The 72,089-nt window shown below is 42.4% G+C and overlaps 1 long non-coding RNA gene across 1 annotated transcript; it reads right to left on the bottom strand.

Annotated features, from left to right (window-relative positions):
• Window positions 1-7,413: 7,413 nt before the first annotated feature.
• On the bottom strand, window positions 7,414-23,825 carry LOC142602270 (uncharacterized). The gene is made up of 3 exons (XR_012835934.1): window positions 23,687-23,825; window positions 15,818-15,894; window positions 7,414-8,048 (listed from the first exon to the last, which is right to left on the bottom strand). It is a non-coding gene; the product is annotated as an uncharacterized LOC142602270 (long non-coding RNA).
• Between the last annotated feature and the right edge of the window lie 48,264 nt (window positions 23,826-72,089).

Consider the following 72,089-nt stretch of genomic DNA (forward strand, 5'->3'; position numbering starts at 1 on the left):
TCCATAACCTCGAAAAGGCTGCACAAGCCATACCCCAGAAGAGAAAGCTCCCTCAGTGCCTGACTGCTGACCCTAGAAGGTCAAAGCTCAGAGAAATGCTGGAGCGTTATATGAACCATCCAGCATTAACAAGAATTCACTCAAGAGTGTAGCTGTCTCCATGAAGTAAATCTTCTCCCCTACTCTTACTTTACCTTCAAGGAGGCATACACTCCTTAGGCTGCTAACCCTGATTCTGTGTGACCAGTGCTTCCAGAAAGTGGACAACTGTTCTATGACACCCATGGTATCATTTAATTAGCATGAAACTCAAGGACTACAAAACCAGCAGTTTATTCCTGGACACGAGAGACAGAAAATTTTAACATAGAAAGGATGAAAGTTATGCCAATAACTGGAATCTGGCTGGGAGATCAGCAGACTGGCTTCTGTGGAGGTGGAGACAGTGGACAGCTCTTGGTCAGATGGCATTTGTCCTTCTAATCAAGGCTGACTCCATGTTCTAGGAAAGGATGACCGATTCTGCTGGTGTTCAGACCTTCTGGGGTGGATGAGGGACAGACTACTAGTAAAAGGACAGGACTCATACTCTAGTGGTCTTAGCTAAGGTGCCAGAGCCATCATTGAATGTCATGGGAAAATGACTGTGGCTATCATGACCTTGAAATGTCACTGTTTTTTCCATTCTTCCGACTCTGGAAAGAGCAGACATCCACAAATCTGCTTGGGGATGAAGTAGTGGAATGACTTTAGAAGTCCTACTTTACTACCATCTTTCCTTGAAACATAAAGCATTCAGTAATGTCAAGCCAGAAATGAACACATGAAGGTGGGAACAGGAAAGATCTGGCATCATGCTTGAGATTAGTTTCAAAAGTCTTTTGTACCATGAATGGATGGACCTCAGAAAACACAAATAGCCATTGACAATGGTTTGAATGCAATTTGAGTTCTAGGCAAAAGGTTTCCTCTTGTCACCTCGTCACATAAAGAACAACTACTGTCATGTACTTTTATCCTGAAAATCTATTTTGGCAATGAAAAAAACAAGAAATAACTCCATCTCTCCATTCCCAAAAACCAAGAGCAAACAAAAGCAAGAAACCGTGATGAAGATGAATCTCTTCTGCAGCAGATTGCAGGAAGCCTGAGAATAAAATGATTGCCATAGACATTAACATGTCAAGCCTTTAAAAAAATAAAAGGACATGTATGACCAACACAAGAACCAGTGTTGCTAGTATCAGACTGAAAACTGGAAAGTTGTTTGACAGGATCAATGAAAGCCGTCTCTGGAGAGGCAGATCTAGAAGAGAATGACTGACACTAATACCTTACACAGCCTCTCCTCTTGAAGGGAAGACCTTTTTGTAACTAATTAATCACATATGACAGACACATTCATATAGTCTCTCTCAAAAAAAGGCATTTATTTCCTTTTCAGTGTCTGTAAACCCCAGCTATTTTGCACTGAATATTTGCTTTCAAGGGTGCATTGCTAGAAATAAGTAACAAATTTGTAATAGCCAAGCAAATACCCTGGCTCCACGTCTCCTTTCCAAGATTCAGTGTGAACGTAAACCAGATGTGATCCCAGCAAAGAGGCATCCTCTGATGTACCAGATGGGTCTCCTGCATCACTTTCCCATTGGCTAAATATAGTTGGGGGGAAAAAATAGTGCCAACACAGAGCACCAAAGTCGACTGATATGAGGCAGGATTGCTTCCTTCATTCCAGAACCTAGTGATGGATCTCAGAATGGGCATTAAGTGGGAAACAAAAGAGTAAATTTCCCCCTTTTTTTCCCTGCATAATTCTTCTGCCTGGTTGGGTATTATGGACTGTAAAGCACTTCCTAGGTTTGGTTTAGATTTTAATTGCAGTTTTCATCCCCATTTCAACCTTAACTGGTATTGTGGGCCTTTGCTACTGCTGTGTTACAGACAACAGCAGCAGCAGGAATTTTAAAAATAGAGCAGGAAATTTAACAACTGTAAAAAACTCCTTACCCCAGAGAGCCATTGTTTATCCTCCTTCATGTATTCTAGCAATAATTATACTAAAGTCTGGTTAGGAAAAAGGGTCCATTTTACATCAGAGAAGAAAATGTAAATTCCCGTCCCCCCCCCTCCCCCCCCAAACTGAATACAAAGACTGTTTCATTAAATGTGGCTTTTTGGTAAAAAGTGGAACAAAAAGTCTACCCATAAAAATTCCCATTTGTAAAAAGCCTTTTCCATCCAAAAAATCCGAACAACTGGACAAAATGTGGATCTCTTCTTTAAAAAGGGCGGAAAAAAATCCAAGCTGACCTTAGTTTTGCCTGTTATACAGGGCTGCTGTTTGAGAGACACCCCACAGACACACCACATACTCCAACCTCCCGCATGTGTCATCCAGAGCAGGAGTGCCAGGCTTATCTTTTCTGTATTTCTCTAGTCTACTCTTACTGATGAAATTACAGGTTTATTGTGGATATACACCAGCCCTGGTCAGCATGTGCCCAGAAATAACAGTGAAGCAGTGGGAAGTCTGTGGCTTGAGTGATACAGCATTCAAATACTGACAGCCGCCTCAAAGACCCAAATTGGTCATTAATGTACTTTCTCAGCCTAAGGAAGATTTTCACCATCAGGTTGGCTGAACATTTCCCAGCACTTCAAACAGAACTTCACAGGATGGGTTCTTCTCATTTCAGAAACAAGTTTGACCCTTTTGCAAGTCACAAGACAAAATTTGTTCATTGCTTGAATCAAGGCGAAGGCTTCACCCAACATATTGACCTCTCCTCTAAACCCTAAATGGCTGCCACAGTAATGGAGCAATGAGGTTCCACTTTGGGTGGAATGATTCATGCTTCAATAAATTCAGTTTCAACAAGACATAATTATGGTGAGTCACATAATCATGGATTAATCACAGCACCTCCCATTTAGCAGTCAAAACAGTGGAGGATTCCAAATGCGATGCATATGATGCTTCTCCTCAGCTTTTGTTTCACTTGATTTCATTTCTGCTTTATAGGCTGATCCTACACAAGCTCTAGGAGAAGGCTTTTGGGGTTGCACACAGGTCTGTAAGATAGCATGGCGACTTCTCTAACTGTTTTCCATGTTGTGAATGATCCTGAAAGGTAATGAATGTTGCCAATGCCAATGATTTCAGCAAGAACCTGAGGATCTCCTGTTTGCTGCTAAGCTCTCGTTAACACAGTGCATTGTTAGCAGGGATTGAAGATACCCAGTGCCTTCTGTATCTGAGTGTACAGAAAGGGGGCCTTGCACTGTGCATTCTTCTGTTGAGGTACTTCTTCAGAGCTGCAGGGGCTTCTTCACGCTAATACCTGAACATCCTGTTCCTATCAGACATAATCAGGATACTTGAAAACATCTCTTAGGGATTCCCTCTTGCTCAGTGCTGGTCCTAAGCATCTTGTGTCCATGCTGGCTCCCATCTCAGCTGAGGTATGGTACTGTGTTGTCCTCTCTCCTTACTCCATTTTTACTGCTACTGAATTTGGAGACCGAGAAGAGATCACTCACTCAGCAGGAGCTGTGCTCAGCTCGTCTCATTTGAACATGACTCTTAGCCTCACGTATACTTGCCCACAAACCAGTGAGGGGGAAATTCCTTCTTTGTGATCAATTTGCGGCTGCCCTTTACCAGACCTTGGGTAGGAACGTATGCAGTGGTTTTTCCAAATATTGTAACCCAACTTATTCTGTGTGACCAGCTCATTTTGAATTGCAGTTGGATCATTTTATGGAATTGTTTTGCTTTCAAAGCTTTCGTTCTCCAAAGTGGTTAGAAAGAGGTTTATTTTATTTTCCTTTTTATTAAATGTATTTTTAAGGTGAGAGTGGTGGTGGGGGAGCAGAATAGGAGGGTGTGGGTTTTGAGAAGAAGAGTAAGAGGGAAGATGGTTGTTTGACATTTTGTTTTACACTACCACTGATCAGTATAAAGCTTGACAACCTGAAATTTACTTCTCTGTGCATTCTGTGAATTTTCCCTAGAATTCAGCTCGGTTTTAAAAATTGGCTAAAGGATCTATGGAGTGGGTGGGGTGTTGACGGAGATGCCGGTAAATTAACATTGTCAGCAAACTAATAAAACCTTTAAAATAAAAGCCTTCGAGGGCAAAGACAAGGTTTCTTTCATGTTTTCTTCTCTCTCCCCCCCCCCCCCCCCCTTTCCTTTTGCACAAATTGATTCTTTATTCATTTCTTTTTCAGAAAAGATTACATTTTTTTCTGGGCACAAAAGGATGACAAACACTAGAGGTTACCATTTCTGGTGAATTAATAATGTTCTGACAAACAGCAGGTGAAGGTGAATTGACAGGAGTTGTGAGGCAGGATGTGTGCAGAAGAGATGTGGAGGGAATACCGAGCAACACCCATTTGTCTTGGGCATTGCAAAAATTATGGAACACAACTAAGTGTGCATGTGAGGCAGGGTGATGGAGAAAACAGAACAACCTTACAAAGGAAATGACGTGAATTTGGGGTCTGAGCGGGGCACGGGTGGCTCTTCAACCACTCAGCAGGCAGAGACCGACCTCTGTTGGCATGTATGACCTGCATCTCTCCTGGGTTTGCCCAGCCCAAAAGGGCCTGGCTCCCTGGTGAGACTTCAGGGACCCCAGTTGTCTGCAGGCTTCTTTGGAGCCACGGCCATGGTGACTTTTAGAAATGGTCTGCACGGTGGTCATGGCTGGAGGTGGCGTTGGGTACCTTCATACTGGGGATTCCTGAATCGGATGGGAAGAAACCAGAGGAAGTTTCCGACTGACTGTTTATACTCTCCCGCCAGGAAGCGCAGGGTGCGGTTTTGAGTGGAGAATGTTGCTCAGGACGACTCTAAGCTCAAAAAGCCGCATTTATTCCATGGCTCAAGCCTGTATCCACAGTCCCAGGAGATTATATTACTCACAGAAAAAGCTTATTAAAATCTCCCATGCATCATAAGATATGCCACCCAACAGGAGGTGGTGATTCTGTCTCAGCCTAAGTGGCATCTGAGTTGTAGAGAAGAAGAGAGGCATCCAGAAATGACTGTATGCTCCCAGCAGGACCTTCTAATTTCCTAGCATTTACAGGCTACAACAACAGATCTCCAGGGAGAGGTCCGCTTTAGAGATGTGGCCTCAGTAATTCCATGAACACATCCTTCTCTCCAAGTTAAGTCTGAACCAAAATTAACGCTAAGGTGGTTTCAGAGGCACTGCGCAGCTAAGAGGTCTAACGGTCCTTGAAAGACAAGACGTTTATTTTTTTAAAACTAGAGTTGAGATGTCATTCCAGCTAAGCTGTGTGAATTCCATTATAAACAATACCATGGGCCCCCTGAGCCCTCTGTTGTACTCATTTGATGGATTATTCCTCTTCACTTCTTCCGAAATCGTTCCCTGGGTTTGCTGCACACTACAGACCCACTACATTCCATCTCCATCACAGTCTCCTCCTAGCTGGGACAGAGATAGTGACGCAAAGACCCCTGCTCCTCAGCGCGCCTACTCCCACTGATGTCAGATCAATTTGGCTCGTTGGTTTTGCCTGACAGGACTTTGGCCTGTAAAACATTTTGGGTCTATTTCCAAGTCACAGGTCCATAGGAACAGAAACCATTCCCAATACCCCCGCAAGTGCGCAGAGGGTGGTATAGAGTCATGGAGCCAGCTGCACAGCCCAGTATCAAAAACAAGAGCAGACCTGGAAAAATATTACAAAACTCTTCCACTGGCACCAGCGGGTCAGTGTCATTACAGGCAGCGGTGTTGTTCTCAGATAATATTTCATTGGCTTCCTTCTCCTTTTTCCTCTCCCTCTTCTGAAGCACATTTTCTTTCCCTTGTATTGCATGGTAGGGTTGTATCCCTGGAGATTAGTGATGAGGAGGAGTAGGCAGAGATCAAAAGCACTTCTAGCTTTGAAAAGATTATTCCTGGCCTCAAACCAAGTATGGAAAGCTCCAATCCATCCATTTTATTCAAAAAGTGTTTCAAAACTGGTCACCCAACCCTTTTGGATTCTGCTTCCTTTTCAACTTTATATGGCACACAGAATTCTTTGATTTTACCTTTTAAAGCATGGCACTAAATTCTTTACTAGCACAACTGACTGCTCTTATTTTTCAAACCTGAGGTTGTAGGCTTCTGTGGTGTTTTCAGTCCTGCTCAATGTCTTTCAGGACCAAAATCTCTCAGTTGCTTCACAGATCAACTACACCGATCTTACCTTGGCTCATTGACCTTTCCAGAGAAAAAAAGAAAAAAAAAAATCATTGCATTGCTTTGGAAACATGCTCCTCTAGCAATCATAGAAACATAGAATCATAGAATGGTTTGGGTTGGAAGGGACCTCAAAGACCATCTAGTTCCACCCCCCTGCTGCAGGCAGGGACACCCTCCACTAGACCACGTTGCCCAAAGCCCCATCCAACCTGGTCTGAAACACTTCCAGGGAAGGGGCATCCACAACCTCTCTGGGCAACCTGTTCCAGTACCTCACCACTCTAACAGTAAAGAATTTCTTTCTAACATCTAATCTAAATCAACCCTCCTTCAGCTTAAACCCATTACCCCTTGTCCTGTCACTACACTCCCTGATAAACAGTCCCTCAGCATCTACCAAAGCAACAACAAAAGAGCCAATGATAATTCCAAGAAGTTCACCAAGAAATGGGTATGGGTGTTCAGAAGAATGCCAAGATCTACAACATTTGGCTGAAATAAAATTTAACAGCTGGGTGGGGATAATAGTGTTAATAACAGAATGCATGAGTTGATTACATTTCTAGTGTGTATATAATATACTGGATTTTCAAACAAACTTTTACATTGACAGGATGGATATCACATAGGAAGAGATCAGCAGACTTCATCTTGTCCATCTCTGAATCACAAGTTCAGACGGTCATGAAAAGACTCAGATGTTTGGGAGTATGCTCACTGGTTGTAAGCTTTCAGAGTTTCAGAAATCACAACTTGTTTTTCTTGTGCATTAGACGTGTTCTTAGCTCCAAACCTCCTGAAGTAACAGGTGCTTAGTAGTCTACCCATCCATGTATGACTGCTATGAATAGTTAAAACAATGTGATATGGTTGGTTAGTTTTATCTATGTGTCACAGTGCACAAACAGGTAAAAGTGGAAGATGCGTTTCAGTGTCACATCTGCTGGATAAAATAGTAAAATGTGTCCTGCAAGTTATTCCAGAGAGACAGGTCAGAGTCTGACCATGCACACTGGTGAGCTTGGAAAATGAATGATTATCCAAGATTGCCTAGTTTTGGGAAAACAACCAGAAAAAACAAATTGCTCAAGAAAACAAGTCCTCTCTCAAATTCAAAATGTTCTGAATGGATTAGAAAGGAACAACATCAGTGAAATCAGTAATTTTATTTCTCCCATATGCCTTGGAAAGTAGTAGGTCATGAATAATGCTTTGTGGATTTTAGGGATGAGACGTGCACAAATATCTTGGTATGAGCATTCAAGAAATTCCAGAGAATGTAAAGAAAGTTTTCAATGATCAAGATAAGCGCATCTAACATGTGGCTTCTCCAAAATTATTAGCATGTTGGAAAAGAGGAGTGTCTGTGGAAGGCAACAAAACATGGGCCAAGCTAACATTGTGATTTTACTGCAAGAGTATCGAGAAGGCCATTCACTTTCTACAGCTTTTCCCACATGAGATACATCCAACACATCATATTCCTCCATTGCAGGAGGCCACTGTCAGTACATACAGCCAAAAATGTAGCTAAGAAAAGATGACAGTCAAGAGAATAGATGCCATTAAAAATGCCGATTATTTTGTATTGGTTTTCCTCAGTCCAAAAAAAAAGGAAGACAAAACAGAACAAAAAAAAGTAATTTCTATGAGAGATTGGCCTTATTAGCAGCAGATAAAAAGATTATTAACTACTGTCATTAAAGGTTCAGTTTGGATCAAATAATAACTGCAGTCCAGTGTGCCAGAACCTCATGAAGACTGTTACAGCAGAGCTTGCTGACCTTGTGTCATTTCAGACTTTTTTTTCACCTGGAAAGAAAAAAAAAGAGCATATAAATATTAGTTGTACTAGACGACTTCATAAGGTTTGTCTCAGCCTGTTAAACTACCAGTAAGTCAATCAATATACTGGCAGCCAAACGTTCAATGAATGACTTTTAAAGCATTTTTCCCAAGAGGATTATCCAGAACTAGGAAGCAGAGGTCAAATATAATTTGTTCAGAAGGTTACTGTACTACCATGAAATTAAAACATCTCACATAGCCCCGGTCAGTACCAGGCAGTTCTTAGTTTTATATTCTCTGAATCTAGGCCAGACCATTAGAGTTATCTGATTTGACTGCCTGTGTAGTTCATGAATATTAGGTGCAGTTCTTCTCCTGGTCACCATCTAATAAAATCCATTAACATGGCTCAGTGAAATTGATTAACATGGCTCAGATGCTCAGGTCTTATTTGGAGAAGAAAAGGCATGAGGGAGAATTCATTGTTTCTGCAGTATGATAACTCCAAATAGATGACTCTTCTCCCTTCCCCCTCCCAGTTACATATTGTGCCAAGTTTTAATTCAACTCCAAGCTACTGATTCTTGTTCTGCATTTCTCTGCTGAATTAAAGACTTCTTTAGCAACTGCTATTTCTTCCTTGGGAAGGTAATTATAGAGTAATCAAGTCACCTCTCGTCTCCCCATTTGCCTTCATGATTAGTTAAACAGATTGATTTCTTTAACTCTCTCATGGTGAGGGGATTTCTCCAGACACAGAATAACCATGTGGTTCTGTTCCGCAAAATATTGTGGCTTTGTATCTTTTCTCAGGTGTGGATTCAGAACTGCATGCAACAAGCTGGCATCAGTAAAAGTAATCTGCAGAGGTAATGATGTCATCTGTTAAGTTATTATTTCTCTTTCAATGTACCCTGTGACCTGAGCAGCCCTATTTAGCTTGTCTTCATAACTAGAATGAAGAGCCTTTTGCTAAATTCTATTTTAAGACATTTGTGGTGAGGAGCAGTCTTTCAGTATGACATACAGCCTTTCTCTTAGGCAGAAACTTTTTACTGAAATATTTAATTTGAATTTATCAATTGATTGCTTTGATTATAAATCATTGCTCCAGCAATGCTTGTCATCCACGAGCCTTTATCAGTGGGGACTTTATACCAATTACTAAATCACTGATGAAAGTGCAGATCCAAAATGAGCCTCATCCTAGAACAGCAGCACTAAAAATACAATCATTCAGGCTGGAATGAAATTTTGAGATATGTCAGTTTTTAATGCATTCCTGCTCTACATGTTATTCAGTGCTCATTTGTTTTAAATCAAAATATGAAGCTGTAACAATTCAGTAAAACTAATGACAGTAATCCAAACATACAACATTTCTAATGAGCTCTCTAATGAGCTCTCTAATGAGCTATGTTTAATTAATGCTGCTAAGCAGTAACTGGATAGTGATTGCTGTTTTCAGAAACCATACTAACTTAGAAGTTTTGTGAAGTTTTTAAAGGATTTCTGTGTCCTCAGTGGAAACATGATTCCTTTCTCAGGATGAGGAAGTTTGTTGCATCAATACCTCTATTTTTGGAGGGTCCCACACCCTGCCCTTCATGACCATGCGTGGCTCTTAGTTGTGTCAAATATCAAATCACAAATCTTCTCCACCATGTTCTAATAGAGGATTCGGGGTGACAGTGAAAGGTTAAGTAGGTGGGAACAGCAATAGTTTTTTCTGCAGACTTGACTTACCTTATGGCTTAAGAGTCAGACTTAAACAGTAGGTTACCCTACAGAATGGCATCAAGTTTATTTTACAAGACCTATTGTCCAAAGTGGTTTACTTTTATGGTATTTCTTCCACATTTCTTTAATCAGGATATTTTATACATAAAATTTTTTTTTTTTAAAAAAATAAATATCAATTTAGTGAGTTAATAGCCTTCTGAGGGCAAACAGAAAGGTTGAAACAGGTTAATGTGGCTCATCAATAGCAGGATCCAAGGAAGAGAGCTATCAGGACAGTGCCTGCACTGAAAAGATGCTACAGTATTCAAGTTAGTTTATGAAAGGCTACCACATCTCCCCTGGGGATGAAGGTTCTGCCTTAAAAAAGGCATAGTAAAACAAATTATAGTAATTTATTAGCAGTAGAAAGATCTCAAACAAATTATATTCAGGATTAAAAATCATATTTAAAGACCTTACAGTAGTAGAATGAGAAAATGACAAGAATATGTGCAGGAAATAATTCAGAAGAAATTGAGCAAACTGACTTCTGGATGCATGAGTTCATAAAATGATTGTAAAGCTTGAGGAATGAGGATAGTTCAGTTTACACAGTAAAAAACAGAAGACAGAAAAGGGATGTTTCAGGTTTCTCACAGTAATTTATTCCCTTCCAGTTTTTAGCAAATCCTACCAGCTTTTAGCCTTGGATATAATGCAAACTATACCAGCTGCCAGAGAGAGAGGCTGCACAAAGGAATCCATGCCATAGGGAGTTGAGGAGAACAAGAAGAACTGAAACTCCCTCAGGTAGCAGAAAGGAAGACAAAGTCCCCTGCAGATTTGTCTTCATGGTAAGAGGTCTCTGCAGAAATAATTAATTCATGTTGTGGGAGTGAAGTTGATGTTGATCAACACTCATTACTCAAGCTGTTGAAAGACCCAAAAGTGAAACAAGACACTTGGGAGGGTGAAACTGGTAATGATCTCTAGGAAATTATGAAAAGAGTGTTTTGATCGCCAAGACAGCCAGCTCCATGGATACTGGAAGGTGAGCATTTAGGACTTACTGTGTAGACAAAAGGAAGATGCAAGTTGAGCATGCTTCCCAGCAAAGCAGGATGGAGAAGACAGCTGTACGTGATCCAAGAGCAAATGCTGACACTGTGCCAAGCATCTCTCCTATATGTACTGGAGCTCTGTTCCGTGCCTGCTGCTGTCTCACACCAGATACCCATCCTCTGTTCTTTGTGCCAGTCTCTACTGATAGACCATCAACTTCAGATAAGAGGCTGGTTTATAATTAGAGACCATCACTGGAATGCAGAATTACTGTTGTATGAAAGATGCAAAGAATGACTGTTTTTCACTCCATCTCACTCTGGAAATGAAGGACAGCCTTCTTTCAATTACTACCTGTGGTAGTTTAAGTATTCACTGAAGGCCAGTGACTTCTTTAAATGTAGCAGACTTTCCTAAGTGCCTTACCATCTGTTCAGTGCTTTTGACAATGTGTTTATGTTGACAGTCACATAGGGGAAAAAAATCAAAGCGCTTCATATTTTTTGTTAATGGAATATGTTGAGATGACATTAATCATACAGACAGGGAACCCTCTACTCATAAGTGAATGCACGCGTTAAAAACTAAGGCTGTTAATGGACCCTGTTTCTGATCACTGCTGTCATAAGTGATAACAGGCTTGAGGCCAATTAAAGCACTTTTCACATTTTTCTCAAAGCGAGGGAGTGCTGGGAAGGGATCCTGGCACCAGCAAGAGTGCCGAGGTGAGGGGCTTAGCGCCACGGTAATGTGATCTCTCTCTGCTTAGACGCTCCTGCGCTCCCCTCCACCGCACGCTACCCAAGCTCCCGTCCGGAGCTCGGATACAGGACTTGGCTTCTCTGTAGCAACGTGAGGACAGAGCAGGCAGGACTTACCAGTTATCAGTAACCTCACTGATGATGGCGTCAAGGAATTCTCCAGTTTTAATGTCCCACCTCAACTTTTCCATTTGCAGTGGGAAACCAGAAGCAGAAGCAGAGGTCCATCTGCTTTGGGGTACACTTGGAGTTGGTTGAGTTATTGGGGAAGCATTGCATGGCAAGACGCCTGCCAAGTTCTGAGGCTCTGATGCAAAGTACCCCAGTGCATGTGCAACAAATCCAGACTTGTTACTGTTTCGTACAAGAACTTCCACCTGGCTGGGCAAAATTTGCCTTTTTCCTCATGAAGAATATTACCAGTGAGAAACAAAAGAAGATGCAACCAAAGAAGCTTAAAACCACGGTCACTCTGAATTTGTAAGGTCCTCGCATATAGTTGGCAACAGCACAAGACAGGCTATTTTTGAATCAGCAGGAATTTGGTATTAGTGTATTTGTATGCTAGTATGGACTACGTTTGGAGTTTGAAAGCATGAGGCCTTAGTCACATAACACAAAACACCGCTCTTCAAAATCTCTGTATATCCTCACTCAGTCCTGTCTTACGGATCTCAAAATAAAAGCTACTTGAGATGATCTGTCTAATAGGTATCTCTATGGATCCAAGCACTTCTGTACTGCCTCCTCTCCTGCCTTTTTCTAAGTTAAAGATTGTATCTGCCAGGCAAACGCTGAGTTGGGATGGTAGCTCGTTTTGCCGGTATGAGGAATGCTGAATTTTTCAGCAAGTTGTGAAAGCCAAAGACCTTGCCAACTTTCCTTTAAGCTTTTTAGACCCACTGTTTGCATTTGCTTTCTGTTTCAAGTGAGGAGAGATGTGGCAGGCTAGCTAGGGTCTCGGTCCCTTTGAAAGTCCTGCAGCAAAGCAGAATACCAGCCAAACACAGGAAAATGGTGGGAATCACTTTCTGATGTCTAGCTCCCTGATCTGCATGTGTATTTTCAAGCTGTAATATATAACTATAAGATAAATCAAATAAAAAGAAAACCAAGAAAGTTAGAGAGATTCAAACCCTCCTCTTCATTATATTGGGAGATTTGGTTAAAAAAAAAAAAATCCTGTGATTTTTACATGAGACATCTTTTAGGCTTGTTTTTCTTGCCTTCCAGGTTCTGAACCCAAGTTTGTTGTTTGAACTAGTATAAACCATTTGTGAAGGTTTTACCGTCACAGATCTTCAAAATCTACTGCAGATTTGAAGAGCCTATTTAACCTTTTCTGACATTTAAAAGAAAACAGAAAGCAAGCCCTGCCAGCTGAAAAGTGAGTTAAAGGAACCAGTCCAGTTTGCGTCCAACTGGATGAAGAAAGGATAGTCAAATTCCTTCCATTTTACACATAGTTAGTCATGGAATTGTACAAGAGAAATAAAAAAAAAAAAAAAAAAAAGAAGACAATAAAATAGCCGTATTGTAACAGCTGAAGCAAACCTTGGGTAACTGTCAGCAGCGAAATGTCCAGAGAGCATTTGTACCATTCCATTTCATTAAGCTGAAGGGTGGGATTGCAGACTGTAAAAGATTATAGCAGAGCTCTTCAGAAATTTACAGCTCACAGCGAAGCACAAGGGAAGTCTCCCTTTCTTGTGTATGCAACAGGGAGCCTGGGTTTTGTCTCTCTGAGGATGATGATGTGTAGAAGGTGCTGGTTGCCAGAAGCACCAATGAAAACTGAAATGTGCTCCACAAACCCTTTTTTTCCTTCCCCATGGCCGACAAAATGCATTTGCACTGTCAGTTTTATTTGCTTCCCAAGCTCTTGAGTTTGTGGGCTGGGTTAGGACAGGAAGCCTTATGTACGGGTGGTGTTTCGGGCAACGCCAGATGTTTTGGGGGTATAATAATGCATAATAGGAACAAGTGCAATGAATGCCATGGGAGAGGGGACACTTCTCTCATTTCAAACAGTGTAACCAGCAGGCGTTACTCTGTTTTGTACCCACTGAGGATCTGGCCCCAAGACCTTCACTGAGCTGCAACAGGAAGCTTAAATTCTGGGTAAAACAGGAGTACGTGTCTGCAGCCTGCTGCTCTGTAACACAGCAAGTACATTGAAAAGCTAAGTTCTTCCTTCTCAGAAATCTCTTTGGTTTCAGCCTCCCCTCCCTTTTTATGACAGCATCCCCCTTTATGTGGTGGAACTCCTGCAAATGTGCTGTGGAATAAGAGAAAATTTAGGATAGCAGTTATCTGTCAGTAGAAAAGACACAGGGGTCAGAAAGAGAAGTTGTCGTAGATGACTAACAACCCTACATACTTTTACTGGTGAAGTTTGGCTATAGCAGTTAACTTTGTCCGCCTACTTTTTTCCTGCTTATGTTGATTCACCAAAAATGCTGGATTGTGCTTGCGCTTGCCAGAGTGGAGGAGGTATCTACCAACAGCAGAGGTGGTCAAGAAATGTATACTGGTGCAAGTTTCCAACAGGAATGGCAGTTTCCACCAAACTGATTTTCTGAAGTGAAGAATTTTCAAAATCACAACGGGAATGATGCGAAATGAAGTGCTGTAATCCAAACGAAATGCAACCCAAGTTCAGAAACTCTTAGTCTTTTTATTTATAAAAAATAATTAATTTTTGTCTTGAGTCACCATGACATTCAGCTTAATTTCCTTAGTTGAGCATTGTCTTGTGGGAATTTTAATTCACAACTCTGTTCTCTCTACTGTGGGCCCATAGTCCTTTGGAGGACTGCAGCTCCCAAGAAATAACATGCACTTGGCCTGGCCTGAATTATGTGCTGTGTTGGATACTCATGTGACTCTACTGCTGTATGAGCAAGGTAATTTGGACAGAAAAGTTTAGCCTATAGGGAAATCTGGGGGTTCTGGCCTTTTAACCACAAAGCCAAAAGAGAGACTCTCACAAAATGTGAAGTTCAGTATTAACTGAATTTCAGGCAAATTGAGCATGTGTATCAAATCCAGCAGACGAAAGGAAACATTTCAATATAGGTAATTCTTCCTTCTCATTTCTGTTCAAGAACAATGAAAGTATTGGCAATTCCTAACAGAAGTTACAAGAAATTTCAGGTTTTGTGCAAATTTATTATGTTGGAAGTACTTGGTTCAGCTTAGAATAATAAGTTTTGACACACTGGAAGTTCCCAAAGAGCAGGAATTCCAACTTTCTCACTGCTGCAAGTCCATGTTCATTAATTTTCATGGTTTTTTATGTGCAGGCTCTCCTCTGTGGGTTATAAAGGCTTGAGCAGTAAAGCCAAAACCTTTACTGAGGATTTGTACATGGGTAATTGAAGGATTTAATTCTTAAAAGTGGAATTGTGCTCAGTTTGGTCTTACAAACAAAAAAAAAAAATTGATATAAATTGCATAGGTCAAAGGAAGTGTTCTTAATTGTGCTGAAGTGATCCCACAAAAAGCAATCTAAATGGATGAAAGAACCACCAAAGTCTGTAACGGAGCAGAGTTTGGACTCCTCTACAACCTTTTTTTAGTTTTACGCTGCAAGTGATTAGTGGCACAGGCTTCTCATGTAAAATTGTCAGTTCAGACTGGTTTCATGGCTAGATTTTGAATATGTAAAGAAAAACATTTTGCGTCCCAGCATTGTGGGACTTTTGCTCTCTCTTGCAGGCATGTGGGTTTTTCCCCCTCAACAAATCTGTTTCCATACTGCAGAAGTGACCCCTTTGATCATCAAAAAGACTCCAGAGAGTTCAAACGACCTCATGGACCTATTTCCATTCTGCTTAATATGAGTCTGAAGCCCCCAAACTAAACTGTTCCACCTTCAGGTTTGGATTTATGTGAAATAACCTTGATTTCAGATCAGCCCTCTGAAGACCTTCAGAGATACAGCAATGGACACAAATTTAGTAACTGTGGATCATTAGTATCCTTGGGTACTTCCTTTTCTGCAAGGAAAGTTAAAGGACTTTTGAAGCTGTAAGAGCTTTAAATCATCCCAGCAGAATTAAATGATTGAGACACTAGTAAGATAGGATAATAAAGTTCACCAGTTCTCCCCCAGGCCTCTTATTTAACTAGTCTGGGTTTTGGATGTTATAACAATGATAGTTTAGAAGATGCTGAGGACAAAGTGGTGAAGCAGTTGAACTGTCAGGCTCAGAGTGCTGTCCCTCAATCCTTTATTTTACATACCTTCATCTAGGACTTAAAGGACTGCCCAAGGGTTCCCCTTTGCAGCTGCCATAGGGATACCGTGAGTAGTGATGGTACTGATAACAGGAAAAAAAAAAAGATCAGAAGACATGAAGATTCTTCTGGACAAGAAGTGTGAAGACCAAATCGTGATGAATACTTGCCATTTTGCAAAGGCAATAACCAAGCCTATAATGTATGTCAAAATACAGTTCTCTGCACAGGGGTGAAACTCTTCTAGACCAAGAAAGAGGCGGCCAAAGTTTATTCTCAGTTCATGATGCAAATAGAGAATACAGTTCAGTGATTTTCATTAGCTCCCTAGATAGAATTTGGCTCAAGTTGATCCTTCATGTCTTAGTGGGGACAAAGCCAACGACCAATCTACAGGAAACACAGGAGGAGATCCATCCAATAGAGGTGGACAGAAAAGAAACTTTTTTCCCTTTCCTATAAAAAAGATGGATTTTTGTATTAAGAAAGTATTAATTCCTGTCAAACTGGGAAGCATTCTGGTACTTTCATGAGAAATAGGACAGATTCAAGAAAGGTGTCCACTTTCCAGTAAAGAAGTGCATTTGGCTGAAACACCCTAATACATATGTTTTCCTTTTTTTTGCAACAGTTCATTTTAAACTCAGACTCATAGGGTTGCACAGGACAATGACAGGACGTTCAACATATGGGAAAAGCACTGGCATTTTGATCTCCCTTCAAAACTCATTCAGTTTTCATGGCTATTGCCATCACTGCACCTTGCAGCTAAGTACCTGAGATTGCGTTTTTCACTTAAATATTTCTACTGTGAGCCTTGCTCTGCTACCAGTCGATTGTCTGGTAAAGGTCCCAGTTCTTCAGCATTGAGCACGTTAGAAATCACCATTGATTTTTCGTGTCGTGGGGCAGATTTGTCCCACAAGCATCCAGAAACCAGGCAGATAATTCTCATAAAAACCCTCTGCTCCTGCTGGCATCTAAATTTTGTAAAAGACTCAGTAGGACAGTGAGAGCTGGTGGGTGAAGAGCTCTTTGTTGAATCATTAATTTTTTTTTTTTCCCCTGCAAGAGGAGAAAATTGGGGTGTTGAATGTTTGGTGGAAAGCAAAACAAAAACATAACCCTGCCTCTACCAGGCCTGGATCCAGCCCTGTGACAGTCTATTTTCCACGGGCTCTCAAAATTTATGTAAAGAATAAGGCAAAAAAAATGTAACTGTTCTCTTGCAGTTTCTGCTCTGAATATGCTCCTAATGAGTTCCCTTTTTTAACTCATCTAATTGTCCATCCTACCCTGGCATTCCCTGCGCCTTTGAGAGTCCAGAGATCCCAAGCATCTGAAGACATAAAGCCAGTGTTAAAGGGCACTTCACATTCCAGGAAGCTCCCAAAGAGCCACCAATTTCCCCTCACTCCAGGAGGCTTTGCAGAATCCAAAGGACAGCCCCCACTTTTCTGGGGAACCAGATCAAACCACAGCACCAAACAAGCATAGGATTGCCAAATATTTTCTTTTTTGTCTTGGAAAAAATAAATAAATTAAATAATAAAAACATTTCTAGTTTTTAGTGAATTTCACATGTCTGTGATGCCAAGGGGGGAAGGGATGCTTTCCTTCCATTAATAGCAAGGTACCGAGACATGAAAGCTAGTGGAGCATTTCTAGGGGGAAAAGATGACTAAAAAGATGGACTTGGACCAGATTCTGGATCTTCATCTGTGACTGCTTCCATCACTGTCTAACAGGTTAAGCCAGGATCCTGGATTCTGGGAAGCTGACATGGTCCTCACCTTGTTACAGAGCATGCTGCATAGATACCTGCTCCTTCTTCAATTGCAACCGATACCCCTGTGATCATCTTGCCATACACACCGTTTGACCACTGCTGCACAGATGCTCCCTTTTAGATGTTGATCATCTCAACCTCCAGACACAAGGGCACTGCCAGAGACACCACATTTTGGTGGCACCCTGGGGAGAGGGTGAGCAGCTGGAAAGGAAGGAGGCTGTTGAGAGAGGCTGCTAATGCTGAGGTCAGTTTCTAACCCCCAAGACCAAAAAAAAATGCCATTGAGATTTCAGTGAGGTCAGGTTTCACCCCAAAATTTCTCCATATTCCTACCAATGGAAACATTATGCTTCTGTGTCCTTATCTAGATGATTTAGGGGTGCACAAAAGCAATGCTTTCCTTCACCCTGTCACCAAGAGGAGCAAGAAACCCTCCTATTAGAGAAATAACAGAGAAAAAGTATTAGTTAAGGTAAATGGCTTCATTTAGCAAAACTGTATCTGCATCTGATGGCTTCTGGAGCAGATGGGGGCTGAACAGTGCCTGTCAGGAGCAGAGACACTGTGGCGTGGAGCAGAGCACAAGTCCGTGTCCCTGTTTACAAAAGTGCCTCAAGTGCTCACAACAAGCATTGCCAATCATTGTTTTCTATGGTGAGATGTATCAGTCCCTTACTAGGAAAGTAACCCAGACCCTCTTTTTTCTCACGGACTGTAGCACTGAGATGCAGCAGCAGAGGGACAAGCAATGTAGTTTCAATTAAGACCCACCAAAAACAGCTCTTACTATGTTATAAATTCTATATTTATCCTGAAATGCCAGCCCCATCCTGAGCCTTTCTCCCTCTCCTTTAATTGTTTTCAGAAAAGTTTCCATTGTGTTTTCTTTTCCATTTTTTAGGACTAGTATTGCAATATAAATAGTCTTTTTTTCTTCTCTTCTCTATTTTTGCTAATAGTTTGGTTTCTCTACTTGGCTGAATGTACATGACTCTGAGGTTTTGTGATATAATTGCATGATTACTTCCAAATTTTCCAACCAATGGGGCATCTAATCAGTTGAAAAATTTCATTATCCACTGATAGATGCTGGAGGGAAGGCAAAACATGGTTTGTCCATGTATCATTTCCTTCTCTCTCCTCCCCCATATTTAACCTTCTCTCTTTACACCCAGAGCAGGGACAAAGTCAACCCAGCTGCAAAAGAAGTGACTGCAAATCTGTTAGTTCAGGGGGCTTGCGGTTGAACCATGCTCCTTCACATGGAGATAACCCACTCAAATTGGACTTGGGCAGTCCAGCTAAAAAGCCAAGTGTGGTCTGATGTGTGGTATGGAGACAGGTATTACCCTTATTCCCTAGAGTGCTGGTCGCTTGCCTGAAATGTCTGATTTCATCAGATTTGGTTATTTTATTCAGTCTTGCAGTTGCAGCCTGAGAGAGAGGCATTTTTAACAGTTCCTCACCCAATTTTTTCTCTTTTACTTGGTTACTAATCTTTTTTAGCCTTGACTTAATTTTATTTACCACATGAGGACACTACAGCAGTGCCTACATCCTTTCACATGCTGTCATTTTTCTGTTGAGGTGTCTGACTGCAAGGCTCTGCTACGTTGAGCAAATCAGTTAAGACCATAGGTTAAGAATAAAAGAGGGGAGGGAGGAAGGAACATCATCCTCCTTCCTCATCCAAAAACCTTTCAGCTTTTTTAAGGGATTTAATTACACTTGGTGAAATAGGAAAGTGAAGCCTCTTGTCTCTGCTTCCCTTTGTCCTTGAGGGGGTGAAGGCCTCATTGGTCCTCAATGTCCTTGCATCCCTCTCCACCTCCCAGGTTGTCCTCAGGGTCTTGCATGCTGGAAGAGGCAGGAGGCCACTTTCCTTTCTTCCTCTGCCCTCATCCTCTGGCTGTTGCCATGAACAATGAATAAAAACTCCTTCCTCCTCAAATGACTGTTTAAGGATCAAAATCTGAGCTCAAGGTTTCACCTCATTTGAGCAGACTACCTAAAAAAAAAACCATCACTACCACTTCTAAAAGCTCTTTTATAACTACCAACATTTGTACTATGTTTCAAACAGGCTGAATTATTTCAAGGTGCAGAACTCTGAACTTCAAAAAAAAAATCCAAACAAAGTGCCCTCTCAATTTGTTTTTTAATTGAAAGCATCTCATGAAAATTGGAAATTTTCACTTACAATGAAGTTTGGTCCTTGCTTTCCACTTTCGCATGAATATTTCCATATATTTTAGAAAAGAAAATCTTTAGCTTCTCTGAACAGTTCAAAAATAATAAACTTTTCCTGTTTAAAGTTAAAACTACTCTCAAAATCTTACTTTAAGTCATCAGCATGTTTTATATATGGTTTCTCATTTGTGAGGCATGAGCTCAAGTGCATTTATCTACCTACAATATCAAGAAGTCCTGTTGGTCTTTCTAAACAGGACTTTTTTATTTAAATATTCTTTGCAGGCTGTTCTCTGGAGTGCCCTGGATCTCATTAGAAGTGTGGTATTTTCCTCTTCCTCTAAAATTAGATTTACTTTCCAATTAAAACCTGGCCCTTCTGACAGACACTTTGTTTCACTTTCAGGTCCAGATTTCTTACCATGTTGACCCTACCAAACGCCTCCAGTGACTTGTAAAAATAATAAGGATTATGCACAGCTGCACAGATCAAAAATCCCCCCAGCATTCAATTGCTATCATGAGTCTTTTATCAATCTGCTCTAGAGTAGAGAGCGAAACAATTTTCCTACCCCATGAAACTGAGATTTCATATATGTTCCCTTTCCACATTACGATAAAAAAAAAAAAAGACCTTTCAAAGCTGTTGATTCCTTTTATAAAAACAGACTCCTACACCACAGGGGAATGCTAACCGGGTGGTTAAGAGATTCCCCTGGGTTGAAATAGCCCAAGAGGCAGGATTTCCACCTGCAGTACTACCAGGCTATGTCAATGAGAGAATAACTTCAAGAGACCCACATTCACATCTTGGTCCACCTCAGACTTCCTGCTGTGTTATCTTGGGCGAGTCTCTTCAGCATCCTGTTCCTGAACTCTGATCTCTACTCTTCCTTGTCTCCTCTTTTCAATATGAACCTCTCAAGTCAAGAATGAGATCAGGCAAGAATGAGGGCAGCTGTTGACTAGGTTAAACCTAATTTCCAGAGCATGAGGTTGACTCTGGTTATCAACACTAAATCCATGCTAAGAACAACTCTTAGCTCCTTAGTAAACTAGAAAACTTCTTAAATTTATATGTAACGGAATGGTGCCAGCTAATTATTAGAAACATAATAGTCTGTTACATAATCACAACAGCCTCTGTAAATGTGGTTTCAGTTATTACATAGTACTTTATTAATAGACAATAAACACAATCTTAAATCTCAATTAAATCCTCATTTGGTAGGTGCTTCATTTTGAAAGGGTATCAGAATGTGTCACTGAAGTCAAATGTCAGCATAAAGTCATGTGACAAAAATCCTGGTCCAGATGTTGATTCAGATCTTGTTCAAGGGACAAGTGGAAGAATGTCCTTGGAGAACAACTTCATACAGTACAGTCTCATCTGTTACTCACACGTTTTGTCTGAACATTTAATCCCCACGAGCACATAAGTGTTCTGGAGGTCACTTTTGGACAATATGCTCAGGAGGATCTCAGGAACCAGCCAGATGGTGTGAGAGCATGGCGGTATTTCTAGCTGGATGACCACCCACTTCCTCCTATAAGATCCTTTGAATGTAGGAAACAAAAGCAGACAGACTTAAAGCCAAGAAATAGGGAAGCTATGTTAAAAATAAGTGTCTTGATCGACAGCAACAAGATGGAAATTGCTAGTTTCCTAAAACCAGATGCTCATGAGCACTGCTGAGGATGCTCCACCTCAGGGACGGCAGGGGTACAGTGCCTTGTTCCAGGCAACCAAATAGCATTGCCCTGGGAAAGAGCTTTCCTATCACTGTGGCTGGCAAGGCAGCTCCAGCCATCGCTTTCTGGTGATAACTCCTTCCACAATAATTTACGAGCTTTCACAACCTAGGGTTCAATTATTGCCATCTGGTCTACCTGGGTCAAAACCAAGAAAGGCAGGGAAACCCTGCAGTCTGCACAAAGAAATTAGTGAATAAACCAAAGGCTTATGTGAAAATGTAACTGATCTTTCCACATAGACCTGACTGCTAGATTTCCATGTGCTTTAGAAATTTCCTGCAGGCTTCAGTTATGCTGACAGGCGAGGAAGAGAGGACTGAATATTCTACAAATATCTGAATTATCTCACTTTGGAGAAGTTCATCATCATTTTCCTTCTTCATACACTGGTAGCCTGGCAATCGAGGAGAACAGTAGCAAAAACTGCAAGTAGTCCTACTGGCTATTTGTCCCAGTGCCTCTTTCAGGAAAGGATCTGTGAAACCAGGAGTAGTTATACAATCAACAAATTTCTTTAAAGGCTACAAGGGACTGTTCCGATTAGTCAAACTTCCAGGGAAGCCTGGAATAAAGCTAGCACTGATAAGAAATGGTTCCTTGGCTACCTAAAGGGGAAAAAGAAAGGATGCACCGTGCACATATGAGTGAAGAGAGACTCTAGGTGGGTTTATGACATTGGCCAAGTATCTACTGGCTCACTGGGAGAGGGTGGGATACAGGAACAAGGCTAAAAACTGGAGCTGGTGGAGTTTGGATCAAGGCTTAAGAGCTACTCCTAGTAAGTAGAAACAGTAAGAGACACCACAAGTGAACCAGCACAGAGTGCAAAGCCTCCTAGAAGAGAATTTTAACAACTGATTTAGAAACCAAGTTTGATTTTGATAGTCAGTTTACTAAATTAGAGGAAACTGCCCCCAGGTCAGTTCTGAAGGTAAGGACAAACCAGAAACTATAGGGACACTTTGTTTTGGTGTTCAGGGAGAAGAGACAATGAGGAGCTTACTAATGGGAAAGAGCACAGAAATGAAAACTTGCATGGATGAAGTGAAAGCAGAATAAGAATGATGTGTGTAAATGCAGGGCTATACCATAAGCTCAGTTCTCAGATAGTGAAAGAACACTAGTGATAGCATAAACAAAGTCAAGTAGCAAGGATTTTTAAATAACATTGGCTGCTCTGCAGGTTCATAAATTAAGAAGGAAGGGAAGGCAGGCAGAGGTGAACTGCTCAGCTGCAGACTTTTTCTCAAAGCAGCCACAATAAGTGAGGTGTTAGGGTGTGTGGGCATAGGGCAGATGGAAAACTTGAGCAAGGTGCAAAATGAGCTCAACAACATTGAGTTTCAAATTAACATATCCAGTGAATTAACTGTATTTCAAGCCTTTTTTTTTTCTTCCCCAAAGGAGGAATGCTTGCATGGTCAGAGTGATACATGCCTAAGAGTGTCCATCTGCTCTACTACCTATTGAATGCTAAGGACAATTTAAGCCAAATTTGGCTGAAGGCTAGTGTGTGAGTAGAATCAGTGCCTTCCAGTAGAAATAATGAATGTAGAGAGCCTTTATGAATACCAGACATGCAAGATTAATTTTTGCTAATACATAGACGATACTATTGTTTGCAGCAAAAGACAAATTTCTTCAGTCCCAGGTTTGTAGGCACATCGTATGCCAGAGACTGCCAGCCAGTTGGTGTCCTGGTCACTTGGACCATGAGCACATCCTTTGGGAACTTGTTTAAGCAGTAGATCACATGCAGGCTTGGAAGAGAGAATTTCTCACATACTTTGAGCTCTTAACGATCTGGTAGAGATTTTAATAAAATGCAGGCTCATTTGTATTTCTGCATGCAACTGACATGTCCCTGGCATTACTGCAATGTGTTAGAATCAGTGTCATAGCCCTTTTCCCTCAATCCACCATGATTTTTGTCTACTGGGGAAAAGACTTCACCTCCCTTCCCTGCTCCCCAAAACATTTGTATAATACTTAGGATGTTGTTGGCATGAATGGAACATATTAAGAATAAAAGAGGAAACACCTTCAAATGCAGTAGGCAGAGATACAACAAATACAAGGCATTTTCACCGGGGATCACAACAGGACAGATACAAAACAGCATGGAAAGAAATCCATACCTGTACCTAGGGCCTCATCCAAGGTCTTACTGGAGCTGATGGAAAAATCCAATGGGTTTCAAATAAGGCCTTTATTTCAAAAAGGGGAAAGAGTTTAGAAAAAAAAGAATAAAATATTAAAAAGCCAAGGGGAAATAAGAGATAAATAACATTTACCCAAAACAAACCAGATGTTTCACCTCAAATCCACTTTCTGTTTCCATGAGAATAAAGACAAAGAAAATAATGGCTGTCAGCCTTTTCTTTGGGTCAGACGGCAGAGACCCAATGGGTAATGGGCTCTAAGGCATGTGACCCTCACACGCTTCCTGTGTCATAAATGAGTCACAGCAGTAGCATACTCATAAATATGTTGGAAAGAATAATGTTAGTCTAAATGCTTTGATTCAAGCAGAGGTAATAAAAGGCAAAAAACATCTTCAGCTTGCCTCAAACGCCTGTTTCCTTCATTTTTCCTTTTTATATATACATATACTAAAGAAAAGCTCTTAATTCCATTTTCTGTCTCAAAATGAGCAACGTGTTTGGGAATGGATGAGCAGTGTGTTTGCTGACTTGAGCCATTGGAGTTATGGTCTCTATGGAGCTTTTCAAGTTGCTGAGGATGCAAAGACAAAGCAATTTTCCAAGCAGAGATGACAGAACTGTGTAGAGCCCCAGGTTGCTGATGGAGGGTGCTCAGGCACATTGCTTTCATAGGACTTGCTGGAGGTCACCAAGTCACATCTGAGGTTAGAAGAGAGCACTTGGGTGTTCTCATCCTAACATCACCCTTTGGTGCCTCCTTGGAACTGAGGGGTGAATATAGACCTTTGCCTGCAGCAGCAAGATTGTCTCTAAATGTGCTCAGTACCCTTGAAGTTGAGGGTCCTTGAGTTCTTGACCCTCCATGCAAAACAACCGTAGGATTTGGGGTGAAAATGGTGCTGCTCCCACAAAAAACCCCAGAGAATATTTGCACATGGTTCCCTAAAAAGCCTTACCAACTCATGTTTTGTAAGTGTAGTCAATGCAGATAGCATTTAACATTTTTTTCTTGCAGAAAGGCCTCTGCTTTACCACTGCTTTTAAAGCTATCACACTGAAATGGCTAAACCTGAAATTTTCCATGATATAGCATCTGCTTCAAAATTATTTTATTTGAAGTTTCAGCTAAAACAGTTCTACTCCCAAGGAAAAGTGAAAAAGGCATCTTTTATCCAAGTGAAAAAAGACATAAACAACAACAGTTCCATTGAAAAACTGTAATGCCTTTGCTTAGAATAGGAATGTAAAATTTGATAGAAGATTGCCCTGCTCTCAAAGGTAGCACTTGTAGCATCAACGTGAAAAGCAAAGATCTACGTAAATATGGTCAAGTTGTGAACTTCAAAAAATCCACAGGCTTAATAGAAAATTCGTCAGTGTTTGGCAGCTTAATTATGAGGCAATTCAGCATGCAATGAGCATGCTCCGATTCCCTTGCTGCTCTTAGGCATGCAGCATGCTACTGCTTTGTGTGCCAACAGCTGTGCAGGGCTTTCTGGGAACAGGTTGCTGGAGAACAGTGTGGCACTGTATTGCAGGTAGACAGCATCTTCTGTGCTCCCATTTCTTCTCCTGTTAATATCTACCCAGACCAGAAGAGGAGCAGGCACCACACAGAGAAATACAAATAAGACAATGTGTCTTACTTCATTAAGTGAAGGCTGTGATAATGTATAACAAAAAACCAAAACCCCCAATTCCCCCTCCCCAACACACAAAAAAAGAAAAAGCTGAACAAAGCTTGACCAGGACACCTTTACATCTGGCTTTCCTTAACTTATGAATGTTTCAATTTTGCAGCTTTACTGTTAAATGTTGTGGGGGTCCCCCCCTGCTTTTTGGCTGTTACATAGTCCTGAAACACTGGCATCTGAAATTTAGATTAAAACTACAAGCAGCAAAATCTTTGTGTCCATAACAGGTCCCTCCACCCCCACAACACAAAGAAATTATTTTTATTTGTTTTCAAAAGGGAGAGGGGAATATTCAGGGTGTCCCTTTGCCAGCAGTTTAATGGAGAATTTGTCTCTTTCCCCACCCTTTTCTGGGTAAGATGGGTGAAACTTCTTTTGCAAGAACAGCCTCTGGCTGGCCTCCTGGTAGCCTAGTTTGTTTGACTTTGCTCTTGGGTGACTGCCTGCGAGCAAGCAAAAGCATAGAAGCTGAAAGCAAGCAGCAAGCTGATGCAATGGACAGGGCCCTTTGGGATCAACTTTACGAGAGCTAAGCAAAATCAAACAGAATTGAAACAAGCTCTGCCAAACAATCTAATGGACAGGATTCCCTTATCCCTGCAGCTGATGCAAAATAAACTAAAGACAGGGTGTCTAAAGCAGGATCAGTGTCCAGACGAATGGCAGATGCTGCCCTGAACACTGGAGGAGAGGGTGGGAAGGCAAACATGCAGATAAAGGTAGTGTGGGCAAACCCACACATCTACAGAGCTCAAAACAGTACAATAGGGAATAACTTGCAGATGATGCTCAAGAAAAGGTTCTTTCCCAGGGTACCCTCTTCTGTCTCTCCAAAGCATCTTTGATATATAGCAGCCTTTTAAAAACTTATCTACTAATCACCTGCTATGCTGCTATTTTGGTGTAATGGGGCTCATTAAGTTAAGAGCCTTAACATGCCAACATGTAGCAAACACACAAAAAGTGGATATCTGTTAGAAGACCTGGGACTGATAATGTTGAATCCCAGACAGTGCCATCCCAATTCTCCCCTCCCTCCCTTTTGGGATATGTGGACAGGAGAAAGCCAAACTGATCAGGACAATCTGTATGGTGTTTAGAGGCAAGCTACCCTAACAACTACATATAAGTCCACACCTTCCTTCAAGACCAGAGTTATTTCTCCTCTGCAATAGAAAGCTCAGAAGAGACCACAAACCCAATCTCTGAACTTTTTGAAATGGGAATTCTCACATGGGTTAGGTCCCAAAGCTTTAGCTCATGCAGTGGCAACACTTTGTGGGTAAAGCCAGACACGTTCCTCTCCCACCATGGCACAGCAGGATCCTTTGGGCCCAAGTGACAGCCATCAGTAGCGTGTGCTGCAATAGAAGGTGCCTCCACCTGGTCTCACATTAGTTATTCAGTTACAGTACAGACAGCCACACCATTTGCAGTCTGAGCCCCACAGATGTTTCTCCAGAAACATAGGTAGTCCTATTCTGTGCAAGGAATAGATCCATTCCCTTGGGTCTGGAGCTGGTTGAGCTGCAAACTCCACACCACAAGGAGAAATAACAGGAGAACACCTTAGCAGCAGTGATGGACAGCAGTTCCTCTCCCATTTCACAGCTTCTGTCCCTGTAGACCATTAACACAGCCCATTCCAAACTCCAACACTTTCACCTTCAGCTTATTTTAATTTATTTCTTCAGAGGAGTGTTGTTTTTCACTTTTCAGAGGAAATTCCTGGTTGCCTGAAGACCCTCTGTATAAAACCCACTGCAAGCTACATTCCACAGGTCTCACTAGAATTTGGACTTCTTTGTTTGACCCTTGAAAGCTTGCTCTGAGCTCCAAAAAGGAAGGGGAAATGATTGGGGCATTTGGGTCTTGCAGAAGCCGAAGTGAGACATACTTATTTTTAATGCAGGATATAAGGGATTCTTTTGACAAAATCCATTCATTCTACCAATGACTGGATTAAAAAAAAATCTTTATTACCCCTCCAGTGGCTGCTACACAAATTATTTTTGCAGATGTATATGGGTCTGGTTCAAATTGCAACAGCACTACAAACATTGACAGAGTTGCTCTGACTTTGGGATATCCCTTTCCACCAAAAGGGGATGAAACCACCATTTTCTCTCAAGCTGTCCACACTCCCCTCTTAAACTGTATACTTGTCACATCTGAGTATGCAGTTTTGGCTAATCCTCTTCAAGAAAGATGAAGCAGGTGCAGGAGATAGCCTCCTAAAAGTGGAGTTAAGCTTTTATTTAGTAGTAGACTGAAGTCTCATCAAGAGGGGAAAAGAGATATTTCAGCCAGCATTGGCTCAGAGAAAGGTATAGGGATAAACTGGCTCACAAGAGCATCAGGTGGAAAGTGTGAGAAATTTTACAAGGACCTTACTCCTCTCAGTTATTTTTAAATTTTTCTAAAAGAAGAAAAAAATGGGAGAAATTGTTACTGTTGGAGGAAGCATTAGATCTTCCCAGACAAGACTGCATGATGTTCTCTGCAGAAAGCTACATGTGATTACCTGAGATCTTTCCTGGTCTTAAATTTGACATTCAGCTGTCCTTCACTGATATCCATTGCAAGTCCAGATCAAGGAATTACTCTCCTTCTGGACAACACTGATCCCTCAGTTCCACATCTCTGGAAAGCTATGGATATGTATTTCCAGCATGCCATCAGTCTACCAGCAAGCAAACTGCACTTAGGTCTACTGACAAGTGTCTTTATAGCCATAGAAGTAATTCAGCAAGCAAACTGAAGTCTCCACCACTTTGGAGTCTTTTAATCTAGATTTGGACTCCACAACAGACATTTAGCTGGAGTTTTTTTTTACATACTATTCATGCAGCACCAATAGAAAGTTCATTTTTAACCTTACAAATGTACAAAGTGCCTAGAGACCAAATAAAATATGAAAACATAGTGTTGATGGAGGCCATTGTAATGCAGAGTAAGAGCCTTCTCTTCTTGTGACAGGAAAACTGAGGCTCAAAGTCAGTAAAAGTTCCAGAGACAGATCTCTTATATTAGTGGTGAGTACACACTCCTGGAAGGTAAGATATCCTCTAACATAAAACAGAATGGTACTTCTCTTATAGCTTGTTTGGTATTGAAGAGCACATCCCATGACTATTTTCCAATTTTTAAGTCATGCTCATGTCTCATCATCCTTATCTGGGAGTCTGTTTAAGCCCTTACCATGGACCAGCATTGTGTTGCTGCCTCAGCACCTCAAAAAGCAGTTCGTAAAAAAAAAAAAATTGCCTGGCAGAAAAATGAGAAAGACTTAAGAAACCTGAATTTAGGAAAAACTGAGTTGAGAAGCACAAGTGTTAGCTCTAGAGACCTGACTTTAATAGTTGTTTTTATTGCTAATATAAGCAGAGAATAGAACTGTATGTGCTTTGTGCCCCATCCAATATAAAATTAACACTCAAGCTACACTGGTTAAGTATGCAGAGACAACTTCTCCAAATAATCTGGATATCAGAAGTCTATTGCTATCATTTAGCATAGCAAATAAAGTGAAGAATTTTCAAAAGCTGCTTGTAGGGGCCTGTAGACACAAGAGAATTAAACTGAAGCACAATGTCTCCGCCAGCTCTGCCCTTGCTGACATTATATAGGGGAGCCTCACCCCAGGGCATTAAAGGAAAACCATTTCAGCCAAATATATTTACATGTGTATTTATAAACTGGCATGATTTTTGAGCTACTAATATTAGCTTTAGTTCTTAGCCTCCAACTTCCAAATGAAATCAGTTCAGTTGTCACTAGAATGGTACAACGTGATCCGAAACACACAGGGACAAACATTTTAGCCTTAGTCCTTGAGTCCAAAGGAAATGGCAATTCAGTGACCATACCGGCCAGCTGTCCCCCTTCCAATTTCAGCCAGTTTCAACATCACTTGACAGAAAAATCAGAACTGCACCTTTTTACTCATACCTGTGAAAACCAGCATGTGATCACATAAAGACACCTGGCTTCCTGTCATGGAGAGAAGTAAAAAACCTCAGTAACATCAAGGTACTCACACAGAAGAGTGGATTTTTGGGGTTTTTTTGAGTTCTACAACTCAGAGTAACTTGTTTTCTTAATGAACACTGAAAACCAGAAGTACAGCACCAGCCCTTTAAAAGGAGCAGAGGTGGAGGAGCTACTGCATGAACGTAGCAACACAGGATCAATTGCTTCAAAAACATTTTACTGTTTTGAAACAGTACACAAAGTCATAAAAAACAGCAACAGGCTTTGCCAAAAAAGCATCCAGAGGAGAAGAGGCAAGGAAAGAACAGAGAAGGAACAGTGGAAATAAATCCTTCCAAACAAAGTGACAAGTCCAAAAATAATGAGAACTAAAGTTCAAAGAAGAAAACTAAACTGAAGTAGAAAGAGAACAACCATACACAGGCAGTGGGGGCATGGAGGTGCATACATGCTGGTGGGGGGGGGGGGGTACACAGCAAACATCTTGCGCTGCTTCCTCAGCTAGCATTAAGGGTTCAAATCAGGACACCAGCACTTGACAGACATTATTTAGAAATCCATGTTTATACATCCTGCTACCATGTCTGGCCCTCAAAGTTTTCAGATCCCATCAAACACTTGAACCATCAGGACTGTTTTCTCCCTACACACTGAATTGAATTTCCAATTTTACTTTTTTTTTTTTTTAACCTGCACAGCAAGATTATCCCATACTTAAATTTTGACACCTTCCAATTTGGTGACAACTGGGTGGTCTGGCTGATATGTTGCATTTTCCCTTTCTTAGTCATACTTCCTAATGGCTTCCCCTCACCTTTATGCTCTCCACAATCAGGTTAGAAAGAAACACAAAACAACACAAACTGAACACACAGAGGATGTGGTTAAAGGCAGAGCTTTTAACTATAGCTTCTGAAGCAGACCACAGGGTCACAGACAATGGATTAACTTCTTAGGAAGGCAAAATATTCCTTTGCTTTTCAACAGAAAAAAGAAAACACAGGTGACCATAATACAAGTGTGTTCACTACAGGATTTAATACACTTAGAACAAGCTCATTTAGCAGCATAAACTGTGTTCAGAGCTCACAGTTCTCTGCAGAGACAGAAAAATAAGGGTGCTGAGTCATGGTGCATTTCTTTGGGTGCCTCTCAGTTCAAACACCAGATATTTCCTTTGGAGAGCTCAAGGACAGGCAAGTAGCTTTCCCACATACCAGGCTAGCCTACATTAGTTGTCAAGGCCAACTCATCCTTCCCCACCCACTGCAACCAAAAGCTTTGCTAGCTCCTTGTGGGTTTTTAATCTTTGCTACTCTCCCCTTCAACTCAAAGTACAGGGACATTAAACAGGCAGATAATGAACAGGTACAAAAAAGCTTTTTGATGATAAAACACAGCAGAGAAGAAATAGGAGCTAGCTGAGAAAGTACTCTAGTTAGTTAGCAACCTCTTACAGATAAACATATTCTTGCACAACCCCCTTTAGAATCATATAGCAGAGACTAAGTAAGCATACAACAGTAACAGTCAAATTTACCTACCTAGACTTTTAGATATCTAGGACAGATCTGATTTATCTTCTGCTTGTTTTACAGAAAGCTTCCCTTTGCTACAGCAGACCATTAACAGCAGCTCTGTAAAAGGATAAAGGTTCTTATTTTTCCCCCATTTTCTTCCTAAGTGAGACACTTCTTCCCCCTCCCCCCAAGTACTACCAATTTTACTCATTAGTAAATCATCTCATAAGATACAAGCTAGCCTAGGATGCGGGTTTATATAAGAGCAATGAACCACAGGCGCTGGAGATAGCATTAATGAGCCACAGATGTTGCCAGGTCCAGCTTTGATTTAAAAGGGGTGAGGTAGTGAGTAGGGAGCTTTTGGGACTTGAGAAGGAAATGGGGGTTCTTGGGAGTTGTGTTACTAGACAAAAAGCTGTGCTAAAAGCTTTTTTTTTTTTTAAATCTTTTACTATCAAGCCTGATTTACTATAGAATAAGTCTGATCTTGTATATATAGGCTCTTGTTTGTAAAGTTGCTCAGATGTAGAAAGGCTAGTCTGATTCTCTGGGGCATAAATTTAAAGTAGAGCTGAGGGTAAACTAGGTATCTAAATCTAATCTTAGGTTCTTCACTGTGGCTTGAAAAGGTTAAATTTAAAAGAGCTTCAGGCTAGATCTTGGCACAGCTGATGGAACAGCTATCTTAGTTGTAGGGGTGAGATAGCACAAATGCTTGGAAATCCAGGCATGAAAAGCAATTTATTAAGGCCAGAACTTTTTCTTTTCTATTAAGTTATCCCATATCAACAGGTAGTTTTAAAGCAATCCTCTATATAACATGTGCTGGTTTCCCTATGAAACAGGAGACTAAGTGATCTGAGTTTCTAAATCAGTTGTAGAGGGACAACAGCAGTGTTGTTATTTCTGCTTTGTAGTGGCAGAAGAAAGAGCCATATGTTGGTGACTTTTTGTATGATTGCTCACAGTCCTTGTTATAAAGGCTGGCAGTTTTATTATTGCATGTCCTCAAAATAACAATGCTCTACATAAGAGGGAAGAAAAAAAGACTTCTGACTTGAGTATTATTTGTATTAAAGTAGTGCCCAGAGGCACTGACAAAATCCAGGACTCTCAGGCTGGTTGAGGTAGGAATGCAGGATAAGAGACAGCTCTGTTAATATTTGCTTATGCTACAATGAAGCAAGACTCACTGAGGGTTTTCATGTGAGGGGCTGAAGTGTAGGTAGACTAAATGATGTGCCTGAGGTTACACAAGAATTTTGAGGCAGAATCAGGAGATTAACCTGCCCTTCTTAAGTCCAACTTTGTATGCTTCACCAAAAGACTGTTCTTTTTTTTTTTTCCTTTAAAGTGCTCTAATTGTGCCCAACCTCTGCCTCAGCTCTCTAAGCTGGTAGCTGCAAGTAATTCAATAACACAAATGTTCTGACAAAGTCATTTTTAGCTTGTTAATTATTCCCAAACACATTCTTTCCCCTTCAAGTGGAGCTAGATGACATCAAAGCTGTTTGAGGGATGGAGGAACACTTGAAGTATTAACAAGAACAATGGAACAGACTATCCATTTTATTCCAATTCATTTAAAGGGGAAAAGGCTGGATGTTGGCCAAGCTTCACCTTGAGAACTGGTAATAGAAAATGATTGGAAGTCTAGCTCTTATACTTGCTGTGCTTGTGCAAGACAGTGTTGCAGGCGTCCTAAATTACCCATCTCTGCTATCTTATGCTAATAGCCTAAAAGGGATGTGTGGGGCTAAAAAACATTGCTTGGAGATTGCAGGGAGCTCTCAAACTCAATATGCTCCAAAATAAAGGATCTACCACACTTCTGCAGGCTGATATAAAGTTGAGAATAATTTAAGTACAGAGACAAACATGGAAAGAAGAATCTCCCATGGAAATGAAGGCTGTGTTGCCTGCATATATTATTATAGATACAGAAGGTAATAGGGGAATGGTGGGATACAGAAGCAGTTTCCACAGCATCCAGCTGGGATGAACATTCAGTTCCAGCAGAGGCCTACTCTGAAGTGGTGGATTTGTCTCTTTGGGTCTCACCGCCTGAAGCCTACTAAGAAAACTCATGGACTGTATAAAATCTGGCTGGACTGACTCTGCTAGCAGAATTGCTGAGTTAGGATTGAAAAAGATCCTATCTTAATTTCAGCCACGTTGACTTTCTAATGCTGGATCAAGCCATGCTGTAATTACAGGGCAAAATCCTCTAATGAGGGTTTAGACACACACTGACTTAGGAGACAGCAGTATGGTCAAGTATGTCACTGCCTTCCCCTTCACCTTTCTGCCAGCACTCATTTGGTGGAAGCATAAAAGCACTCCCTGGAAAAGCAGGGATTTCTTTCCTCTTCTGTGTGGCTTTGATGTAGACATATGAGTAACACCTGGCTGAATCATGTAAAGCTTGAATGCAAGTCTAATGAAGTCATCACTGGAGCCACGGGAAAAAAAATAGCTCTAGGGAGAAGCAGTAGAAGGAAAATTGAAGGAAGTGAGATGTGATAGATCATGCTTTTGTGGTAAGGCATTTTCCAGTCTCACGTGGAGAAGGAGGCAATCACTGTTAGGAAAACAATCATGGTTTTTCTACACCCCATAAGATGCAAAATAAATTTTGTCTTTGATTTTGTGGGTGATCCACTATATGCTGCAATAAGCCAGAGCGCCAGAGCACCACATCTTGTGCTAAATCTTGTCAATAAGCTGGATGCCTGCTTAAAAATAGCAAACACACTCTGGTCTGGTTGTCAAAGATCGTACATATAAAGTCCTGATGTACAGTTTGTTCACCTGGCCAAGGAGTAACACAACAGTGTGGAGATTCCTGTTTCGAGAGATGAGAAGTTAATCTGCCACACATGGCATGCAAATCCTTTCCAAACTCAGACACTGCTTGTGTTACTTGGGCTCCCAAGGGCAGAACAATCTCATATCAGAACCTTTCATCTGGTCTGAGTTGTGGGGGTATGAGTATCTCTGGGCTGTTCCTATGCTCCACCTGAATAAGCATATGTCAGGCATTGCCAGCCAGTGCTGGCTGTATCTTGAGAAGCATAAAGCAGAATATTATTGCTAGGTGGCTGAACTTCACAGAGTTAGGCTTCTAAATTTTAGGGGCTGGAACTTAGCTGGAGAGTGGAGCTATTTGTATTATCATTCTAACCAGACAACTCAGTTTTTATGCAATGTTTTTTAATAGGGGAGTCTATAAATAGGTTTTTTCTTAATGTTATTGACAAGAAACATGCGTGGAGAATATTACAAGTACATGCATCAACAACATTGAAATGAAAATAGGACTGTGTTTGAAATGCAGTCTAAATGATTAAAGGCATTTTGATTCTTTTCAGATCAAAATGGCCAGAAAATGTCAACAGAAGAACAGTTGAATTTCATAGTCTAATGGCATCTTTTTACACTAATTCCTGAATTTTTGGTTACTGGCTGAGCTGTCCCAGTAATGTGATCAAAATCACAGCTCTGGCTTCTTTTTCAGTTTCAGGAGATGCTGTTCAGATTGCAAGCTTTTCAGCTGCTGCTTCAGTGAAGATGGACTTTTAAAATTAATTTAATTTTCTGAATGAACATTCCTAAATTTGTTGCAAATAAATAATGCAGTTTCAAAATTGTCAGTGTATTTATTAAATGTACTCCAATACTATATAACAATACCAAATGGGATCTTCTAAACGTAACTAACTGCCTGGTAACCGGGGGTGAGTGCCTATGGCCAGGGAGGCTGCTGCAGAATTCTAGCTGCACCCTTTGTTAAACAGACCTTCACTTGCATTGTTCAGCAAAGATGAAAAATCAGGGTGTTTTATAATTGATATTTCATCCATCCTTCTTGTAGGTTGTCATTGCAATGGAGGTCAAATCCAGGTCAGCCTTAGGACCTAAAACCTTGGTGTAATCTGTTTAGGTGGAAAAATGGGTATGATGCCTATCTCTATTCTAGAAACCTGCCAAACATGAAAGAGGAGTTTTTTGAGCTTTCTATAACCCCAAATTAGTTTCAAGGTTTGAGACCTCCCACTTCCAAAACAAACTGGACCTAGGAGAATGGTAATAAATGAAGTCAGACGTCTCCAGAAATGTCCCCACTGGAGTGGAGAAAATAACACAGCTGCACAGAAAACAGAACCTAAAGGTCTAGAGTTTTAGTAGGATACAAACTGGGGAACATGAATTTAAATCAATGCTGAATTCAGGAAACAGAAATTAATAAAATGGCCCAATTTGCTTTCATCAACCCTGGCATAAACCTGGAAGTATTCCATGAAAGACCAGTTGTTAAAAACCCTTTATGGCTTTCACTTGGATCTCAGGATGATGCATCTCAGGGCTACCTCCCTGCATACCAGAGCAGCTCCCTAACATGGGTACCAGTTAGGAGGACTCAGACTAGGAATACCTTGGTAAACTGAGAGGAAGTCATGTCCTTGGTTGGCTTTTCATATTGAAGGTGTAAGCTTTGCTTACTGAGCACTAAAGCTGCATGTCCATCCCAGCAAAAAAGAGGCAGGAGGAATGTGCTGCTAAAGGACTACTAACTGAATTTGGATGATACACAAAGGAGCTTTTAGTTATGAACATGGGATGTTTGGAGGTGGATCTGAGCAAGCAGAGGACAGAGGCAAAGCTGCCGCAGTGCCCTGAGTTGGTGACATGACTCTTGGCAGTGAGGATAAAAGCATCAGGAAATTGCTGGGAAAGTGATTTTCAGTGGGTGGTTCTGGATCCAGCTGTGATTTGTTTCACCTGAACCTGTTTTTGAGCCTCCTATACATCTGCCTGTATCTGAGAGAAAGCAACAGTACTGCAATAAACCTGAAAGAGGATTAATCTCTCCTCTTGTTCCTAGTAGGGTTTTCTCATCCAACAATTCCTTTGTCCTTAGAGTCAGAAAAGAATAATATTATCTTGCACCTTCTTCCTTCCTGTGGTGAGAGGATTTTGTTCCAGTGGGCACTCTCCCACAGAGGGCCACCAGAATATAGTTTTTTCAAGAACAAGTTATTTAAAAAGATCAAAACATCCAGGAGGAATTATCTTGGCTGCCCTTTAAAAATCTTCCTTTCTCATCTCCTTTCTTTCTTATTTTTTCTCATTCCTCTCCTGTAAAATGAAGCTTTTTTGGCAGAACAATGGCAGATCCAAAATGTATGAGCTGAGGACAGGATATTGGATCCTCGGCAGGAGAGAGATGGAACCCAGTGTCCGTGTCCATGCCTCTCTACCATGTTCAGCAGGGAAGTGACCACAGCGGAGCCTGAAATTAAACACGCTGTTGTTGCTGTGAGTTTTTATTGTTGTTGTTACAATTGTTGTCCCAGGGCAGCGGAGCTGTATAGAGGAGGTGGAACAGAAAAAGCTGCAGATGGAAGGAAATTTAAAAAAAAATAAATAAAATTTTGCGGATTAATTTAAGGGCTAGCAATGGTCCACTAGGCAGGGTATCAAACCACAGTGAGCTGGAGAGCTTAAGGCAATTTGCTGAAGTGTAGTTTATAGTTCCTGTGGCTTTTCCAAGTTGAGATTTTGCCCAAAAGATAAGAGGTTTCTTAATGTATCTGCAGGTAAATTGAGGACATCTCAGAAGCATGAAAAGTGGGAAGCAGGAAGCAATGTAAAATGGTGATATGCTGGATTTCAGGCATGGCCCTGGAGCTTGTTGTGAATTCAGCATCCAGTCAAGGTTCCCCCAGACTAGCTGGTCTTCTGTGCCTAAGAAGATTTTAGTCCGAGACTCTACTGGAAAACAAGTTCTCTCCAGCACAGCTGGTCTCTGGCATGTTGTTCAGGATGAGATAGAGACTTTAGATATACTCATGGTGGCTCACTGTAGGAATAGGTGGATATGATGAGTTCCAGATCCGGATATGGAAATGCTGGAAATAGATTGTCCCCACCAAGGAATCTGCCCTGAGGGGTGCTGGAACAGCAAGTTGTTTGTTTAGCTATGTTGCTGTAACACACCAGAAGGTCACTGTGTGTTGGACGTGAGTGGAAAGCATGGGATCATAGCTGCCCTCTCTGTCCTTTATTGCTAAATAGATTGGAAAGGGAGTCTGCCTACTCAGGTGGTTTTTCTCTGAAAGATAGCAAAGTTTTTGGCTCCAACCTTTTGTCCTGGGACAAATTCCATTTTGTCAGAGTTTTATTGTGATGGACACAGTGCATCAGTGTGTAACAGGTAAAGACTGAACAGCTAGGATTTCTTCGTAGGTCTGTCATTGTCTGGTGAGGCAACCATAGGTCAATTGTTTGATGTCCATCAACCTCAGTTTCACTCTTTGCAAAATGGCAATAATGATATCAGCTGCTTTTATAAACAGCTGGGAGATAAAGATTGATAAGGACTATCTGATAATAATCCTTCAACTATTATATGAATTGCTCCCCTGCTTTATTCGCTTTTAAACGGTCTTAAGTCTCGTCACTTTTTTCTCTCTTGGTTTGGTGGGGCTGTGTATGAAGGGAATGTGTTGGGATTAATCCAAACCACATATGTCTTCATCCTGTCTTATCAAAGTGAAATCATTTTTTAGGAAGTTTGAGGTGCAGCAAGGCATATTTGGTTTGGAGCTCCTGGAATTAAGGCAAATTGGGAGGGAACGTGGAGGAGTGGGAGGAAATGTCTCCTTTCTCTGACTCGGCAGTGCGGTGGGTTGAGGAGTCCCACCCTCAACTCATCCTGTGTCTCCTCCTGTCCTGCACTAGTGCAGAATTTCCAGTGGTTATCCGTAAGTGAAATCTCTTCCTGCCTGGCTTTGTGTCCTGCCCTGTCCCTGGAAATTTCCAGAAAATATTAGGATGAATTTTACTTAAATTAGGTAATAGTTCTTGCAACACCTGGATTTGGCTTTTCAAGACATAAACTACTCCTCAACAGTACCATTTTTTTTAAAGGCCCAGCTTTGTTCCCCACTGCTTACATAATGGACCCATCCTGAATTGCATCCAGCTGAAAGTCTGCCTTTGAAAGACTTGAGGCACATCAGCATTCAGAGATTCTCAAGGTACAGAAATTTGGCAGTGTCTGTGCATGCCTGCACACTCCAGTGTCCTCCCTTGAAAGGTGAAGGCCTGCCATTTATTGAGTGTTATTATATGATTAACCCTGTTGGGAGAAATGTCCATGCTGTCGTGGATTGTAACTGTAAAGCTTGTAACAAATCATCACAATGCAATCAACCCTACCAGTGCTGAAAACCTTTCCCTTTTCCTCTGGGGCATTTAAAATGTCATTTGCTATGCACATTTCTCCCTTTATATGTTTTATTATTAATAATAATAAAATAACGATGAAAAGATCCTAGAAGAAGCCTCAGGAAAGGAATTTCATAAACATTACCGTGGAATAAAATAAGCGCATTCCATTTTATCAGGACATTTTCCATTATAAATGGCCAGCTTTCTCATCACCCTGCCAACAGCTTTGCCTGCCATCTGTTCACTGATGTCATACTATAAAGTTCACTCACAAAACTGCTTGTTGGGAAGCCCAGGGTTGTGCTAGAGAAGTTTTGTTTAGGAATAAATATGCTGGCATCTCTCAAGTTTTGGGGTATTTTTAAAAAGAATGACTTTTTTGTTTGTTTCAAAGCTCAGATTGCTGTCTTCTCTATACAAAGATAATGACCAACATTTTCTGAAATTACTGGAGATTTTGGCTCTTTCTATTATGGAGGGATTAATGTGGGGCATCTTGAGAGACAGAACCTGGGAAATGGATTTCAAAAACTGCTGTACATTTGTCTTCTGGAAAATAGACTCAATTCAGGCAGGCTAAGCTGGGCATCTGAAATTCTTAACCAAAGCCTCAGAAAATACAGGTCAAAGAGATCCAGTTAAGAAGTGAAAGGGAAGGGGAGAGAGATGCATCTCTCAGGGAAAAAAAATACTTTTTTTTTTTTTTTTTTGAAAGAAAGAGAGATATAAAAGAAAGAAAAGAAAGAAAAGCAAGCAAGCAAGTAGATCTCCCCTTATGTTTCCAGTTTTCAGAAAAACCCACAGAAATTCCAGGTGGGAAGTGAAAATATTATGTATTTAACACTTCCTCTCTCCCAGGAAAAAGACAACTGTACTTGGAAATGACGAGTACATAATGGAAACTTGATGTCTGGGTGCTGCTATGGCCAAGCTCAGCTTGGCTGGATTGCACTTTCCATCATGCATCATCATAGTTTTCTAGTCTTTCAAAACTCAGAGGAGCCCACACCTTTCCTTCGCCACCGTAGTCACAGCAGCACCAAGAAGCTTTGACTGCATCCTCCCCGTCCCCCCAACCCTGGCCAGCTTGCCATTCCCCGCAGGCTTCCAGCAAATCTGCCCAGTCCTTCCTGGGAGGTGGAGGCTGCACGACTTCAAAACCAGGCAGGCTAGTCTGTGGCAGGAATTGGGACGTAGCACAGGCCAGGAGTGGTTAGGACACAATACCAGCAGAGGAACAAGCTCCCGGGCTTTGAGGTGGTGGCAGGTTTTGGGTGGCAGTGCAGGAGCAGGCGTCCGAGGTGGGGAAGGGGCTAGGAGGGGTAGGGTTCTGTCCCATGTGTGTCTGTAGAGGGTCTCCCATGGGATTTCCTTGCTAGGGAAGCCATCTTGCTGCTAACATGACAAGGTGAGATGTGAACTCCCTGCCTGCACCATGGAGGTTTGGAAGAAGCATGGAGATTAGCCCAGGAGGACACCTGTTGACAGGCTTAGGGTGCCATTTCTTGGTGTCAGCCCTCATAAAACACTGTGGGCAAAGCCAGAAGCTCCTTCTGAGCTTTTCCCTCAGGGCTTGCTGCCAGGTCATCCATGGTACCTCAGCCTTGATGCTGTGGCCTTGACTGGGTACCTGTAGTCAGAGCTTCTGTTTCAGGACCAGACTTGCAGCCTATTTCTGTACACATTAAACACTGAGGCTAGCACAGGAATAAAATGGTAGAACTCTGGGAAGATAAAGGGCATTGGAGACCCTGTTTTGTAAGAGAAGGCAGGGAACTTTGCTTGCTTTTTGTAGGAAAGCTAGAGTCAAGAAAGGATGGTTTAACTTTCCGTGACTATGCTGAGGTTGGAGAAAAATGACAGAAAGGGGGAAGAGCTATTTTAGTTGAAGTAAAAATGTTTCATACCAAAAGACACAAAGATAAATCTGGCCAGGAATAAACTAAAACAGGAAAGAAGGAGAGGGTTTCTGACCATTTGAGGAGTAAACTTCTGGCCTCCCCAAAAGAGGAGAAGGGATAAAGAATCCAGCTTGCCCTCCGGTGGAGCTTTCCTCTGTATGAGAGGATAACACGTTTGTTAGCAGGAGATGTGTGGTCCCAGGAGGGCTGAAGGGGATGTTACACCCCATGCTTTCTGCTCTTCTGCCCCACAAAGCCGAAGTGTTTGGCCCTGACTTCTGAGCCATCTCCCTGCTGAATCCAGCATTGTTGCCTATCTAAATTGGAACACCACATTTGTAATTAAGTCTCAGGCAAGATCTTTATTCGGTAAGTGGCCCTAAAAAGCCCTTTTTTTTGTCCTTGGCCAGATCCCAGATCACTGAAGAAAGCAGCACAGAAGCTAAAAATGAGTCAATTTAATAGAAAATGGGAAATGTTCCTGGGTCAAGTGTGCATCTGTGCCTCTTTATATATCCTAGTCTAAATATAGGTGCTCTGAGGGCTTGCTACAGATAACTGGAGAAAGGAAGGTGAAAAGAAAGAAGCCACTTAATTTCCTCTTGCCCTTCCCCCAGCCCTCATAGCGTTTTCAAACCCCCGAGCTGTGCCAGTTTAACCTCTTGAAGGCTCTGGAGAGTGAAGCCACAAAACTGGGAGGATTGGAGGAAATCCCACCTGCAAAGTTGAGTGGCAAGGAAAGGCTTTTCTTTTTTAATCGCTGTGCTTAATCCTGCCTTTCCTAAACACTGTCGAAGGCTGGAGTTGGTCATTTGTTTTCTTAAATTACCATAAATTGGAATTTATGGGCCAGGTGATTCTCTTTGAAAAGAGTCCTTGTATGCTGGAGAGGGGAGGGTGGGGCCAACCTGTCAGCAGGGAGCTTTTGGACTACTCCAAAAGCAATTCTTTGTTGTTCTCTCTTCCCATCAATGTTCCCCCATAGAAAAATAAATAAATAAAAGTGTTCGACCTTCTTTTAACAGCTGCCCACAAAGGTTCCTTTCTTAACTCTTTTTTTTTTTTTTTTTTTTTTTTTTTTTCCCTTTTTATTCGTCCTCCTGATTCCTTGGCATGGCAAAGGAGGAATAAGAGAACACTGGAGACAGTGGGATCGTTCTGGGGACACCTTGCTTTCAGTACTTTTTTTTTAAGATAGGACATTTTGGAGACAAGTAGGTGTGGGGTTTTTTCCCTAAGGAAGATTTCAGGGGATAGGTCATGGATGTCTTGGGACTTGCAGCTTACCCCTCTTTATCATGAACCTCTTTGCTGACAAGGAGAAGGATGTTGTTTTGTGTTCCCAACATCAATACAGATTTCCCTGGGCTAAGTTCTCTGAGCTTCTCTACATTGCATACTGTACACTTTTTAGTGAGGTTTATACTAGCATGTTTTACCTTGTCCTGCCTGGGGCTAAGAAAGGGAATAAATTGCTTTCTGGGTCTCCTATGCATTGGACAAGAAGTAATGGGATTAAATTGCACTGAGAGTCAGGTTAGACATCAGGAAACACTTCTTCACAGTCAGAATAGTTAAATGCTGGAATACATTGCCTAGGGAAGGGGTGGAATCTGTGTTATTAGAAATTTTTAAGAAGAAGTTAGAAAAGTATTTGGCAGAAATGGTTTAATAGAGCTGAATCCTGCCTTAGGACAGGGGATTGGACTCAACTGGTGTGCCTCAGCCCTTGCTTCCCCTCTCCCAATTAATCCAAGGATGACTTCACCTTTCTGATCCAGGAGGAACCACAGTTCACCTAGTGCAGTGTTTCTACAATAGATTGCACTTCCAGCCTACTGCAAACTGAACCGTGTTACTGTCGTCATCCCTCCCCAGCTTCCTTGCTTGCTCCCACATGTGGAAATGAGTGTATATGCTGGAAAATTAAGTTGTTGCAAAGTTTCCTGGCTACTGCCTGATGCCTACCAGACCATGGACCACAGACTGAAGAATGCTGGCTGTAGTGACCTCCTGAGGTCCATTCCAGTCCTAATTTCTCCGATCCTAGCAGCGCTCATGCGGTTCATCACCATGGCTCTATTGACGCATGATAATTTGAGCCTTGGTAATAATTATGCTCCTGAGCCCTGGGAGAGAAAGGACTGTTCATTGGTGAGATACACAGTCTGGAAACAAGACAAATAACTTCAAACCCTAGCCCCTCGGGAAACCTGCTGTTAGGAAGTCCCTTAGGTCCAAACCTTAAGGTGTATCCTCAACTGAAATCAGAGAGCCTGCTTTTCCAGCCTCTGCCTTTGTGCCCAGGGACAAAGGAGATATCTGAAATATCACATGCCAGTGGCAATGAATTGCAGAGGTATTCATTGAAAATTGAAAAAAAGCATAAATAAAATGGGTATACTTATCACTTGTGCTTACTTATGCACATATCTAGCCAGGTTCTTCAAAGTTTTAAAGGTGTGATGTGCTTAGTACGAACATCCAGGTGAATACAAATCAGAATATTATGTACCATTAAAACTTTTATAGTTTTCCCATAGAGAGACCTGTCAAACATGTTTAAGAATGTTTGGCCGCCTTTGCCTTCTTGGGACTTAATACTTGGAAGAGGGGTTTATTTCATCTGAATTTTTGGAAAGGAAATCTGAGGGACACAAAAGACATCAACCTGCCTTGTGCTCTGAAACATTTCCCAGCTATGTGGCTCGGATGGAAAGGAAGCAAATGGTGAGGCTGAAGTCAGGCAATGGATAGCCTGCTGTAGCAGCAGCATGATACTGCTATGTATTTCACACCTATAGAGAAACGAGTCCACTTTCACCCTCTGACTCCAGAGGAACCTGAGAGACCTTGCCATTTGCTCCAGAGCTGGCTCAACAGTTGTCATCATCCAAGAGTTATGCTTGATATTGGATATATATCTGGCTACCCAAAGAGGTGGTATAGCTCACAGAGTCCTTTGATAAGTACTGGGTTTTTTTCTGCCAATCTCTCCATCATCCACCCTGCAGGAATCTGATGTATTCAAATAAATATTGCATGAATCATGGTTCTCTGTCCCAAGCCCTGGGGGCTCCAGTTCACCTGCCCCCACCTGCTCTGCTTGTCCTCTGCCCTCGAGTTGTGCCCCTTGGTCATAGCTGTAATAGTTTCTGGATGCTCCCTGTGAGACAGGGATGATACAGTACAACAGACCTCATTCCAGCAGTCTGGATGAAATACATGAAATCAAGACAGATCCTCGTATACTGGAAATGGGTTAGTTCCTCTGAGTGATACAGAGCTTTGCTTCTTTATACTAAGCAGAGAACTGCTTTTTTTTTCTCCTGCCCTGGGTTAGGAACACTTAAGATACAGGATTTGCATTGTCTGGGATATGTTTGTGAATGTCTGCTCCTTCTTCACACATCAAATCCTTCAGCTATAATGTCACAATTCCTGGCTCAGAGATTTGTGCTCCTTCCTCATGTTCAACACCACTGGACACAATTTCCAGTAAACTCTGGAAGAGTCACATGCTTGCTGTTCTCCTGACCCGAATCCAAGGTGACAAGAGGTGTAATTCCCCCTGCATGTTCCCAGCAGCTAGAGGCCTTTGAGGTCTTTGCATCATCCAGGAAAGGATGTAGAGTAGGTTACGTCATTTCTCCCTTGCCTCTGGGCTGTGCTTTCCCTTCGCTCTGCAGGGGAAACCTGGATGTTTCCCAAGGACAGGAGAAATCAGATATGGGTGAATGTCTGCAGGCTAGAGAGCGAGCAGTGCCCAAACAGGGAAGTCAGATAACATATTCATGAGAGCTGACTGAGTGGCTGATGGAGGCACTGCAGCTTTGTGTCTGAACTAGATTCAGGATTATAATTTTAATAAACATTTTTTCCTAATGCATCTGGGTTGCTGGGCAATGCAAAGGCTAATGGAATACCCCATCATTTCTGGAGCACAGGAAAGGGATTTGTTGACCTTCATAGAGGAAGGATGATTTTATAGGGCAGGCATTTGGATGGGACCCCTGGGACTCTCTTCTAGTTTTGCCACAGATGCAGGCAAGTCACTTAGGCCAAGATTTTTAGAAGCAATTAATGGAGGAGGAGGGAAAGTAGCTCAGAATGGCAATGTCCCCACTTGTTTAAAGCGAGAGCTGGCTTGCTCTGGGGATAGAAAGGGTTTGCAAAGGAGAAGCCCAAAGGCAATCACGTATGAAGAGACTTTCTAAATAAAGGAGGAAGCTCGACACCTTTGCTAGGGAAGTGTGATGGACTGGGATGACCGAAGGCCTGAAATCACCTTATCAGGTTTTTTAAGATATAAGTTCTTTTGATGAAGCTCCAGCAAGGTTTATTTTTTTAATAATTTTTATCTGATGCTTGTTTTTCCATAACAGCTAAGTAATGACAAGCTGCCAACCTCCCCTACTAGATACCAGGAAATATGCATGGTGAAGAAGTCATGACTCATGATATAATCACTTTTGCAAACTTGAACACTGTTTGTGCAAGTGGCTTTTCTGATGCCTAACACAGTGTTACGCTTACATATCTTAGCATTGACTAAGTATCTCTTCTCTAATGGATTACCTATTTGCATTCACATTAAAGTGTTTTGAGACCTCTGCTTACCAGTTTTAGCTGTTCAACATCTCTAATAATTGACCAAAGGAGATGATACAGTTCAATCATGCAAGTCTTGTCTCCTTAGCAAAATGTGGTAAATATTTATATATGTATTTGACTGCTTTTCATCATTAGGATCTGAAACGAGGCAAGAGATCCACCAAGACCTGCAGAGGAATATAAAGTCAGTGCCTAAGAAAGGTCAAACTCGGAGATCCTGTTCTTATGTGGCACAGCCTGAAAGTACAAGCTGGGTACTCGTACCAGTGGTACGAGCCATCAAAATAAAGGGGTAAGAAGAGTGCTTTACAAGAGATGGCCTTTCTCATCCCTCTGCGTCGCCTGTCCTGAAATGAGCAGTCTGAAAACTGCTGCACAATTAAGATGTTACCTCCACAGTTTGGTCTCTGGTCTCCTCCCTGAGTGCACAGTGGGAACAAGCACCCTGAATTTCACCCTGCAGTGATGGGGGGGAGATGGGGGGTCTTGGTGCCTCCTCTGAGCCCTGGTGCATTTGTATAGGAGGTGCCTTTCCAAGGGTGAAGGCCATACACGCCTGCTGCCTTCTCAACCCTCTTTTTGTGTAAGGTTTCCTGGATACCTTTTGCTGGGAAGAGGCAGGCTGAGAGAAGCAAGCTACTATCTTTCAGACTTAATTTGCATGACATTACTGGCCTGAATACCAAGAAAGTTTTTTAATATGACTGCAGTGGGATTTCGTTGGTTGATTTATTATTTGGTTTTGCTGCTTCTTTTTCTTCCCTCTTCAGCACTTTGGCTCATGTGAGTCTGTTTTATTCCCTCTCCATGTTTATACAAAGAACAGATTTACTGGGGAACGGGGTATCTTAATTACGTGCTGCCTTCAGGTCTCCTCTGTCAGCCTGGGACTACCCATGTTCTCTCCTATGAAAGGGAAAGAGGGCCCGGGTCATGACATATCTTTGTCCCCATCAGCACTGCAGCTGCATTGAGCTCCATATGTTGGTCAGCTCTGAACCATGAGAAATACCTCAGGGCCACATCCTCAGGCATTCTGAGCAGATAGATACAGCCCCACTGGTTTCCAGATCAGAGGCCACAAGAGTGAGTCAAGTCAATACATCTGCTTATAGCTTCTGTAAGTAAGCAACTGATTAAATGCTCCGGAACATGTCAATGTCTGTGCAGAAATATACTGCTAAGGGAGGTGAGTACCGGGAGGGGAAAGAGCTCTCTAAGTCTTTGGGGAAAGAGAATATGTTGTAAATAAAGCTACATGCCATTAATTAACTTAGCTTAATCACCCTGTAATTACACTGATAATCATTTATCTTGGGCTCAGACCAAAAAACTTTAATGGGGAAAATCCATCATATCCAATTTTTGTCCAGATGCTTAATTCCACCACTAAACTAATCCTAACGGTTCTGTCAGCTTCATTATGGTGCCACTAGAGATAGAAAAGTAGAAAGCGCTCCGAGCATTTCTGCCTCCCTCTTGCACTTCTCCTAACTCATGGGGAAAAAGGATGGAGGAGAGCTGGAAAACTGGGGCCACCGTACTTGTAACAGACCTCATGAGTAGTTGTGCAAATACCATTGGGCAATACTTTGAAAGGAGATCACAGTTAGGGGACTGATTGGTCACTGCTGGCACTAAGTGAGGAAATCTAGGGGTTGATGTTATCCCCAGGTGAACGGCTAGCATAAGGCAAACACATTGCTTCAGTCCTTCTAAAGCCTTTGCAAAGATTCAGATCTGGCAGCATGGAAAATAGGAATGGAATTAGGCTTCCTGGGAAAATGTCTTTTTTGTCAATGCTAAACTTTCTTTGAAGTGCCGTGACTCGAAAGTAACACTTCAGGCATGTCTTGATTTGATCGCTTTGCCTTTACAAGGACATTATAAAATAAGACAAAAAAATTGCCTGTAGGCTACATGAGGAATGGATAACAAGATATTTGACCATTCTATTTCCTCAAATAGAAGCTGCTACAATTCTTGGTATAAATTTAAAATGTATATAACCGTTGCAGGCACTGAATGATTGAGTAATTGGTTAATTGAACAAACTATTAACTCAAAATGAAAGAAGGTCTTGGCCAAAGTACATTAACTCTCATGGTTTAAACTATCAGTCATAAGATCTTGTCTTGTTATGTAACCAGCCGATTTTGTAAATGATCTTCCCAGTCTTTCCAGATTTTTTTCTTAGCTTGCAAAAAAATGTAGTGCAAGTCAGCTCCATGTAGGATAGCCTCTATTTCGCAATGCTGTTTTTTAGGAGCGAGACACTGCAGAATGAAGTCCTCCTTTGAAGGTGGAGCTCTTGTTCCAGAGAGGAATTTGAATGTTGGCAGCTTCTGTTTCACTTAGGACCTGCACTCTGCTTATTATTTCCTGGTAAGCATTGGTAAAGAGGTCATATACACTGATGAATGCATTCAGGTATCTGCAGTTAATTATGGCTCTAACAATGAACCAGCCTTCAAGGTACTGAAACATATCGCTGCTTTCTTAAACACCACCACCTACTTCACCTTCAAATGCATTCGTGGTGTGCTCCTAACATGACTCCTACTCACCTTCTCCCTTGTCCCCGACTTCTACTCACCTTCTCCCTTGTCCCCTGCTTTTATTTTATTTTATTTTAGGAAATCCAAGCTAACCATAGCACTTTTTTTCCCCAAAGAGGATTGCAATAAGATTCAGTTTGTTATCTCCCATGTAAAATCACAGAATTAGCTGTTTGAATTTGCAGACAGCTTCTTTGTTTTTTGTAAGAAAATGGCTTCCACCACTGGGGAGGGACATACGGTCCTTTGTACCGCATTTCAGGGTGGTCCTGAAGAACTGGACTGAACCTCAGAAGGTGACTCTGTCTTCACCGTACAGCCAGGGCAATGAATGGGAGAGCTGTGCTCATGTGCCCATGGAGGCAAAGCTGGTGAGCACTCTGTGTGAGCTGGAGAAACACCAGGCATTGCTGTTGGTCCCTGCAAAACGTGAACCTAGGGAAGGAGATGCAGGCAGGAGGGTGGAAGGCTACACTGGGAAGTGATCTACACACTAAGGACTGATTGAGCCAGAAGCTGTCTTCGAATTTTTCTTCTATTAATTTGTCAACAGAGGTCAGCATTAGCTTCCTCTTCATCCCTATTTTCTCTGAGAGGCTTCATCAGCCCTTCAGGGTTACACGGCTGACGAGACTGGGAAGACCTTCATGTTTGGCCAGGCTGTTTTATGTACCAGAGACCTTGCTGCTGTTCTGGTGGTCCGGTCCTGGGGCTGCTGTTGTGGGAAGGAGGCAGGTCAGGTCATTAGCTGCTGCGGCTCAGACCGCCTTCTGGAAGAACCCAAGGCAGAAAGAAGAAAAATTTAGGTTTGTGTATAGGGTATGAGGGTATGAGTACCCTCATAAGTAACTATATTACTTATCATAAGTGACCCCTCTCTCATCTGTTCACGGCTCAGCCTCATTAGTCAGCTCTGGACTGCATTTAACTCTGCCACTCCCTGATGCTTAACAATGTTTTCCTAGAAAATTTCTGGCCTCACCAGAAAGTCAGTTACCAGGTATGAAATCCTTACCCTCTCTCTGCTCACGCATACACAGAGGATGGAGGTGATCAATGGAGACCTTACCGGTTATTTATTTAACAAGGGAAACAAACCTAAACACAAAGAAGGATGGTTAAAAAAAGAATTTTTAAACAAACTCCAAGAACAGCAGCTGATCCTTCTCTTTTGTAAACAAAGCCTTACCGTAATCTTTTTAACTCTCGCCACAAGCCAGATTTATCTTTGGACATCCTGCCCAGAAATCATTGCACTTCTCTGCAGCAGAATAAACATTCAAGGGACTCAGCCACATGGATACACAGAAAGAAGAAGACAGGGGGACTTGGAGATCAAGCTAGTGCAAAAATGTTTCATTACAATGGCAAGTCCTGGACTAGAGGAAAAAGAAAAAAAAAAACAAAACAACCCACAGTGAAATCAAATCCCTGCCTTGATTGTGTGTGGGTGGATAACTCACTTCCTTCACACGCTTCTTATCCACTGATGCCGCACACAGCATGCGAGTACTCCAACTCCTGCGCCTCCCTGTCATCTACTTCTTAAATCACTGCAAATATATACAGAAAAAAAGCTTTGAGATAAAGCTGGCACAGGGGAAGAAATGCAACTTCCCCAGCAGAGCTGTGGCAGTGTGACAAGCTTTTGGACCCCATCCAGTGAGCTGAAGCAACTGAAACTCAGGCCTGAAGCCGCTGAACGGCAACGGCTTGTTGCGGACCAAGCTCTGCTGCGGTGACTCCCGGAGGCGGAGGGGACATCTCTGCGTGCATTGCTGCACGTGTCTGCTCTTGGGGCCTCTCCACCATGCTACCGAGCACCCCAGTAGGACAAGGAAGCACCCAGTACTGTTCATTTTTATGTGCAAACTTCTGGGAAAATGCCCAGGCAGTCAAAGCTGGGTGCAGGAGTAATGACGAATTAAAGTTCTTTTGTGTTACAGTAATGCTGAGATCTCCTCTATACCACTAGCAGAAGGAAGCTTACAGTTTTTCCAAATGTTTACATTAAATACTGTAATAGCTTTCTTAGTAAATACTGCAATAATAAACGTTAATACAGAACCTGATGGTGGGGAGCAGTTATATACTGACTGTTGCACTTGATTGATCTGAACATCCAAAATACTTCCAGATTTTAGTAGATTCTAAACTAATCTATTTTACCTATCGGATCAGGACAGGTAGGCACGTGCCTATAGACAAACAACAGTTCAGGTATCTGGTACTGTGAAACAGTGGGTACAGAGAGGGCTTATGTACTCTTACATGTGGGAGGGGTACAGGGCTGAACAGGATTGATCAGGAAGACAGGAGGCAACATGGGACTGGACAGGAAAGAGACAAGTGCATGAAGTACTGGACTGGGCAAAAGTTCTTGCTTTCTCCAGCCTGGCCACAAGTCTGGGCAAAGGGGTTCCCAGGGCCAATCATCCACTGCCAGCATGTCATTAATCACCGATAAAATTCACTTACTGTTGCACTTGCGCCTGGTGCCAGCCTCTGGCCAAGAGTGACATCATTTTGTCTGTGATCAACATCAAAGAAAAGGAAGAGAGGCCTAGGAAACCCACATAAATGTGAATGGAAGCAAACAAAGATGTGTCATCAACTCTGGAGATGGCATGGTGAGGAGCAAAGTTTTATTGCTACTTGTTTTGGGAAGACCTGTGCAGCTTGCTCATGGCTCTGCATGAGTAATGCGGTTGTCCTGGGTCCCTGACAGTGGAAAAAGAATAATTATATTGCAGTGTCACATATTTCCTCCCTCTTCAGTGGGTGAGCTAAAAAGCAACAGGAAGTTCTCCAGCTCCGAGAACCATATTTTTGTCATTCTTTCATTGGGGAGCTGCTGTTTGCATTGAGCTCCCAGATTCATGACAGGCCATTGATGGGGGCTTCCTCTGGTTTTCATTTTCTTCCTTACAGATGCAAAACTTGGGGCGTCTTCACAGGCAAGCTGGAGGAATGAGTCTGCGGTAGGAAGGACGGTTGCTGTGAAATGGTTTCTTAAAATGGAGTCCAAAGTCTCAGGACGTTATCCTTGGGTGACCTGGGAAGGACTGAGCTCCTACATAGCTGACGAGCACGTGATGTGACTGTTGTTAGGAAAATTGCAGCTGCAGGATAATGGCCTGAAACTTTTTACTGGGGTAGCTTCTTTGCTGCTAGCATTCTTCTTCTTTACTTCTAACTCAAAAGTCTCCCTAGGATTTTTTTACTTTTAACTCTTTAATTTGGCTTTATGGTTTCATGCAACAAACCAAATACTTTTTTAATTCTCCAGATCTCTCCAGTGCCTGCAAAGGATGCATGTTGCCTCACAGACATTTTTTTCGTCTTTTAAGTTAAATCTGGTTTTTTTCAACACATAAAGCTATAAACAAGCGATGAAGAAATACATCTTTTAAAAATAGCTGGAGACGGTCAGGGCACGTGTTCTGCTACTCATGCAGAAAAGAGGAGCATCTGGTTTGAAGAGAAGGCTTCAATGGCTCCAGCAGCAATTTATAGTCATGGAGCTGTCAGCTTGCACCTGCCCTGCAGGCAGCAAAGGAGAAGGGGAAAAGGTGGTTTTTTTTTAACTCAGAGTTTTTCAATAGAACTCATTCTGGTGGCCGCCCTGACTTTTAAAATGCTCAAATTAAAAACTGTGGTGACTACACTGAGGTACAGTAGCTAATGTGTGCTTTTCTGCCATTGCCTTGGACCGATCTTGAGAGTGGCTGGTTTGTAGGCCAGGAACGTGACTGAAAGAGTAATTTAGCTGTGGTGCCCCAGTCCCACTAGCCTCACAAAACATGGCTCAGGTCTGCAGGAGAGGGAAACCGATGCCTTGCCTTGCCTTGCCTTCCCTTTTCTCCCCCTCCCTCCTTCTGCACCTCTTTCCCTCTGCCTGTTCCCATACCTGCACCCTCCACCTGATGTCTGAATCCAAGCCTCAGTGTCTGTGCCAGCAGAGAGTGGGTGTGAAGGTGGACTTCATCCTCCAATACCTTTCACTTGGATAAGTTTCCTGGTAAAGAGGAAAAGGAGCCCAAAGTGTCCACCTATAGGATAAAAACCTTATCAGCGCAGCAGTGACTGGTGGCAGCTTTTTGCTTCTGTGAAGAACTCAGCTGAAGAACTTTCAACAATGCCATTGTATGCAACGATGGGACAGAAAGACCAAAGTGCGGTCTGGGGCAGGAGTAATGATTTAGTTGGGTCCAGGTTCAGAATCAATGTTCAGCTGAACTTTGCAGGTAAAGTTGTCAAGAATGCATTTCCCATCCTGTCAGAATTCCAGCGAGGATTTAAATAAATTATGCTGGATTGATGCAAATTATTAAAACCTCTAATGATTTGTAGAATGCAACTTCTGCAATTTCTTGACTTCTGAAGTATCGAAGTAACTATGTGGGAATCTTCTATTTTGGTATAGTCCAAATGCAATACTACACATTCTATATAAAAGCATACAAATGGCTTAAAAAGTAGTGTTAACACTATTTTAATACTTTAGCTTGTAAAAAAGTAATTCAAATAAATTACAAGCTCCATGAAATACTGCAAGGAAGTCCAAATGAAAGTCTAATTTCAGAATGACTTACTCTCACTGAGAACATTCCAGCAAAGCATGTCTATTTTGACAAAGTGACATTTCCTAATGAAAAAAACCCTCATATTCCTTGCTATTCCATCTTTTCTACTTGTTGACCTGTTCATTTTTCATCTAAAATTGCAAATTCCTCTTTAAGGGAATTTTTCTTCCCTCCAGTCCACTGGAGACAAGTAAATTGCAATTAACTTTCCCTAGTAAAATGTAAAAGCTAGTCTCTTTAATCATGTATCTCACACAAAATGTGACTTGTCAGAAGAGATTTCAAGCAAGAGATATTGCCCATGAAAGAAAATGTAGTCATGTGCCAGGAACACAGAGATAGATTCCCAAAGGAAGAAAAAAAACACCAAAAACCAAAACCAAAACAGGGAAAGACTGAAACAGTCTTGCAGAAGCATCATTTTGCTTTGGCCTGGGAAGTAAAACACCCAACACACCATTTCCTCTCTTAACTAAGAGGGGCAAGGAGTAATCAGCCCTTGAAAAAGTAATAATTTAAGCAAGTGGAATGTCAGCAATGCTCACTTTCAGGGGAAAGTTTATAGTGCTTATATCCTGTCTGCTTTACTTTAATAAAATGTAAAATACTTTCAAATAAACTATATTTAATGGACTAGAGATACATATCCTCTGGCACTTTTCCCCCCGTGTTCACATCCTGGTTGCTGTATAATTCCGTATTTTTCATCTGCAATTTCAGTGTTTGCTCTATCCTACTTGGCTCTCTTCGTGTTCAATTAGGGTAGTAACATTGCTTTTCTGGAAAGGGATGGTGGTGACATTGGAAAGGTCCAAACTGTATCCAACAAGATTATTTTCCTATAGCTATATATTTTTTCAAAGTTCACATTGTTCTTCATCAGAGAGCACTAAAGACCACACACAGCAAGCCAACGCAGAAGCAATGTGTTCATAGTTGTGTTCTTTGTGAAAGATAATAACAGGAAATATAACTGGTTGACCCTACAGTAACTGACTGGTGGTCACAGTCCAGCCCTCAAGATCATTTATTTACAGATCTTATTTAGTATGGTTGTGTTCAAAAGATACCAAGGCGCCTTTCTGATAGCTCTTGGGAAGGTCTTGAACAAGACAAAGATCCCACAGAAATAAGAAGCAGCAGAAATGAAGGTAAATATTAATGAGGGCTGCTTATCCTTGGTGACAGGAATTTCATATTAGAAAGCCTCTGGGTCACCAGGGTAGAAAGGGAAGAGCCCCAGACTTAGAGCTGCTTTCAGTGACTTTGGATGAAAGGAGCATTGGAGCAGGTTGGAGAAGGTCTCAGTAAGTCTGTCAGGTGCCATCAACTATCCATGTGAAGCCTCTGCAACCAGCTCTGCTTTATTCCACATTCAATTTAGTTTTAAAACCATAGAAATCTGATGTCTGTATTCAGCAGTTGGAACCTAAGAGTGGAAACATTTTGCAATTGGGCAGTGGGGGAAACTTTGTTGACTTCTTCTACTTCTTCTCTTTTGCACAACTTGGTTAAAATACTGCTCTAAACCACTGCTGACAGCTTTCAAGAAAAAAGACTGAATGTCACGAGGTTCAGGCTCATCACTTGAGTACTGAGAAAAGCAGATGGTTTAATGCTTTTGATAGACACACATTCCTGATGCACTTGCTCTGTGCCTGGCTCTTTGTGAGTTTGTCCCCTGAGAATGCGATGCCCATCCAGACCCACGGTTTCTGAATGGGGTGTTGCCTGCAACAACAGGCATCCTGAAGGGTCCTTCCCAGTGAATGTCTCCTGCACAGCACCAGAGGAGATGGGTAGCATGTCCACACTGCTAGAGCTTGGTAGCTGCTGATGACAACAGGGAAAGGATTGAGTTCTTCGCTAGCATCTCCACATTCACCTAGATGGAAACTATGCAGGATCCCACTGGGGTGTGCAGCCAAGCCAAAATATCCTGTGGGCAAAAAAAGATGATTAGAAAGTTAGCCTGTCCTTCTACCCTTTATCCAGTTGTCTGTGTTATGGGAAACTCTTTGTATTCAAAAGAAATGGGGAGGCAAGAATCCCTTCCGGTGGCCTGGAAGCCTTATCATCTTTGTAAGGAGAAAAACCAGAACAGCTTTGAAAGGCAGCAGTTGTGTTTATTTCATTCTCTTCAGAGAGCTGTTAAATCTCCATGTACAGTGAGGTTAGTCCCTGGCTTTCATCTGGCTATTTTGATGAATTAGCAAAGTCACTGGCAGATGCTGGCTGTGAGGGGTACGCCAAGACTCTTCCTCTGCCCTGACCTCTTTACTGCTGTGCTGTGTTCCCAGGGTGCTCTGTACCCTAAATCTGAGGGGGTTTTTGCACAGCTCTCTTCTCATGTCTGCAGTTCAGACATCTACAGCCTATGTTGGCTTTTAATAGCATTCATGGCTTCAGGTAGAGAGTATCCCCACCCTGCAGTCATCCCAGACCTAAACCATCCAGGGACAACTAGTCCAGATATAGGGGCTGTAGGTTGCACTAGAAGAAATTAAGGGAAGAGAGGCCAAAGATATATGTGGTGGGGTTTTTTTGGTTGGTTTTTGTTTGTTTGTTTGTTTTGTTTTTTTTTTTTTTTTTCCCGTGACAATCTGAAGAAGAAGAAGAGGACACTTGCTTTTTGGATGTCTTCAGATAAGTGGCTTACAACTGTCCTGTACAACTGTGGGTTAATAAAAAGCATAAGAAGAAAGTTGAAGTCCTGGGAAAGTCATAGAATCATAGAATCATAGAATCATAGAATGGTTTGGGTTGGAAGGGACCTCAAAGATCATCTAGTTCCAACCCCCCTGCCATGGGCAGGGACACCCTCCACTCGACCAGGTTGCCCAAAGCCTCATCCAACCTGGCCTTGAACACTTTCAGGAAGGGGGCATCCAGAACCTCTCTGGGCAGAGAGTCCTTTTGCAAAAGTCCTTTGCAAATGTGTAGGAAGATGACTTTAGGTTCATGAAGGGCCACATAACCAGTTAGAGAGGAAACTGAGTTAAATTCCACATCTGACAATGAAAGGACAATCTGCCAGTGTTCAACAAGAACATGGTTACCCCTTCTATCTCTATTAGATGAGCAAGACTGAAGGCAGCATGGGGGAATGCCTGTCTTTTATCATAGACATGCCTGTACTGTGAAAATGGAGAGTCCTGGGCCTTCATTTTGGTGATTTTTCTAGCATAAGACTGATACTTTTTCTGTTGAGAAAGATTTAGGCCAGGTAATGTCCAGCTCAGCCCTTGCCAGTTATCTGTGTCTCTGTTGTTGCAGATGGGCACGTAGGGTACATGTCTCTTGCCCTTTAGAAATATGTTGCCCGGAGAAGCCAAAATATAGCTAACAAGAAAAAAATGCTCTGCACAATAAAACAGAATGCCATAAAAGTGTCAGCGCTTCCAAACCTTTCCCTGGTGGGTCACAGCAGAAATATCCATCGTTCCTCTGGGACGTGTCTTGGGCCATCTGCTTCTCATTCACTTTCCCCCCTCGTGTCACCCCTTGGAAGGATTCTGGAAAGGAGGGCTTGGCACCCATTGCCAGGAGATTTGCATCCTTCATTTTGATTTGAAGGGTTCCCTCCTCTGAGGGAAAAGTTGGCATTATCCAGTGACACAAGTTAAAAAAGGAAAACAAAGGGATACACCCAGTTCTGCTGCAATTCGCAGATTGATTTCCGAGATTCAGGTGAAAGGCGAGCCAGTGTTTTTCCACTTGATGGCTAAGAAGAGTTCCTCTTTGGGGTCGAGCGGGAAACTTCTGTCTCTGTGGCTCATTTGTTTCAAAGCTGACTTGGCCTGGCTGTGTGCTGGAGCTGAGAGAGGTTTTAGCACTTGTGAAGGTGACCTGTTGCCTCAAGGCAGCTCTTGAAGCATGAAGGCTATTTCCAGACTCTTAGGTCAGCCCAGGACTGCAGATTACAGCCCTCCAAAGTCCCTACTTGTTCCTTTTGCTGGTGCGATGGTTCCCTCGCTGCCTCGTGCCAATTCGATTCACCAGGTGGCACAACAGAAAGTCACTGGCACAACCCTGAATCCCACCCCTGGAGTTGAGGGGCATGGCTTTGGCAAACCTGAGCCCCACGCTCAGGGGAAGCAAAGAGGGCTTTTAGCGCTGGTGTCCCCCCCCGTCTGTCACAGCCTAGGCTGGAAGAGCTTCTCTCTCTCATTGCTGACAACATTGTCAGCCTGCTGTCCTAGAAGCATCCCCTCCCAGCCCTTCGATCGGACCAGAGGAGGCGATTTCCTGCAGAAGCAGCCAGCACAAGAGATCTTAGCTTTTCACCCACCCCATCCTGTCACTTTTCTTACCCCTGAACAGACAGGCAATACCTTCCAGCTGGATTCTGCCTTTGCAATTTGCCATCACGTTTCTGGGGGCAAGGGACTGGCAAATTCAGCCTGTGCTTGTATGTGTGTGTCACGGGGAGGCTTGATAAACCCCAGCATTGTTTGTAATTACACAAGCTTTTCCTGTATTGCTGCCCACATAACTTTTGTGATTAGAGAAATGAGAGATGTACTCAAAATACAGTCAAATACCATCAGGCTTGCCATGACTGCCACACAGTTTATCCATGCATCTGCAGGAGCATGGCAAAGGAGGGGGGTGTAATTCTTGCATGTCTGCAGTTCAGTCCTTGTTATCTTCTGCTGACAACGCGGGAACTTTCAGGACAATGCTTCTTGTAGGTGTGGTATTAGCACAGCCTTGGTTTGCTTCATTCGTTGTCTTCCAGATGCATAAAGGTATTATTTATCCCAGGGATTTAGTTCAGCGCGGTGCTCAGCAGTCTCACTTGTGGAGCAAGTTCCCACTGTCCTGGGAGCCGGGCAGCTGTCCTCACCCCAGACAGCTTCTTCCCGCACATAAGGCAGCAGCTTCCAGCAGGAAAATGGAAGGTAATGGAGATACAAAATCTGCCTGGAGAGAGGAGGAAGGAGCACAAAGGAGGAAAGGGGAAGGAGCAGATGCCATCCATGTGCATTTGCTGGCTCCTCTCAGACGTGCTGTGATGAGCCCCCATGGCACATGCTGCTCTCCCTCTGCTCACAGGGGAGCATGAGAGGGGAGACAAGCTCTCCCGGCCATTTTGGCCTTCCCAGAAACGGGAGATTGGTCTCAAACAGATGTCAGCAGGCCAGGCTGGCAAAATATGACCCTCCCTCTGGCAAAGAAGGACTAATTGTTGCTTACTGATGCCAGAAGATCTGGGTTTCATGTAACTGCCTTGCAAGGGAATTAACTCAAACCTCCGACAAGTGGTTAATTAAGACCTTGTGCCTTATTTATTACTGGTCTCTCCTGTGAACATAAGGGTGTTATGCAGCTGAGTAAGTGCCACTCACATGCACTGAGAGGCTGGGACACTAACACACCCAGGAGGAAAGATGTATTTTACAGCTAGCAGGCAGTTGCAGCTTCCTCTGCTGCCTGTGCAACAAGCAAGAATCACTTTCTATACCTGCCTGAAAGACAGGGCAGCTGTACGTGATGCTTCAAGCACTGCTAATTGCAAACTACAGTCCTACCCCCCCTGCTGAAGTGCAGTTAGCATGGGGCCTGAAACACTTTGCTCACTCCTGATGCAAATAATCCTCCGCCCTCCCCTTTTCAGATTTTCATTTTAGAGCTAGGGAAAAATGCACTGAAGGAAGAGAGGGTTCTTGGCAAGGTCTACAACTGGCTGCCAACCAGAATTTGGGCTGTAGCAAGGCGACGAGTTTGAAACCAGACTGTCCTGCACGGAGGATGGCACTTGGCGAATCTACTGGGATTTCATTCAAATGGCTAGGGGGGGTAGGCTCACCAGATGATGCTGATTAGCATAGCTCAGCATTACCCCTCTTTGTAAGCGCCAGGAAATCTGTCCTTTATTGTCTAAGCAACCAAATACACACACACGCACTCACACACTCACACACTAGGTCTCTGGGAGGACTTGTGTTGATGACAGGTTTGAATGCTTGGTGCAAAAGCTTTTGTGTCCAGTGGACTTTTGTGTTTGCTTTTATTAAAAAGCTCAAGAGCTTTTTACCTTGTGCAAACAGAGATGATGGTATCAGCCCACATTTGCATCATACTTTTGCATGGCTCTGTTCCTTTTTGCAAACAAACTGTTTCTAGGCCTAAGTCACATGCCTGCAGTTTGAATACCGCAGTACACAGCGTCTGGACAAATATTTAGACCAGTAACGTAAATGCACAGGCCCCAGTATCCCCTTTGGTGCTCAGCCATTGGGCTATCTTTGCTGCCATGCAGCTTCAACCCTTCTTTCCACTGCTCAGATTTTGGAGTAAACAATAACAAATGTATATAACAATTCAGCAGAGAAACTCCTAATTGTATTAAGCCATTGATGACGCAAGTCACTTTCAGGCGTATAACCAGTAGAGGCTGGCAGGGGGGGCTTTGTGGGTCAGGATCTGCAGCTGAGATTTCAGAGATTCTCTCAACCAAGAAGTGAGGGAATTGCAATGAGACTTGCAGGTGAGGAATTGCTTTTCGTTGTGAAGTTGCTAGCGACAGCCACAGCATACCAAAGCTGTGAGTAAAACACAGGCCTAGCCCTCAAAAATCATGACTCTATTCCTAACGCTACTAATGCCTACATGTACTAGGGACAATCACGTCCCTTCTCCTGGCCTCAGTTTCCCCATCTGGGAAATCAGGATCCTGTTCCTCACCTCCTTTGTAAAGTACTCTGAGATCTACTCATGGCAAGTGCTATAGCATAAGTTAATACCAGGAATATTTTTGCTCCCAAGTGATATATTCAACTCAAATATTTACAAATGCTCAAAAGTCAAATATTTGAAAATAGCAAGACATATTTTTCCATGAATGCTGAAAGAAAAACCAAAATTGAACATACTCTGTCTACTTTTACTGAACATTTGACTATGTGCAAACATTAGAGTAATTGCAGCGTTAATTGCCTGTCTGAAAGCATTATTTACCTTTATAACCAAATGTGATCATCCAGAGTTATTCTGGGTTTTGTGGACTCTCACCTTTATGAATATGAAAAAGGTATTAAAATCAGCATCACAGTTTGCAGGGATTTTATGGAGGAGAAGCAAAACCTGCTCCTTTTCTTTTAGCTGGTACTGTGGACCTCTTTCATGCTTTTGTTTTTCTCTTGCCTCCTTCTCTGCACCATTTTCCCTTGTGCAACATAACTATACATTGCTAACATTCAAAATATTGAACATAACAGTTTTTGTGTGCTCTGCACAGAAATTGGTCTCTGTGCAAAATGGGAATATTAGACATTGGCCATACATTGAAGCCAAGGGAAAGAACTTGGATAAAGTTTGTCCTCCTTTTTTTATTGAGTCTTGATGACACTGGTGTGTTATTAAAACCTATCCCAAAGGTCTTACAGGAGAACGAGCAGTAAAACAGAGCAGGCTCTGAGATTTTGACTATGAGAATTTCTATGTCTGCTTGGGGTTACAGCATGCCCCTAGCCCAGACTCCAGCCACAGCCATTGCTAACTGGAGGAGGAGAAGGGAAATGCAGAAACTTTTAGGGTTAACTTTTAGGGGAGTGGAGGGGAAAAAAGAGAAAAAAATAATTTTCTTTTGCTTAGTGGGTAAAATCAGAGTGTTTCTTCTTCCTCTCCTCCCTCCTTCCCAGTCAGTACAAAATAAATACTGTAATTTCTAATGAAATCAGGAAGGGGGTAATAGTTCCTGGAAGAGGAAGAGAGAGACTGTGAGGAGATCCCTGCCAATGGTGTTCAGTTACTACAGAGAGAGCACTGAGCAGCCCCAGGAAGCACTTTGTGGGACAGATTCCTTTGGCTAACTCTGATCGGATTTCGCTTTTTCATTGGGCGACAAATTTTTTCACTTTCTTGCTCTGTAGTGTATTCCTGCCATGCGTTTTAAAGCTGGTCTGTCACAAACAGCTTCAATCTGTCCTCTCTTGCACGCCTGCAGAACGAAACGCCATCCTGTCCCTTTTTCTCTCCCTGCAGAGGTGCTCTGGGGGGTATATTGCCAGGAATCAGCAGCGCTTCCTCAGAAATGTTAATGATACTAATCAAAGCCTTGTTTGCAGGCCCCACACTGAGCCCTGGAAATTCTGGGAGTCAAGTAAGAGGGATGCCACCACTAAAGATCAGAGGGAGCATCTGGGAGGGACTGCAGTGAGAACAGCAGCATGATCTACTATCTCTTTGTAGTCTGCGAACGCTGTGACTCCCAGCACTTCTAGTAAGTGATGCTGGAGCATTTTACCCAGTCAGCAAACTCCACTGACATCCATAGGTCACTGCCCACTAGCAGATGGGCTCCACCATTTCTTTTTCCAGTTTAGTGGTCGGGATCTGCAGCGCGGTGAGGAAAATTTAGATCCTAACCTCTGTTGTTTTCCTGCAGTGCTATTTATCACAGTGGCTGGCTTGAATTCGTACAGCACCAAGGGGGTGCTAAGCCATGGACCATTGTGTGCCAGATGCTGTAGAAATGCTAGAGGAAAAAAGCCAGACCATGTCCCAAGGAGTTTACGATTGAAGCAGAAGGCAAGGGTTAAGATATTCTATAGATAGATGGGGAGTAAGCACAAAACAGGGAAGTACATGTTGGATATTGCTCCACATCATACTCGGCAGGATGTGATGTTCACAAAGATATAATAAAAGCCATTGGGAGAGCTAAAAGTGGAGTCTGGATACCCTCACTCCTCCCTTTGCTCTAACTCCAATGTGAATTTCCTCCCTCTCTTACATCCTGGGATTTCTTTTAACCATAGTGTTTAGCTTCTCTGAAGCTGTGAAGATTTTTCTTTTTCAGTCCAACTGGAGCCATTTCCCTAGGTCAGTGTCTTTGTGGAGTATTCCCGGCCCATTCCAGTGACCCCTATCTGGACAAAACATCCACTTTCCAAACCTTTGCAAGTGACTCTCCCGTGCATGAAAACACACGGAGGTCACAGGCCACCTCCATTAGCCTGGTTCTCCATGGTGCTCTCTGGTAGCCGCAGGCACTAGAGGGGATCCCTCTCCTCCAGGTCAGACGAACAAACTGCAAGATGGAGGCAATTCCTGGGATGGAGGGATGATATATTTTTAGAAGGAGGCGTGAAGATGAGAAAGAGCAAATGAAATGTACTGCTGAGGCTTTGTGGATCCGTGCATTGCGGACAGGCAGGGTTGGAGCCCCGAGCTAATGTGACACTGTCCGGTGGGGTGCAGACCTGGAGTGTTGGCGGATTTTGCAAGTCTTGGGGTACGACGGTGTGCCAAGCTGAGCAGGGAAAGTAGGTAGAGGAGGGGGAAGGCTTCACTCCAGCATGCACGTGCAATGCACGCACACACCCTGTTACAGTCCTGAGCTTTGTAAAAGATTAAAGACACATGCTTGTTCCATTAACTGAAGTACAGAAGAGGGAGGTGTGCGTACAGGAGCGGGGAAGGGAGGGAGTGTAGAAATAACGCAGTGCATTAATGAGATAAGAACTAGACAAGGAGGAATAATGTATCGTTACACCCCAGAGACAAAAGGGCAGCTTCCAGAGGGCTGAGGCTTACACTCTAATCATCTTGACTTTGTAATGTTATACAAGTAGGGGCACATTCTGTGGCTTGGGAGACCTTGCTGAGTAAAACCCTGCAAGCCACAGAAAAATGCTTAAACAGTCTTTTAAAGCCTGGCAATGATCCAGCCCTCTTCCCTTCCCCATACCCCCCTTCGTCTACCCCCACCCCACTGCTGTAACCCAGCCAGAGAAGCAGGAAAACCCTTGAGACAGACAATCTTTATTGGTGACGATATAAAAAGCTTTTAAAGACAATGGGAGGATTAAAGCATTAGGGCCAGTCGCTGCATTCTTGTAAGTGATCAGGGTGGCAACAAAATATGTAAGCTCCCACATAGCCAAAGGCTTTGGTTCAGTGAGAAAAGGGGGAGCGGTTAGGAGGGAAGGGCTCCTGACCGCAAGATTTGACTTGGTTCTTGATGCAACGGGGCTTGGCCCCTGCATGCTTTCCCCTAGCTGCTGGTGGAGGTGGGGAGAGGATGGAGGAAAGGGTCAGGCAGTGACGAGCAGCACCTTGATGGGCTGTGACCTCAGCACCCAAAGGCCATCTTGCAGCAACTCTCACTCCTAAATGTCACCCTAACGCTCCTGATCTGAACATGCTGCCCTTGCTGCTGCTGCTATTTCAGGAGGTGGCAGCCCCCTCCACGTTTGCCTGGAGCCACCAGCCTGTAATTTGAAACAGCAAAATCCCTTCTGGTTGAACTTCCCACTTCAGGATAAGGCAGGGTCTGTTCTCTCTCAGCTGCACAGTCACTCAGCACTTCCCCAGCTCCTATCAGCAGCGCCCCAGCTCTCAGCTCCTTAGGATAAGTGCAGCACCGGCAGCTCCTGCCTGTACCAGCCGCTCCCCCCTGCCCTGCCATCGATTACAGCCCGTTTAGGTCAGCCCACTGACGTACACCACCCTCTCACTGGCACTGGTGCTGATGGAGGGAAGGGTTGCCAACGGGAGGCAAGTTTTAATGGCATGAGGCGGAGCTGTACCCATCCAGAAAAAAAAAATAATAAAAAAATTCCAGGTACGTGCTGGACTGATCAGGATATGTGCAGACCTGAGTGGAGAACAGAAACCAGGAAGCCTGATGTGGTTCTTGCAGTCTGACTCTGATGCTGAGTGAGTCTGACAGGACTAAAACCAACCTGAATGGTGGTCATCCCAGATGAGTTTCCCCACAGCTCCTGCTAGTAGTCCTGCTGCAAGCCACGATTGTCGCAGCTAGCAGGAGTTTCCCATGTCTGCGGGCAAGCATTTGCGGAAAGGTTACTGGTGTTGATGCTCTGAGGATCCTCTTGGAAAATCTGTGAGGGGAAAAAAGTAGGAGACACTGCTTAGCTGTGAAAATGGGAGTAGACTGCACTCAGGGTGAGCAGGTCATGGGGGTCCAGGGACTGGACTGTAGAAACATAAAGTGTCTGGGTTGTTTTTTAGAATGGTAAAATAAGCTGTCAAGCACTCCACAGACAGGAAAGCAAAGCAAAAGACAAGGAAGAAAGTGAGACGTTCCATGTAGCTGAAAATTTTACCAGAACAAGTAATTTTGGAAGGCATCTGTGTTTCTTCGGTCAGGAGAAGAGTAAGCACTGATTTAATCCCAAACTACTACATTTTCCCTGGTTTCAGACCCAATGCCCTATCTTCTTAACACCCAAGGATTTCTTGCTCCTGTAGAATACATCCCAGTTAAAAAAAAAGTAAAAAAAATTATTTTTCATCTGTGATTTCCAGAGACGGTTTTACCCTTCTGATAATTTTGCTTCTTTTTTACTTTGTCAAAGGAGGAAGGGGTCCTTTTCTGCTTTTGGGCTGTGGTTTATTGAAAATTGTCAAACTTGCCTTTGTCTCAGTTTTCATGGTGGTGTCCATTCTGAGTGCTCGATCTGTGCATAAATCTGCTGTACCAAACTAGATCTTCAGTGGCTGCTTTTCATGGTTTGTTCGTGGGATGATGTGCCTAGAGTTTGTCTCCTTCCCTCCCTCCTTTCTGCTCTCTCTCTCTCTCTCTCCCTCCCCATACTCCTACCATCAATTGAGCTGAGAGAACATATTCCTGTTGTTTACTCTTTATTCTTATGATAATGTTCATAAGTGCTGGCACACTTTCCGGTTATGATTAAGCATTGCAAAGAGCAGGAGGAGAGATGGGAGTAGTGGAACATCTCAGTTGGGGAATGCTTAAATAAATGTGCATGCATTTCTGTGTGTTTACACTGCAGGAGGCAAGAAGGAAATCACTTGACGTGCAAATGGACCTGAAGGTGGTGAGGTTTGGGAGGGTTCTCCTGTCCTGCGAGGATTTGTTTCAAAGTGTTGGACCCACTCCCGGAAAAAGTTCTGTGTCTCTTCCACATGAAAGTTATCCTTATAGTAGAAAGCTCCGTGGTTCCAGAGGAACAAAGTTGTCAGACATCTTTCATCTTTTGCTAGTAGTGTCGCTATGGCTGTGATGGCAAAAGGAGATCACTGAGAAAAGAATTGTCCGGTGAAGGAGAGATTTTCCAACTATAACTACTTCCTGACGCTACATGTCTGGTTTCTCAGCCCCAGTCCTCCAGGGAGAGTTACAAAATACCCTAGAAATCTGTGCTGGAAAGCTAAAATCCATAATTCTACCGTATACAAAAAATGGTGACTCCAGAAGAATTTCTTGGTGTGTCACATAATATACATATATAAAATCATAATTTAACCTGCATACAGCCAACAATAAGACTTTAGTATCTCATAGGCAATTAATTGTGTGCTAGGGGACAGATAAAGTCCAGTGCCAACCTAATCATTTTGTGAACATCATCTTTTCTTCAAGATCTGAAGGCTTCTTTCCCTCAGAGTGTCTAATCGATCCTGACTAGCATGTAGTAATGGCTCAAAGAAATTGCATGTCCTGTTGGTGCTTGAGAAATCATCAGCATTTCTGAAGAGATGGTCATAATTTTCATTCCCAGCTGTTCAGGTCAATGGCTACTTTATATCAGTTTTTCCCAAAAGATCATGTCTTGCACATCCAGAAGAACTACTTCTGTTTGAAATTTCCAAAATGATGAAGCCTTCATATCCAGGTATATTGCTTTGCTGCAATTCATCTAATATATAGTGCAGGAATGAATAACTAACACCAGGTTGTTTTCTGCCAGGAGCTTGCATCTTCTGGACAATTATCGATAGTTGAAACGATTACTAATGTTTATTGCTATATGAAGCTTGCAACCTGTCTGTCCAAATTGGTCAGAATGAGTTGTTTATTGGTCAGTATGAAGTTTCAGGTGCAGAAAATCAGCATACAGTCTGCAAACAGCAGGTATTTGTTGTTTCCTGCCCTCAGCTTGGTTTTGAATTAGTTTCAGCTTCGACAGTCTGTTCTTTGACATGGATTCATCCACATGTGAGTTCAGAGTATTCAAATAGTGGGTTCAGCTCTGGATTCAGACTGAGCAAATTTTGTTTAAAAACCTTGTTTAAAATTATTAACAAAATATTAATGAAAAAGTAGAATGGTAATATTCTCTTCTTCACTAGTAATAAGGCAGGACAGATGAAGAATGTAACTCAGTTTTTTGTGACATTAGGAGCTGAGAACATCCTCCTTTTTGATATGCAAACTGAGAAGATTGGGACTGGAAACAATTGAGAAGAAATAAATCAAAAGTCATGCAGTGTCACTTTTTGGAGGTAGTCATTTTTTCTGATTGTGGCCATAACCACACTTCAAACTCTGTTTGCTTCAGTCCTGGAAGGATTTAAGGACAAACATATCAAGGGGGGAGGAAGGCAGAGGAATCTTTTCGGTAAGTGACTCACTTCAGGCAAGATGATTTATCGTGTGAAGAGCGTTGTGGCACAAACAGCAAGGGATCAACAGTGAGATATTGCATGTGAAGTGTTTCCATATTTTCTTAGGCTACCAAGTGGTTATGTGCTGTGATCATTCTGTTAACCAGTAGTAAGCAGCAGGGTGAAAATGTGTTGCTATTTTTTAATGGTATTTCAGAAATTGGACATGCTGGTGACTGAGGAATGATAGTTGCATCAGCTCCCTTTGAAAAAGGTTAGTCTTGCTATTCTTAAGTACTTTATTTTAAGTATCCTTTTTTTTGTAACCAGCTCAGTGCCAGCGGTCCTGATGGAAATACATGGAAATACAACACTATGTATAGTACATCACCACAGATATGTCCCACACTTTCCTTACGAAGGTCGCATAGCGCTGGCAACACACAAAGCCACGGTAGTTGGAGATGGAAAAGAACCTAATTAGCTCATCTATCTCCTTTGAAGGCTAACTCCTTGCCAAACATTTTTTTTTTAGGAATTTAGTCCAATCTAACTGAAATGTTCCAAGCATTTAAGATCTCCTCTTATCTCTTGGGAGACCAATTAAAGGTCAAATACATATCAAGAAGCACTATGATAATGTTTAAGCCACAAATTCCACTTCTTAGCTTCACCTTTTCACTAGGAACTCTGCTCTCCTGGGCTACCCTAAATAATTCCTTTCTTTCCTTGACCTTTTCATGCCCTTTACAAGATTAGTGTAGTGCTATTTATAAACTCTTCAAGACAGAGACTGTATTTTCATTTGTCAAGGTACTGCAGAAAAAAACATGGAAATTATCACCACAATGGGCTAGAATTAATATCTTCAGGTTCACAAGAATGGTGTGGTGGTTTGGGTTTGTTTGTTTTTTTTTTTCTCCAATAAACTTCTTAATTGAACATTTTATATGAAGGTAATGTAGAATTCAGAAATAATCACTAAGTGGGTCACTGGAAAGGCACATGATTCCAGCTTCCCAACTGCTGGCCATGGACCCTTATTAACTCTCAAAGTTTCATTTGTCCTGTCATGAAGCATCTTTTCAAACTTTTCTCTGCATAGCAAAGGCAACAGGATCCCGTGAATCTGCAAATGACTCAGCATGACCTGGAAAGTTACTAACAGTCTTTCAGTGACAGTCTGGGAATCAGCTTCCATCTACACAGTTATTATCTGCTCAGCTCCATCACAAGGTCTTGCTTAAACATGCAGTGAACCATCTGACACTGCACTCCTGTCTAATTTTCCATCTGCTTTCCATGATTACCCTCTCGATGCAGTTGCCACTGCAGCTGGATGCACCCTGAAGTTTCTTGCTTATCCATAGGTAGTATTTAAAAGGGGAAACATGCATGGCACTTAGCCTGAGATTTATTTTTTTTTCTTGATGCCAGCATACTGCTAAAGCAGCCAGGGCTACAGGCATTGTGACCACATGAAAGACTTTGGCTTGAGTCCCTGTCTCTTACAGAGGTAAGGCACAAGATATGAGTAATCAATGTCCAGGCAAGCATCTATAGCATGCCTACACCTCTGGAATTGAACCTCCCTTCCTTTTCAAGAGATACCAGAAAGACTCACAGATTCACAGATTGGTAGGGGTTAGAAGGGACCTCTAGAGATCTAATAGTCCAACCCCCCTGCTAGAGCAGGATGACTTAGAGCATGTTGCACAGGATGGCATCCAGGCAGGTTTTGAGTATCTCCAGAGAAGGAGACTCTACAACCTCTCTGGGGAGCCTGTTCCAGTGCTTGGTCACCCTCAAAGTAATGAGGTTTTTCCTCATACTCAGATGGAACCTCCTGTGTTCCAGTTTGTGCCCATTGCCCCTTGTCCTGTCACTGGGCACCATTGAAAAGAGTCTGGCCCCCTCCTCTAGACATTCACCCTTTAGATATTTGTAAACATTGATGAGATCCCCTCTCAGGCTTCTCTTCTCTAGGCTAAACAGACCCAGCTCTCTCAGCCTTGCCTCATAAGAGAGATGCTCAAGTCCCTTCACCATCTTTGTAGCCCTCTGCTGGACAGAGGGCTCCTAAAGAGCTACTAAGGACTGCTATTACCACCCATTTGTCTAGGGGAAAAGAGGAAACGGATGGATGGAGACAAACCAGGTGACCATCAAGTGGAGGAGCCTCTCATGTGTGTGCAGTTGGAGGCTGCACCGTATCCCTCCCAGTTTTCACTGCTACCTTGAGCAAAGCGTGCTGATAGCATGAACTGCAGTATATGAGAGCTCTGAGGACAGGAAAGCATTAAGTCAATAGGGTTCCTCACAGAGTTACAGCCTCATTTCCATGAGACCATCATGAGCCCTAATGTCTAATAGTTACCCTATAACAGATCAGAAGGCATGGATGCTTCCTTGTGTCGTTATCAGTGTCATCAGCAGCTCTCAGACAGAGAAACCAGAGTGCATCCCTTCCTGCACCACTGCCGAATGCATGGCCTACACCAGCAAACCCAAGAGAAGTGATGCCACATGAGGACTCAAGCTGAAGTGCCACTGCAGGAGGCACCATCTTCACATTTTGTTCAGCAGTTGCAATGTGCTTTTAAACAAAAATTGGTATGAATTAACATAACGGTTGAGGTTGAGACCCAAACTGCATATGTAGGCTTGTGCTGGGCTCTGTTACAAGTGAAGAGAGAGAGAGGAATTGTAATATTTTTTAAGCTTTTTGTAAGCCCAGGAAAAGCTGCTCAGGGAATTTCCTAAAACACATTGATTACTATTAGAATTTGTAGATTCATCCAAATTAATGAATTTTAGGGGAAAGAGCTGTTTTTGACCACACTCTGCATTTGAAAGTGAAAAATACTTTTGAGATTTGTTGAAACATCACATTCCAGAATTTTCAAAGTGAAAAGAAGGTGGGAGATTTTTTGGTTCAAAACTCCTCTCTGGCTAAGCTGTTTTTATATATTAAAAGAAAAACAAGGTTTAAAATTGGAGTAGAACCAACTTTGAAATGTTTCAACTGATGCAACGTGAATACTTCTTAAATAATTGGTTTTTGAACATGAGATTTTTGGCTTTGTCCTCGTTTAGAGTGGGAGGGAAAAAAATAAAAATCCTGAGAGTTTTTGGGAAACAAAATTCCATATGTACTCAGCTTATAGGCAGCATAGAAATGAAATACTTCTAAAACACATCTTGCAAAACACTCAAACAATGACCAAACATTGCTTAAAGATTGGAGCCCACCACCGGAGATATACATATTGGATTTTTGTATAGCATTCATCCTGTAAATGCCTTATTGTGATGCTAAAACAGCTTGTCTGAAAACTAGACAATACTAAAAGTAGTTAAGTTGCTAATATTTAACCTGCTTTTGTTCAGCTCCATCTACTTAATCTGTATCTGAATAAGCAATGGCCATTTCTCCAATGACAGATAGCCATTTGCTGTCATTATCTGTGAGAACATTCACACGAGCAATCTGTAACCAACAGGTAAGGTTATAAGGTGGCCATGTGCACTTTCTGTGACTTTTTCTCTTTCACCTCCTCTTCTTTTGGGGTCACTTCCCTGGCCAAGTGCGTTACCTCCAAGGTCTGAGACGCAGCATAATGCTCTCCAAATGTCTTAAAATGAAGCCTTTTATTCCAAGTTACTGATATTTGGTTTGACAGGCTTTATGGGAGCATTTCAGGGAGTCTTGACTACACTTCTACAGAGGATTTTACTTCTGCTCCCAGGACACCCTCCTGTTCCCCTGACAGAGGCCCTCAGGATTTTGTACGAGATTGTCCCAGTGCTCCCCAAGGTCTGAATTAATGCACTGAGCCTCGGGAGTTGGGGCAGGGCAGTTGGTCTTTCTAAGGTAGCATGAACAGACAGAAGAGCAAGGAAACCTTCTTTGTAAAGCAGAGAGTACTCTTCCCCAGAGTTTTACTCTGGGCAATTCATCTCTCTCTAGTCTATGGGATATCGCAGCAGGACAAATAAACCTGCCTGTTTCAGGCTGGGATGATGATTATATTGAGAGAATAATCTCTTCCTTTGACTTCTCATGGAGCCTAGCTGAGTGGCTTAGCCTACACGCCTAACCTTGGATCCATTAGTGCATTATGAGATAAAACTAAGAAACATAAACCCCTTTCAGCCATCCTGCCATCAAAAGGCTCTTTTCAACCAGTCTTTTTGTGCTTTTCTTTTTCACCTTTCCTCAGAGAGCTCTTTAGAAACCTGTAGGCCTAGTCTGACAATATCATATCATACTGAAAGTCACAAAAAACCTTTAAATATAGTATTAGATCCACAAAATTTGCCATGCTTAGAGAGAAATGCACGCCTTGGCTGTTCTAACTGAACTGAGGTTTTGGGGTTGAATCACACAATACTCACAGGAAACAGGAGTTTATCATTAGCTGCAACAGGGAAACCAAAGCCTTGGTCACGGGGAGAAAAGATATCTGGCCAAGGGGATTGCATCCTAGAAAGTGGTGGCAAGAGTTTATCAGACATATGCTACCAGCATATCTGTGTTAAGGTCTTTGTGGTCAAATAGCATGAAGGAGAGAAATAGAAGTGCCAAGGAACAGGAAAAAGAAGTATTATCACAGTAGAAATGATGCCAGAATGTTGCATCCTGTTTGGGGGTTCAGACTGGACTTTTCATTAAAGGAAGTAAGAAAAAGATTTTATAGCCTATGCAACAGCCTTTGGCATTCCTGTAAGGCTGCAGAAGGACACTTGTGAGCAAGATCTCTTCAGCTTGCATTAAAAAGGTGGTAGGGGTGGGTGCTGCTGCAAGCTAAATGGTAGGAACTGCAGGGCTACAGTACCCTGAACACATCGATGATGCAGAGGTATGCATTGCTTCCACCAGTGTTACCAGGATGCTTGTGGGAAACCTTGTAAATGTTCATGTAAGATTTTGGCCTTGCTGGAAATTTGGGCTTTTAAGAGACATAGAAGTAGGATGAAATAAACTGATGAATGATTTAAAGACAGATCTTAGTAGGAGCACAGGCAGGATTTTCTTGTTGAAGAGTAAAATCGATTGTTTGCAAAGGAGGCATGAAGGTTAACAAGCAGCATGATATGGGATCGAAGAAATCTCCAGCACTCCACCCAACTCATCCGTTTGCTGTGTCGCTGCATGAGTAGGGAAATCCTAGCCTATGCAGGCAGGGCATGACTTTGATTAAAAATAGATACTCGCACTTGGGTGCTATAAGAAATGATAAGCCTCTGAGCTCTCCAAAAGACAAGTTATTGTTCTGTGTCACTTACTGTTTTCTTCGGAAGCCATTTCTTTCTTGCTAGCCCAGCCAGATTATAAATGAATTACACGAACAACAGGAGAAAAACAAAATTTGTACCCGATGTTCGGCTGATTATCAAACTGGCCTCATCCCACTGAAATAAGTGAAAGTCTGGCAATTAACACCGTTGCGGATCTCAGCACCCACAGATTCCTGCATTGTAAATACACATGGTGACAGTGACAATGAATTAGGAGACTTTCCAGATGAATTGTGTCTTCCTCTGAAAACTCTAAGATTTACTCAAGATAAAGTATAAATATTAATGTCTATATTATTTCAGTTTAGTTTGCTTGCATTGCAGTTCTTGTCATGATTTTGTAATTAAGAAAGATCTGAAACCTCAAAGATGCTAGGCCAAATTTTCCTCCAGTGATAACAAACAGCCATATTGACCCAAGACATCAGAAAAAAGGTAATTTGTTGTGCTGGAACACAGTCTGTGATATTAAAGCAGGGGAATCTCATGGCACACTCTGCCTACAGCAGGGGGTTGGAACAGAGCCCTCCTAAGTTCTCTCTGAGCTTAAATTGTTCTGTGTTTCTCTGAGCCTAAAAATTTAAGTACCGTGCACCCTTTGTACCTCCTGCGCTTTTATTTCATTACTCTGTTGCTCTTGCTGCAGCCCACCTTGCTCAGAGACAGATGATGAAAGAGATGCTGAATGTACTTTCTTGCTGATGTACAACGGGTTGCAGAACGGAAAAAAAGCCTCTCTGTGATCCTCAAAGCCAGATGCAATCGCAGTATGAGATATTTGAGCTCGAAACTGTGCAGCTACCGGTGTGTAGCCGCTTCCTTGCTGGAACCCCAGGCCCCCCCAGGGATGGAGCTGAAGGAATACTTTCTAGCCCGTTACATTTCAAGAGCCGTGTTGCTGCAAGAGTTGATGAATAGCCTTCATTGTGGACGCTCCTTCCCTGCCGCGGCTCCCACCCTTGTCTCAACATTCCCATCTGGATATAAATCTTGGTTTTCCCTGTCCCCTTCCCCCACTCTCCTCTTCTTCTCCCCCTGCAGTCCCCTCCAGACCTCCCCGTCCCCCTCCCCCTCTGTGGAAAGCTGGAAAGCTGATAAATAAATCATACCTGCCTCGCTGACCAGGGTGATAGTCACCCAATCCATAACCACTACACGATTTCCTTTGCCAAATGTTGGAAAATGAAAAACACACTGTCCTTTTGAACAGATCAGCATCTGTGTACATATAGAACTGTTATTGTGGGACTACCAGCATATCTGTGTTAGGGTCTATCATTTTCCTCCAGGTACTGACCCAGGCAAAAGCTTTCATTGAGCATGACTTACAATTCACTGAGGGACCCACTGTTGACTCAGGCCATTACTATTATTTCGTAGATATTCCCTGGGCTCTGCCAAAAGAAAAAAATCCAGGAAAGAAACTGCTTTAATTGAAAGCTACATTAACTTTTCCAATTTTACAACCATACTGAATCCCATTTAAAAGATGCGCTTCAACTAGACTCCTACAGGCAAATTTTTTTGCACTTTCACAATGCAGACTTTGGTGAGGCATTTGAAGAGCAAAGGATAGATTGTGGAGTTTGTGCCAAATTTTTGAACTGGCCCTGCAAATTGATTCTACCTTGCACTCTTGATCGGAGC

Source organism: Balearica regulorum, chromosome 6 (genome assembly GCF_011004875.1).
Source record: "Balearica regulorum gibbericeps isolate bBalReg1 chromosome 6, bBalReg1.pri, whole genome shotgun sequence".
Taxonomy (NCBI): domain Eukaryota; kingdom Metazoa; phylum Chordata; class Aves; order Gruiformes; family Gruidae; genus Balearica; species Balearica regulorum.